Source organism: Anomalospiza imberbis, chromosome 1 (assembly GCF_031753505.1).
Source record: "Anomalospiza imberbis isolate Cuckoo-Finch-1a 21T00152 chromosome 1, ASM3175350v1, whole genome shotgun sequence".
Classification (NCBI taxonomy): Eukaryota; Metazoa; Chordata; class Aves; order Passeriformes; family Viduidae; genus Anomalospiza; species Anomalospiza imberbis.
In genome coordinates this window covers 31,437,047-31,509,135 of record NC_089681.1, presented here as the reverse complement: position 1 = coordinate 31,509,135, position 72,089 = coordinate 31,437,047, and the positions used below count along the sequence as shown (strand labels likewise).

The 72,089-nt window shown below is 37.7% G+C and overlaps 2 long non-coding RNA genes across 2 annotated transcripts; both read left to right on the top strand.

Moving 5' to 3' along the window:
• The first annotated feature begins 38,672 nt into the window (after positions 1-38,672).
• LOC137477262 (uncharacterized) lies at positions 38,673-52,412 on the top strand. The gene is made up of 3 exons (XR_011000917.1): positions 38,673-38,827; positions 47,221-47,424; positions 51,957-52,412. It is a non-coding gene; the product is annotated as an uncharacterized lncRNA (long non-coding RNA).
• Positions 52,413-54,703: 2,291 nt separating this feature from the next.
• LOC137477234 (uncharacterized) lies at positions 54,704-56,807 on the top strand. The gene is made up of 2 exons (XR_011000897.1): positions 54,704-55,394; positions 56,519-56,807. It is a non-coding gene; the product is annotated as an uncharacterized lncRNA (long non-coding RNA).
• The last annotated feature ends 15,282 nt before the right edge of the window (positions 56,808-72,089 follow it).

The following is a 72,089-nucleotide window of genomic DNA, read 5'->3' as shown; positions in this document are numbered from 1 at the left end:
CCTTGGCTGCACTCAAAATGAAAGAAAAAAACGGAAGCACATTGGTTTTTTGCTGTTAGAAGAACAAAGAACTTGTGAGAAAAATGTTTTGCACTTCAATTTTTCAAAAATGAAGTAGTAAAAATCTTTATTTCAATACAAATATGCCTATTTTCTGGGAGACAAGAATGGATAATTTTAATTTATCTTTTTCTCTATGTACAAATCCAGGTTAAGTGTCCTCCAGAAATAGAGTTCTGAACAGTGACTATGACATTTTTGTTGCACTTTAATACTTAACACAAGAGAATAGTAGTCAACAAAAATACAAATAAAAGAAAATTTGCTAATGAAAGGCTTAAAATGTAGGATTATCAGAATGTCTGCTCATAATTTGGAAGGTAAAATCAATGAGCAGGAGATTTCACAGGGAAGCAATCAGTGTTTTACAGGACAAAACAAAAGAAAGGTAAATATAAACTAATTTCCAGGAAGAACATTCTCAGATACATAGGTCTTTATTTGATATTAAATATCAAGTTCTGGTTTTGACCTCTAATCTAAATGCTTTTTTTTTAACCTCTGCAGTTTTATGGCATCCATCCACAATTTTTGAGAAATGTCTTTGAAATATGAATAATAAAGAATGCATTACTATGGATGTTCTCCTTATAAGGACTCTCCCTCAACCAGTTAATCTTTTTTTTCATATTTTTCATGCACATCTTCATCTTACCTCTGTTGAGCACAAAGATTTTTAGAGGGAACAGCAAAGACCATAAGCCCTGCTTGGGAGTGGATACACTTAAAATGCAACGATAAAGGATGCTTTCTCACATGGGATCTAAGCATAGAATTTAATTTTGTATTTTACAAGCTAAATCTACACCTGCTATGAATCAGAGGTACTGTTAGTCACTCATTGCTGGTTTTTTTTATTTCTACTAGCTGACAATTTGGTCCTTAAAGTGTTCGCATACAAGCAGGGCTGGTAAATCCATGTACTGTTTGGTTTCCTTGCTGGTTGCATTGCACAACGTTTTTTCAGTTGTTTACAGTTTTGCCAGACTTTAAATATTTGGTCTGGAATTGCTAATCATGATTCAGGGCTTTAACCTGTATAATTCTGGCAATGAGGGGAATGTTTAATCTGTTTGCCATTAGCTTGAAAATCTAGCTATATGGTGACATGTTATGAGCATTTGCAAAATTGCAGTCCATGCAGGCTCATTTTATAGTTCATTTAAGCAGCTCAAACTCTGCTAGATTCTGCTCACTAAGGAATAAACAAGGCTCTCCCTAAAATGGTAATTCTGCAAAGTTCTGCCAAGAGTGATTTTGGATAACTCTTCTGAGACTGTGGTTGTCACAAGGAGGAAGCAGACACTGCAGAATTCAAACCCCAAAAGCACAAGGGTGTACAACCATGATTGCACTGCGTCAACACAAGTGTGGAGAAGACCTCAAAAACTGAGACTTCAAGTTAGGGAAGAACACAGACAGATTAGATATTAAAACTGAGAACAGGAGACTGAGAAAAACTGAGAACAGGCAACAGGGAGTACCTGCCTGGGAAGTCTGTGTAGAGACCAGTGCAGCAGTGGTAAGAGATCTTGAAACAACTGCAGTATAGAGAAGAGCCAGACTCAATGGACAGAGATTTGTTTTACAGTCTAGAGAAGAAACTAAGTATTGGGACTCAGAGCTCCTGAGGGAAGAAAAGGGGGAATTATTGGTGTAACATGGAAGGAAAGAAAATAAAACAGGACTAAGACTCCTGGAAGAAAAACAAAGTAGACAGTAGAAATAGAATGGCTGGCTGGTCAAGGAGGCCGTATCTCGGACAGGAGAAAATTTTTGCTTACAATGTCATATCAGAATCATAGAATGGCTTGAGTTGGAAGGGGTATTAAAGATCAACTGGTTCCAACCCCAATTCCATGAGCAGGATCACTTTTCACTAGACCATACTAAAGAAATATTTATTTAAAAGCAGTACTGAAGTACAAAAGTACTAAAGAAATACTTTCAGAAAGGTATTGGTAGAAGTATTCTGTGGTGGAGTGATCTTGGCTGGCTTCCATATGCCCACACATCTACTCTCTCATCAGCAGCATTTGGGAAGAAAATAGGATGAAAAATCTTGTGGGTCAAGATAGTGGGCCAGGGAATGACTAACCAATGAATGTAATGGGCAAAACAGACTCAAACTGGGGAATAATAATTTAATTTATTGCAAATTAAAATAAGATTAGATAATCAGAAGAAAAGAAAAATTAAACAACACCATTCCCTCACCCTTTCTACCCAGGATTAACTTCACTGTTTCATTCATGTCTCTTCTACCTCCTTCCTGCCTCTCTCCACAGCAGTGTGTGTGAGAAATTGGGGGTAATGCTTTATCCATAACAGTCCCTTTTTGGCATAATTTCTCCTCATGTTCATCTCTTGCTCATGGGCCCCCTCCATAGGCTTTCTCCATGGGCTGCTGTCCTTCCAGATAAACCCACTCCATTGTGGGATTCTCCAGAGATTTCAGTATCTTCAAAGAACATTCACCTCCTTTACTGTTGGGTCCTCCACTGCCTGTAGTGTGGATATTTTCTCCAGTCTGATCCTCTTTAGAGGCTGGAGGGGCACCTCTGCTCTACCATAGTCTCTTCCTCAGGCTGTAGGGAAATACCAGTATTAAAGCCTGGAGCCCCTCCTCCCATCCTGCAATCTTGGTGTTGACAGGCTTGTTTCTTGCATGTTTTTCTCCTTGCTCTTCATATGGTTATGTGGTGGTTTTTTTTTTTCCTGTCTTAATTAAAATTTTTTCCCAAATATGCCACCAGCTTGACTGATGGGCTCAACTACATCCTGTAGTGGGTCTGCTGAAAACCCCTGTGTTCAGCAAAGAGCAGCCCCAGCCTGGTCTCACAGAGGCTTTCATTGCAGCCCCCTGCAGACAGCTCTTAGTCATGGACATCCAAACGGATATGCCTTGAGAAACACGCTTCAGACCCAGATAAAATCTAATATTCCTGGATCTCAATATCACCATGGATATTGTCCTAACAAGCTCACTGGTGCATCCAAGTTTACTTGATGAGGTAAAAGTCAGGGCATTCATTAGTCATAGTCCTAGTATCAGAGCAGCACAGCTTGGAGCAGGCTTAGAGTTTATTCAGTCTCACTTCCAGCACACTCACCTGGATGACCTTCTCTTGGAAACCAGAATGTGGAGAAGGAGGAAACAAGGGAAAGAAAGAGCTGCAGAAGCATATCTTTCAACCAGGTTTGAAGCAGTTAAGGGTGTGCAAAATGAAGATATGGGCTATATTTACTCCTCTTTTACTCACAGCTGTTGCAGCTCATTTCTTCGCAAAGTGGTTGCATGGCAAGTGGTAAATACAATCACCCGTTTAACTAAGTAGAATGTAAGTGTAAAATGTATTCATTTTAACCCTAAACATGCTTTAACTCTCCTTGCAACATATGCACTTAATATAACCACTTCCAGACTCATAACCTCCTCTGTATAACTTTAATAGGAGTTTAAGCTAGATTTGATCACCCTTTTACCTTCCTCTGGATACTTATAATCAGATCATGAAAGTGATTGCTGGAAAATACATTCACTGATGAAGAAAGTTATTTTTCCCAGAACTAACATGAAATCACAATGTTACACAAACCAAATTGCTGGCATAGTCTTTGTATTCCAGAGAATAATTTTGAAATCCATTTTTGCAACAGTAAATCTGCTCGTCAGTCTAGCTTAAAACAATAGGCCCACACATTCTGGTAAAAAAGTTGTCACTGTCTTTTTGCATAGGGCTTTTTACAAAAAAAAGGCTATTTCCACTTAATTTTTCCATGCTGCTAAGATAAAAAATAATTCTGTTCCAAAAAATCAATTCTCAGACATCTGATTTCCAATGCTAACAGAATTATCAGTATGGTTAGTCATCACTGGATTATATCAATCCTTATGTGGATTAGATTAAAATCTAATAAACTGCCTTAGTTCTGCATAGACAATAGTTTAATTTTCCTGAATTCACTGTATTATTTTCTTCAAAACCCTTTCATCCAAACATACTCTCACCATTTACACTGATTGTATTTTGCTGTGATGCAAACAACCATGGGCAGGATATGCTGGGAGCTGTTCAGCTAGAAAGCAGCTCTGAAAAAGGGAGCCTGAGGGTCCTGGTGGACCACACTGAACACAAGTGGTGTCCTGGGCTGCATCAGGAGGAGTGTTACCAGCAGGTCGGGGGGGGTGATTCTCACCCTTACTCAGCCCTAATGAGGACACACCTGGAATGCTGGGTCTGGGACTCTCTTCCCCAGTACCAGAGAGATGTAGACATACTAGAGAGAATTCTGTGAAGGGGTCCTGATATCATTAAGGGACAAAAGCATCTCTCCTATGAAGAAAGGCTGAGAGAGCTGAGACTGTTAAGCCTGAAGAAGAGAAGGTTTTCAAACCTGGTAAACAGACAAAGGAGGCAATTATGAGAACAAAACTGGTCAGTCAAACTTAATTGATGGGTGTTGAAATGTGGGAATGTTTATTTCATTAAGGTTATATGATCAAGAACCTTATCAAACAGAGGGTAAGGACCTTATTAAATGGTATGATAAGGAAAAGCAGGAAGCCATAGAGAGAACAGATACAAACTTGAAAAACATAAGGGAGACAAAGTCAAGAAATAAACCTTGTCAGTCACTAATTGATGGACTACCAAGAACTGTAGGCAAACCTGGATTTTGCTGCTGATAAGGATGTAAGCCTAAGCATCCAGGACGTTGGAGCAGGGTTGAGAAATATGGGAACTGATGAGGAAATGTGCAGGGCAAAGGGATAAAGAGAGAAGATGGAGAAGAGACAGAAAGGGTTATAAAAGGGGCTGGTTGTATGTAAAAGGGGGGGGGGGTCTTTGTCTGATGGCCACAGTTTATCCTATCTTTTTATTAAGTTCTTTCCTAACTACCTCTCTGCATAGTGTTACTTTCTCTCCTGTAGGTATATGTTCTGTGAAACTGTGAGATCTATATGTGTGTGTGAGTGCCAGCTGGAGTCACACTGGTGCGTAGGTACCCCTGCTCTGTGGTGTCAGCTACTGGAATTGAGAATGCGGGAGTTTCAGTACCAGTGACTGAAATCAGTGGGGTCTTAAAACTACCCATCGGGGAGGGAATGGTATGTGTTCCAAAAACCAGCCACTGGCAGGGATCAGAATGAGTGAAGTGAGTGAGGGGCTTGGCACTGGTGGCGACAGCTGGACCATAAACACAGTCTGTGTACCTGGTGCCACCTCTGAAGGGGCAGAGAGGGAGCTGAGGATCTGTGTCTTCCCCAGATCAGGGGGGTGTGTGTGGGTGTGTGTGTGTTATCCACTAGGAAATCTCAGGCTTGATCAGCCAGATCCCAGGCAGCCCTGGGTCCAAGCTGGGGTATCAGGTGGCTGGAGGTCCATGCAGGTATTTAGGGGGACCTGTAAGACAAGTGTGCAAGCACTGTGTGTTTGCTTGTGGGCATCGAGCTGGAGTGGCAAGAGGGTCTGGGGACACATGGAGCAGGTCAGGGGACTTGATATCCAGGTGGGGGCACCAGGAAGACAGAGGGTGTCTGTCAGAACTCAGAACAGTTACAAATATGTGTGTGTTGTGAACTTAGAGAGTGTTGTGTGTGTGCCTGCCTTAGTGAATACTTGTCTCCCCATCTGAAAGAAACCATGGGACTTGACTGCTTGCATTAGTATTTTTTGTGGGTTCTGTATGTGTTTGCTGCTGGAAGCAGAATCATAAACAGTAATTTAGGATGCATATTTAACCTTAGCTAGATTTTAAAATTTTAGAGAATAACCCTTTTGGACTTCCAGAAAAAATATTATGTATCAAAGCAGAGGTTCATTTAAAAGGATATGTTCTATCCACACAAAGCCATAAGCACCAAGCTGATTGCCCTGTTCCTTCAGCTGTGTTGCCTTTGTGTTTTTGGGATCACAGGATTATTTTCTTACTGAAGGATCCTTCTTACTGAAGTTCAGCAGAAAGTGTTGGTTCTTGCCTCTTAAATTTCTTGAATATTGGTAAACATTGCTCTCTATTTGTTCATCCTCTGTGCTACTTTTGTTAAACTATGATTGTAGCTCCATTCAACAACAAAACAATTAAAGTTAAGCAGCATAAAAGAGAATATACGTATTCTATTCCTGATTTTAGGTACATACAGAAAAAGAAAATCACTCTCCTTTTAATATGGATGTAATTTTTTGATGGGCATTAATGTCAGAAAGGGCAAGGTTTGCTTGTGTGCAAGTGACTGCCTTTTAAAACAAAGGAGCGAATTTTCTTAGTGGATATAGAAGGAAACAAAACTCAACAATTTGGGATTGCAGAACAATGGAGAAAAAGCAGTGGACACATCTGACTTCTGCAATTAGGGGTGATTTTTCTGGAGTTCTGTCAAGGGAACTATATCTGTGAATTATGACCTTTTTATAAATCCAGAATAAATTCCACTTGTTAAAATCAAGTGAGCATTACAGAGAGTTAAGCAATATTAAATAGGTGACCTATTGACAAAAATGAATTAGGCTCAGAAAAAAACATTTGTTAAATAGAAATTAGGGGCTCTCTGAAACAACTTCCATAAAATATAGGAAAGTATGCCTCGACAAGCATAATAGAAATAAAGGATATACATCATATGTGGCAAAATAATTATGAAATGCAACTTTATCACATGTGGCCAATGTTTCCAATTATTTCTGTAAAATAAAGTCATTTTTTTCCATTAATGATCTTGCAGATAACTCACTCAGAGGATCATTACTGGTAGTAGAACTCTCCATCTCTTTAATGAGGAGCTCACAGGCCTTGAAATGATACTGAAGTAATTATAAGATTGACTCAAAAGTGGGAGTGAAAACTTCCATGGAGACATACACCAAACTAAGATGGAATTGAAGAGTTCCCCAGAGAGTGAACAAATGTAGGATGGCCTTAATGTGTTTTCAATTCCTGCTGAATATTTAATTGTAAGTATATGTTGATAAACTGTTGCCAGTTTTTTAATTGGAAAACACATTCTTTTGTCACACATGAAAAAAAATTATGAACCAGTACAAATACATGTGTAGAAGTGAAAAGGCTTGCATTTGACAGCAAGATAATAAAAATAAAGCATTTCATTTGTTTACTGCAATTTAAGAATCTGAGTGAAGACACACATAGCATACCTTCTGTAATTTAGAATGCTTTTAGATCAGTAGAATAATTCACAGTAACAACTATTGTTTTAGTTAGTTTACTCTCTCTGTGTCTACATATAATCCTGGAGTAAAATTCGTAAGTCTAATGCATAGAGCAAGAGATGATGCTATGTCAAAGATTTCACATGAAATTGTTTTCATTTCTGATACTGATATTTAAAAAAAGTAAGAAACATGAAGGGAAATTATAGCCATGAAAAAGGATAGTAAATGAAATTTTTGAATAAAATTGTACTTAATTTATTCAGGAATTACATAGGAGAACAGAAAATTTGACACTGATACACCATCAAGTCAGGCACAGCAGTAAAAAATGTGAATAAAAGCGTGTTTGAAAAACAGACTGCAACTTCATTTCTAACCAACATTTCTTCATTTCTAATGTGTATAAACATGCAACAGACATAACACAATTTCCCCAAAACATTTTCTGACCACTTCTTATCGATATTTCTCAACCCTATTAAAGACCCTGTTGTAAACATAAGAACATACCTAGTCTTTGCTAGTGTAAGAATCTCCACCTTTTTTGCCACCACACACAGCACCAGCCTTGTACCTTTTTGGTTTAGGAAATGGAATTATCACACGAAGAATGTAAGCTTAGAGACTTTATTTGCATAAAGCAATTAAAATCTAAGTGACAAAAAAATTTACATTGGACTACCTTCACAGTCTATATAATAAAGAGGACCAGACCCTGCCTATGTACTGATGTGAAATTTTAACAATAACAGAGCTTCCAAGATGGCCCAAGCTCCATTCAAATGAACTGTCCACATAGTGCAAAGCTCTCATAGCATTACTCTGAATCAGAGCTATAATATTGCACTGTGGGAATTAAATGAAGTGCATATCCATTCATTTTTATGAGAATACTGCAGGTGTTAGGTTTGGAAGGTTAAGTTTGAAATAGTATGCTGGTAAATGATACTGCAATGACTAGACTTTCTGGTCAGCTAAGCAGGACAGCAATAGGAGGGGAGATTTTCCTCTTCAATCAAGAATTTGCAAGCCCAGCAATGCATGCAGGAGCAAAGACAAGTATACAGCCTCATTGTATGTGACCTCTTGGTAGCCTTAAGATGCAGTGCTGAACACTGCACAGCTTGGGCCTAATTTACTGGGAATATTACTACAAGTTAAAATAGTGTCATGGGAAAGCTGAGGTGTCTGGTCCTTTACAATAAAGACTGCTCTTATAAATCAGTGATAGTATCAGACATCTTATATTGTCATGGATTTTAAAAAATGCAATAAAAAGTATGCTTGAAAGAGTTAATGAGGGAATTCAAGAGCAATAAAAGATCACAAGACTAGCCCTTTAGTCCAGCCAAAGAAAATGGTGCTAAATTGTAACCAGGTGTTTTTATTTCCTGATTTATGAAGTATTGCAAACTCAGCACTCTGTGCTAGAAAGGGCAAGATGCAGGCTCACATACACAGAACATTCATTGGATTTACCTAACCCTTATGAAACTTTAGACTTCCCGAATCAATTCCATAAATTCTAATTGATCTATGTCCCAAAACATACTGAGGGAGCTGGCAGAAGGGCTTATCAAGTCTCCATCATTTATCACCAGTCCTGATTAACCTTGGAGATCACCGATGGCTGGAGGTTGGCCAATGTGTCACCCAGGGTCAAAAGGATGATCCAGGGAATTGCAGACCTCTCAGCCTGATCTTAATACTGGGAAGGTTATGTAACAGATTATCTTGAATGCAATCACACATTGTGATCAGTAAAACCATGGAATCAGGCCTGGTCAGGGTGAGTTTAGAAAAGGCAGGTCCTGTCTGACCAATCTGATCTTTTTTTATGACCAGGAGACCTACCTAGCGGATGAGGGAAAGGCTGTGTGTGCTGTCTACGTTCAGTAAAGCCTTTGATACTCTCTCCCATAGCATTCTTCAAAACTGGCAGCCTGGACAAGTGCCCTCTTCACTGGGTCCAGGACTGGCTAGATGGCTGGGTCCAGGGGGTGGTGGTTAGTTATTAAGCCAGTCCTGCTTAGTATCTTTTGCAATGATCTGCACCACAGGATCGAGAGCACCCTTAGCAAGCTTTCCAGATGACTCTAAGTTGGAGAGGAGTATTGATCTAATGGAGGGTAGGAAGGCTCTTCAAAGGGATCTGGACAGGCTTGATTGATAGGTTAAGTCCAAAGGTAAGAGGTTCAATAATGCAATTAATTAAATTATTTTTTTTTTAAATATTTAATTTGAGGTCTTTTCCAACATTAATGGTTCAATGATTTTAGGACTCTTCAAAGTGAAGAATAATAATCAAAACCTGTGATGACACAGGTGATCAGATATTTATGTAATAATTATAATTATTAATAATTATTGTAATAATATAATATCAGATAAATATTGCATAACTTATTTCTTCATTAGTGCTATGTAGTTTTGCATATGCAACTGTTTTGTCACACAGATAACTAAATTATACTTCAGCCACTGAATGAGAATATCTTTGCACAGTGTGACTCTCGAGCATCAGACAGGGTAATGTCTAATGCAGCATCCATTTTCAAAATCCACTGAACTATTTTCAAATGGCTTCTGGTATAAGAACAGAAGTACAGAAGTATTCCAGAATACAGTTAATAAGAATTTCTTCTATAGAAGCTGCAAGAAATTCTAAAAAAATTGAGCATTAAAATTCTCCCTAGAGAAGACTTTTCCTTATTTGAAATTGCACTGAAGATTCTTTATTATCCTTTATGACATAGTGGGTATTTTCTTTCCATTTAAGTTAAAAACCATTCACATGTAAAGAAATTTTTACTCCCATCTTGACAACCCCACCTTGTTGCCTGCTGGCAACCTGGAGAGACTTAGGTCTCCTATATATCCTGAGCCATATCTGAAAGGCCTGTGCTTATGACCTAGCAAATGTATGGCATATCTGCAAACCTCAGACTCCCATGTTATGAACTGTGGTTTGTACCAAAGTCAGGTAGACATCTGAATATAATGGAAGGTTGGGCACCTACAGTGTGATTCAGTCAGGTCCTTACAGCCCGTGTAGACATAGAGATAAAGAACTGTGAGTGTGTTAAGGGTGGACTGACTTCCCAGGGCACGACACAATCATCAGCACAATAGATGCCTTCTTATTCGTCAGAAGCTCCAGGTTTTCCAAGATAACTTGATAAGTCTGCCAGATATGGTACAGCATTTGCAGGGTATCTATACTATTCTGAAGCACTAACTAGAAGCCATGGCATCCTGCAACATCTCACATGGCATTAGAAAGACATGTAAGAAAATTAATCAAGCCTTTAATTACCATATCTCAGTGGAATATTTAATGTTGCTACTCAGCTCTGTCAAGGCATAAAATTGTTTAGGCCATGTTCAGAAGCACATCTATAAATAGAAACTTTCAAGAAAAAAAAACAAACAATCCCTTAACAGACATTAGATATCAGCTGGAAAGCAGTTCAAGTGAAGTAATATTTTATTAATCTCTCATTTTCTTCTCAAATTTTTATGAGATTAGATTCTTAAGACCAAAACATGTGCATTGGCTACACAGAAAGACATAGGCAGTTTTGCACTGTTAGAAATTTGGCTTCCATTTGGTTTCCTTCTGACAAAGGAATATGGTTCTGTGCATATGAAGGAAAAGATCAAGTAAGAAGAAGATATTTATTGGGATATGAAGGAGCTGATTCAATCCAAACACCTTTTTGAACTGAATCCCGAAACTTCAAATTTTTGCCATCTTCATGCTATGAATACAATACTAGTATGAAACAAGCTTAATAATTTCATTGTTTTAACACCTGTCAAATTGTAACAACTCTTTTCACTAATCCAGAATAAAAATGTTTGACACACTAGCTAAATAAAGTCCATTCAAAAACCTATGAGTTTTCCAGTTCTTGGAAAAAAATGAGTTATTTTTGTACAAGAAAAAAAAAAAGATATTTGGGCAAATTGAAGTCCAGCATCTTATCTTTTTAAATTTCTTTTCATTACTTAACCTTCAGCATGTGGAAAAAAATTAATGTCATTTTCTTATCAAATATAAGCAAAAAAAAATCACAGACATAAGGATTGTTTAGATCCTTACAAAAACATAATGAAAACAAAGAACTCCACAGTCTTGAGTAAAGTCTGCCAAATGTTCCTTCACACAGCATCTGTCTTCTCAAATTAAAGGCACTTTAGTTAGGAATCCTGAATGCTTCAAAATAAGCATTTTATAATTTAAGAATACTGTTAATCTTCTTTGCTTTGTTATCCTTGCATTGTTCACCTGAGAGCTATAAATTACAGAAGAACCACTTCTATAATTTTTTAAGATAGATGACTTTACTCAGCAAATTATCTTGAAATAAACTCTCTTTAATCAGTTAAACTAACTGGGTTTTTTTTTTTGTTTGGTTTTTTTTTTAATTTGGCTGAATTTTTCAGGCAGCTTGAGCAGCATTTACATGTTATGAAAGCATATTTATCAATAATATCTGCAGAAGTGCCACTGCAAGTTCTTTTAGAAGATCACATTCTTTGCAATGTTGATTTCTACAGTGAAGGGTCTTCCTTTTAGAGAAATTTAGGTTTCTGTTGGATGTCCTTAAAATAAGGACTATAAGAAAGGGACAAAATACCATTCTGAAAAAACTATTTTGGAACATCAATGGGCTGGTTACATATTTCTTGTTTTCAGTTCCATATAGTATTTAATGAAGGCACATATCTGTGTTATGATACTACATGCCATGTAGGTATAATTTATTGCAGTAGGAAATTCTTCAAATAAAATTATGACTGTGAAGCGCCACAATTTTTACAGTAAACTTTTAAATTGCAGAACCAACTTATTCCTTCTTTTTGCTGAAGCATGTCATCTCTCATGTCCTTTTGCATCTATATGAATACAAAGTCTGTGCTTTGCAGTGTTAGCCAGGAGCAGAAGGAGGTCACAACCTCTCTCTCTCTTTCTCAGTCCTTCCAGATAATCCCTGTCTGATCAAATAAAATATAAATCTCTATGGTAAAGTACATAAGACAAGACCTAATGGGGCATAATAAACATTCCTCCTATAAGCATATCATTCTATAATTTTGCACTGAAGGTTTTCTTTGTGTCCTCTTGATCATCTGTTTCAAGCTGTTGTCAGAGACAAACTACAGGATTAGGCATTTCTTAAATTGCTGTGCACCATGCATTGAAAAAGGAAGTTATCCACATGACAACTCCTGCAGTTTTGAATAAATAATTTTTTTGTCCATTTGAATAAATATCACCATTGTTTGACAATGCATATTGTGACTACTTGTTTACTGATGAGAAAACTCAAATATCTGTTGACATTCAGAGAACTAGCATCAGCTTCAGACAGTACTCCTGACATCAAAATTTTAAGAAAACATTTAGACTGTATTAAAAGCAAATTTAATGCAGTTTTTTTCTACTACAAGTATTCAGATTATAATAACTGCCTCAAATTTCTGGGTATATATCACTTCATCACTTTAAAATAAATGTAAAGAAATCCTTGTTTGTTATATATTTTGCTATCTTTGATCCTAATGAGACTTTAAAATAGTCAGATAGGCATAGATCAAACATGTTTCTGAAAATCAATGCTAATTGGTTAATTTTTTCTCTAATGGTTAAAATAATAATGATCTGCATTTTAATATTTTTTAATTCCCACTGAAAGATTTATAGTAGGATGCATATATCAAGATGTGAATAGGCTTTCATGCATCAAAAGTACTCAAAACAAGACCTGAAAGTAGAAGTTTACAATATAGCAAGTCTAGACATTAAAGGCTACAACCAAGAATTAAATAGAGGGATGATAAAGTCTGCAAGACACTGAACAGGATAGACTACCCTGATTAAGACAGAGCACATAATTAATCTTTATGGTAGTCTGGAATTCTTTAAGTAAGATTCAATTAAAAATAATCTCTACGTATTTACATACCTTCAAAAATCAGTCTGCAAAAATCCAGACCTGCTTAGGCAGACTCTTTGTCCATATATTATAACTGCTGACTGGACTGACTTCCTTGGGACTACAGGACTGTTGCACATTCCCAGGAGTGCAGCACTTAACTACATTTTGGGGTTTGGCTCCAGAAATCAATTGTTACAAAGTGATAGCCTTCATTTATTGACAAACTTCATATTACACAACACATGCTTCTTCAGTTCCATGCCTTTACACTTCCTGTTCCTAGGAACTGACTCCTAACCTTAGCATCTGGTTGTTTTGGGGTATTTTTTTCTTTTTTTTTTTTCCTTTTCCTAAGCAATGTAGTATTTAATAATCCTCAAATTTGAGTTATGTGATAAAAATTCATCTGTACACTCACAAAGGAGCACAGATGCACAGTAATAGCTGCGAGCTCAATCTCCTGCCCTGGATGGCGCAGTCACATAGCCAACATTTCATCACAGGCCCATCTCCACAAACTCAAATGAGAACAGGGACATTATTGTAGCAGGCAGGGAACCCAAATTAAGACCTCAGAGGATGTAACATCCTATCTGATATCTTCCCAGATATGTCCTGGAAGAGGCTCAGCCCCAGTGTACAGGTGTGAAACCCATCAAGATGAGTCAGGGAGAGAAGAGTAGTGGGAGTGACTGAGTAGGTTGATTCTAAACCCAGCTGATGGAGGGATTTATGTACAAACACATAGACAAATTAGTAGACCTCAATCCCACTGAGGCAGAGAGGGGAGGAGAATAAGGCCATAAAAGCTTTTTTTTTTTCTATATATGAGCTCAGTTTCTGTCTCTGTGTACCTTGCTATGTAAATGCATATACGTGCGCTGTCTTTGTGTGGCCTCATTGCTTGTTGGAACTGAGACCATGGAACTGCAGCAGACTTTACTCTACTGGCTGCTAGATTCTACCCTATTCACTAACACTGGCTTTTGGAATTGCCCTATTACCTATATTTTTATAATAACCTATCACTAACCCTTTGAGAGACTTGTACTGTTACTTGGGTTTGATTGTCACTGTTGAAATCTCACCACTACTTTCACAAGCTCTGTTTTCTTCCCCAGTCTGCTCTCCTAGAGTTAAGTTCCTTGACTTCCTCTGCTATTTAAATGGGCTTCTCTCACACAAAATAGAAACCTCCAGGCTTCTTGTACCCTTCTTTTCTGGAAGCTGAAGCAGATGTTTGATGCTCTGATACACCATTTTGGTTGTTAACCAGCTGACATGAAAATATAAAATTATATCAAAGTGACAGAGTACTGTGGAAGAGGAAGTATAACTAGTGCAGTGGTTTATTCTTTTTATTGCTGAACTAAAAGGCCTGAGCAAAGCTGCTTTCCAAGACTACAGAAAAATTAACTCCTGTGTGGAAAATAACCCCAAAAATACTGCATTTAATTAGTATGTGGGAAGTCTTTATGGCAAATATGTTTGAGAAGGAATGAAAATTCTTCTCACCAGGTTGCAAGCAGCTCTTCTGTTTCAACTTTTATAATTAATTGTGACTGAAATAATGTGTTTTATAAGCCCCAGCTCTATTTTATTGGTTGTTACTACTACCGTCTGTGGGTGGATACCTTTTGTGGTAAAGGATATGCTTTCTGCTTACCTAGAGTTCTGTTTCAGCTTTCAGGTGTCCCTGCCATATTGCATTATTTATTCAAGAGAAAAAGATTAAAATTTTCCCTTGAAGAGTTTTAAATAACTTGTTAAAAACTGAGTTTTTTTCTTTCTTCCTTTCCCTTTATGTTTTTGGCTTCATATTGCTCTTTGTAAGTACTTTGCTCCATAGAGGTTTCTCTATTATAAATTGAAATTTAATTTTGGTATACACTCTTCCATTCAACCATCACTTTAGGAATTCACATTTATATAATTTATATTGTTATATATTCAATTCTAGGCTTTCTTCTTTCTCTTGAGTCCAATTACCGCCGAAAGAAAATATATCTGTTAGGAAGTGGGACTTTTTGAAAGTGTCCTGTCAGCTATATGGAGAAGGGCCAATCCACTGCAGGTTTTATATATGTTCAAATAAATTCATGTGTGTGTGTGTGTATATATATATATGCATATATTTGTGTATATAAAAGGAATGTAGGAGTGTGTAGAAGAGTGAAAACAGGAGTCAGTAAAGATAAATGACAGGAAATAATATGTATGTTTCTGTGGGAAGAGGAGAATGAGTTAGAAGTGGGGGGGAGGAAGAGGCTAATATTTCAGCCTTTGGTACTGAAAGTTTCTCCTGAGCAAGCAGATGCTCTTTCTCTTGCTATCAGCAGGGATCTGAGTACATACAATGTGCAGACCTGATCTGGCAGATTGAGAAAGAAGTTGAACACTTGAATTAAGTGATGTTAATGGAGGGGAAAAAGGTCCTTTTATCTTGACTCATAAATCTAGTTCCTTCCTCATCTGTGCAAAGCAGCCAGTTTCAGGAGTCCCTTCAGCTGCTCTTGCTGCTTGCAGCTTATGTTACTGTTTCCTCATTAATGCTGGAGTGAGAAACATGAAGGTTCCCAGTGTAAAGCACACTTTCCTAATGTATGGTGCCTATGCTAGAAATAAATGTTTGTTTACATGACAGCATGGGAATTTTAATATATACCACAAGCATTCTACAAAATACTTGCATTTAGCAGAATACCCTACATTATACCTCAGCAAAATTAATCAAGGACTACTGCTATTCATGCCAGAATGAGCATTTTGTCTTAAAATCCTAATAACTTAACAACTTCTGTTCTCTAGGCAGAAGTTTGCACACTTATCAAATATTTTTCCTTTGCCTTATTGCTAAGAAAATGAAATTTGGAACACACTGAAGGAAAATAAAGTCTCAGGGTTTTAAGATGAGAAAAAAGACCGAAAGCTTAATACTATTCATTTTCATGCAGTTTTAGCATTACGTGTGCATCTGAAACTGAGGGATAGAAGTTGACACTGTATGGGGATAGACATAAAAACCAGAATTTAAGCTGCTATGAGAATCATAAGTAAATTCTCCAAAGCTAATGCAAAGCAGCATACACAATTGTAGCAGTTTTACCGCGTGAACATAGAAATAATTGTTTTGGTTTTTTTTTAATAGACTCTAATCAAATAATACACCAAACTCAAGATTTGAGAGCGAGCTGTTCAAAGTGCAAGTGTTGCTATGTGGTGAATTGTCAAAACCTAAAACATATAACTGAATCCTCAGTAAGGATAAAAAATAGTTCCCAAGTTAGGCTGAAATCATGGAGGAGCCAATAAGCTTGTAATTATAACACCAACAAGAACAGTGTCAATTATAACACTTGCTTTAGCAGTGTTCTCTCCATCTGTACCTTTCTGTTCTTGGTATTTCACAATCATTCTTTTTGTTCTGCCAAGACCCCAGAGAGGTGAGAAAAAGCTATTTTACTCTCAGTAATGCAAACTGTCTAGCATTATGCAGAGTTCCTACAGTGAAGGCAGGAATTTTCTGCATTTCTGAATTCAGTCTTATGGCATAAACACTGAAAGGTTTTTTGCAACCATATGTAAGGCAGCATACAAGGCAAGACCATGATCTACTGAAAGACACTGTTGAGAGATCCATCGCCCATAGGTCATCACACCTGGCAGTTAGAAGTCAACTGCAAGTCCAGTTAACAACTTTTTCATGATAAGAGCTCCAACACTGGCTTTGGAATTGTGCAGATATACATCATGAAGATGTAGTAGCTTCTTATGAAAGCTCCTGTACCTTGAGGAAGCTTCTCTGTCTGAGCCATACTGTATTACAAAATCGCTAGGTTGGAAGTGATCTTCAAGATCATTGAGTCCAATCCAAATTTCCTCCATCCAGAGCTAGATAGGAACTCAGTTCCACAATATACCTCCAATACTTGCAGAATATTTTTTGTTCTCGCACACAAAATGAATTTTAACTGATTCAGATAATGAATCTATTTAATGGCTTTCAGAGCAGCATGGGTTGGAGAGATACTCAGATCTCAGTGAAACAGAGATGTATTTTGCCAATTTTTGAGACCACATAATGGTTTAAAAATGAAGACTTGTTTTTTGGCAGCAGGAAGTTTATATAAGACGTCATGAAAATGCATCACAGAATAATGTCTAAACTAATAAAAAAACTATTCATTGTATTTAAAAAAAAAGTAATTGAAAGAAAAATTGCAGTGTTCCAGGATTTAGTCCTGCAGCCAAAGAAGCCATCCCAAGCCGTCGCTCTTCTTTATATATTAAAAAACAGTGATATGTTGTGTATTGGTTTGGGGTTTAGGTTAGGGGTTCTGATCTGTTAGCTAGCTGTGTTCTGTGTACCCCCGTGTACCCTCGCGCACCCCCCGTGTTTCTTACCACCCCCCCCACCCCCCGTGGCTGTTCATTCCAGGTCCCTGACTATTGGAGCTTCCACTGTCACTCCTGTGACCACTCCCCATCCTGCCCAGAGGGTTTGGTGCCTGTCACCCCTGTCTTGCAATCCCCATTCGCCCCAGAGCCTGGGGTCCGCCCAGTCGTGTCCCCGTTGGGTGCCGTGGTCCACGTCATTGCTATGGTGCCTGCCCCCGTTGGGCGGGAGGGCCCCTGCTCTCCTCACCCTGTCCCCAATATAATCCCGCGCCTCGGAGTGCTCGTGGCTGTTTTCCTCACGCACCAGCTGGGAGCGGGTCACAGCGCCTCTGCACAGCCCCCTGCAACAATAAAGGACTTTCAGCCTTCCACACGTGGGGAATACAGACGTTCCTTCACTCTTTACTGGTGTCTCTCGCTCGCAGTGGCAAGAATCCATGGCCAACCGTGCCTGGACAGCGACACGGAGCCGAGTCTGGAAACACGCGGTGATCCCAGGTCCTGGAGAGAGGCAGTACCGCTCTAGGTGCTGGAGCTGCCCGGAGGCCAGGAAAACACCACAAGACGCCGCGATCCCTGAGTCACATCTTTGGGACAAAATATTCAGAATAAATTATGGATATAGTGGTTATGTAGCAATATATGTTTGGTAGAGAGAGGAAACAACATGTCCCTTGAAAGAATGCTTAGGTTTCAGAGAAGGAACAATTATTTCCTAGTGACACATCTGGAATATTTTGTCCAGTTCTGGGCTCCTCAACTCAGGAGAGACATTGAGCACATGGAGTGGGTCCAGTGGAGGGCAACAAATATATTAAGGGGCTGGAGCATCTCTCTGATGAGCAAAGGCTGTGAGAGCTGGGCCTGTTCAGCATCGAGAAGACATCACTGAGAAGTGATCTCATTAATGTCTGAGTATCTGAAGGGAGGGTGCCAAGAAGATGGATCCAGGGTCTTCTCAGTGGTGCTGAGCAATAGGAGAAGAGGCGATGGGCAGAAATTGTTGCACAGAGAATTCCACCTGAATGTGAGGAAGAACTTCTTTACTGTGCAGGTGACCAGGCACTGGAACAGGTTGCCCAGAGAAGTGGGAAAGTCTCCCTCACTGGACATATTCAAGAACCATCTTGACACAATCCTGTGCCATGTGCTCTGGGATGACCCTGCTTGAGGGGGGAGGTTGGACCAGATGTCCCACTGTGGTCCTTTCCAACCTGACCCATTCTGTGATTCTTTGTGGAGGTTCACCTGCAAGAAATTGAGACCTGCTTCTCAGCTCTTTTCTCTTTAGGTTTCTTAGATCCTCATTCAGGCAAAGTCATCTCATTCAGTGACTAAAATGATTGCTTTGTGAAAGGTTGTTTAGAGATACATGAGTTACTTTGGATGAGCCAATAATAGCCCTTAGTAACACTAACCTGCTGATATCACAAGCAAGAGCCTCAGCCAGACCCCTGTGACCATCTGAGAATGACCCCTCAATATGTCATTTCTTTGGCCCATTCAACTGTTAAAACTTGTTCTAAGATCCTGCAGGTACAAACCTGTTAGTTTAGAAAACACTGCAAATGTGATAAGGACCAACCTTTCTTCTATGAGAGAAGAACACTGCCACTAATACTGTATCACAACTGCATGTATACCCCACTGACTGCTGAAAATTTGCAAATCCACTTCAGTTTTATTATTCACAACACTTCAGTTTTTCAGTTTTTCACCGTGCCTACTGCTGCCTGCACTGGGAAGGGCTGTCACAATCTAACGGTGCGAAGAACCAAGTGATATTCCATATTTCCACTGACTAGTGGGATGTGCATTTCCCACTGATAGTCTGACATTTCCAGGTGCAGTTCTAAAAGACAACTTCTTTCAGACAGCAGAATTGTGACTTTCATTGATACACTGACTTTCATTGACACTTCTAAGTTTTAAGGTCATGGCAATCGAACCAGATAGTATCAAATACTTTTTTTCTGATCTGAGTTACAGTGTTAGAGGTAGAAGTGTGGGGGTCCCACCTGCTTTGATACCCTATATAAAGTCACACCATGTGTTCATTAGCCCTCATAGCCTTCCTCTAAACCATTAGTCTACAAGAAGAAACAGAATGGAGAAAAAACTTCATGCTGTTTTCTAACAGGTTTAAATTTAGTTTCAACATCTGCAGTTCTTTCAGAAATATCCTACATTAAAACTGTTATGCTTTAACTTAACTTGCAGGAAATGGCTCCTCAGAATGTTAAATGGCTCTACTCTGGACAGCCATCAACTTGCTTCACTTTGTGAGCACAACTCTCCACAGCTGTAGGTAGCTTGTATCCAATAATGTCCTTAAGCACAACAAACAGCCAAAATGAGTTATTTCCTAGGCAAATAAATGGTTTAACTATGTTTCCTTATTCTGACCTCATTTATGGCTATTTGTTGCATAATGAAATTTCCTATCAAAAATAGTTTTGTTTTCACACAATGAAAAATGGTAATATCATTCCTCCCAAGTGAGAGACTTCCAGTTTGATTTCAAAATCAACATAGAACTTGGAATACCCTAGGCAAAACAGCAACTGATCTTAATGATCAAGTTTTGTCTTACAGTCATAGCCACTGGCTCACCTCTCTCTCTTTTTGCTTCAAAGCTAAGCAAGAGACAGAAGCAATCTCTGGATTGAAGGAAGAGAAATTACAAAGAACCTACTGAAAAGTGTAACAATCCAAAAGCTATGATTTAGGAAATTTCCAGAAACCATAAGTGTTAGAAGGAAGTTTGTGATGATAAAGGAGGCAATGGAAGGGTGAAGATGTCAGATAGCAACTCCAGTTTTTCCCCAATAGCAGGAGGATGAAAGCTGCTGTGGATCTGTGTCGATGTGGGAATGATACCAGCTCCCTTCTGTCTGCAAAAGCAAGTCATATATGAGCATAGTGGAAACAGTGTGTTTATTTCTCTGTTCCAAAATGGAGGGCAAACAGAGACCCCCAGATAGCCCTATGATTTGATTTGTGACCCCTTGTATTCTCTTATTATCCTCCCCCACTACCCCCCAGAGTTTTTCTTTTTGACACACTCATTCTTTCCTAAAGAAGCATCCACCCCAATTGATTTTTCCTCCATTGGTTCATGTTTTGCGACAGCTATTTGGCATTTCTGGTATTTCCCCCATATCTCCTCCCTGAAAAGTCCCTGATATTCCCCTTCAAATCTCTATAAAGTTTGTCTGTACCTCACATAACTCCCCTTAACAACCTGCACAATCTATCTATGCTCTATGATAGGTAACTTTTTTATTGCCTCACACTGTTGATTTTTACACACAGCAGTTTTCTCATGTCATGCCCAGTAGTTTCTCACATCCTGCTCTGCTGGTTTAGCTTTAGGCCAGGGTCTGGTCAGTGACCTATTCATCTGTCCCCAGCCTTAACACTGGGGTTCAAAAATATTTTATAAATCCATTTTCCACAGAAAAACTTGAAAGAAAGTAGATTTTTCTTTCTGAATTGTGGACTTAGTATGCTTTATATTGCCTTGGCTGAGCTGTCAGGCACACACTGTGTTGCTTTAAATGCATGCAGCTCTGGTAGAAGTTGTGGGCAAGGATAATTTTTCTCTACTGCATATATTTGTTTCATTAACTTAATAAACACATTTTTTTTACCAATTGTTTTACCAATTGAAGCACTTTTTTTCGTAACACGGTACCAAGGGGTCAGAAGTGAAAAAATGGAAGTTTAGATTGAGGATCAGCTCAACTTGAAAGACATCATGAACAGCAAATTTTGAAGGATGAACCTATGAATACGAGAAAAACTTTTCTGTCCCTTCCCTTCCCTTCCCTTCCCTTCCCTTCCCTTCCCTTCCCTTCCCTTCCCTTCCCTTCCCTTCCCTTCCCTTCCCTTCCCTTCCCTTCCCTTCCCTTCCCTTCCCTTCCCTTCCCTTCCCTTCCCTTCCCTTCCCTTCCCTTCCCTTCCCTTCCCTTCCCTTCCCTTCCCTTCCCTTCCCTTCCCTTCCCTTCCCTTCCCTTCCCTTCCCTTCCCTTCCCTTCCCTTCCCTTCCCTTCCCTTCCCTTCCCTTCCCTTCCCTTCCCTTCCCTTCCCTTCCCTTCCCTTCCCTTCTGTAAAAAAGAAGAGAGATAAAACAGGGTAAAATCAGCCTTACCTTTGAGTAAAAAACAACTGCTAATAAGATTTAATGAACAAACAGTACACACACATAAAAAGAATCTCGTTTGCATTGCCTACAGTTCCTCAGTGAGGAAATTACAAACTCAGGAACATAGATGGGGAAATAGTTAGATTCATACATTTTTTGGCTGTTATCTGAACTTGAAACTTCAAAAAAAAAAAAAAAAAAAAAAAAAGCTTCTTCTCAGTAACGCTGTGTGGGTAAGGATTAAATTACACATTTGATTCACTGCCCAATAAAATTCCTGGCAGAGATGGAGAACTTGAAAATCCCTTTTTGCTCTGAATAACAACTTTTCTTAATAATAATGAACCATTTATCTTCAAGTAATTGAAACAGGAAGCTGGTGAAACAGTGTCCCGTTGTTTTGCTAGATTATCTCAACTAGCACTTAAATGTGATTTTTGCTCCCTTGGATCACAATATCAATCTTCAAATATTGTAACATGTTTCCCCAGTTACCCTTTGGCTACTCAGTACACTTTGAGAGCCAAAACTTAACCTGGATAGAGGTTTGGAATTATGGCAAGAAATGGAAATGGATTTTACAAGTCTTAATTTTTTTAGAAAATGCACTACCTGAGTGCATGTTAAAATCATTCAGACTGTCTTGAAAGACTAAAGCAAATAACACATGCAGAACTGTCATGATACATATTGTTAGTGTTCCCTATTTTTAAGTCACAACAAGTGAAATAATTTCATACAGACAAATGTATTCATAGGCAAGATGCATATTTTTGAAATTGTGACATAAAATGAAGGTAAGGCATCTTTGTGAAAGGAGGCTGGATGGTAATCTGTAATTACTGCAGTAATCTGAAAACAATTCTGAAGAGGGAAAAGGGAGGAAATAAGGACAAGACAGCAAAACAAAACACCCTTAGAATATCTTCTTGGAATATGCTCAGCTGAATAAAATGTTGAGAATAAACGAGTTGAATAAAATGGGGTCCTTTGATGATCATAACAGCCAAAGTGAAGAACTACAGACATCTAACCTGCAAAAGACTTTTTGAGGTTGCTAATTCCATATTCCCTTCAAGCACTTAAGCCTAGAAATTAAGAAAATACTTGGACGTAAATAACAAGCTGGGTTCTGAATTGACATAAATATATTTGTGAATGCATTTTGGACTTTCTCATTTGGGATCAATGAGTTGCTGCTAGTGGTATGAAAAACAGGCTAAGGAGGACACGGCCTTAGAGAAGTTATGATTAATTGAAAAATAAATGCATAGCTGATGAGAGAAAGAGGTTCTTGAAATTGTAAAACAATTCATCAAGAATAAGGTTGTTAATAGTCTTTTCAGCTCATGTGTGTCTGCTGCACAATAACTTAAGAACAGATCCTTTCAAAGTAATTTCCAGCAAAACACACCAGACCACCCATGTAATCTGATGACAGTAAGTGGAAAGAGCACGGGGGAAAATGCAAAAATTCAAAAATTCAAAATTTTGAATGCAAAAGTCAATAGTAATATCTGTTTATTAGTTTTTGGTTGTTTTGCAGAGTGTACAGGAGAAGTGTACTAATATATTTATGTATTTATGAACACTGTCATGGCATGCTACCTGAAAACCCTGCACTGGTGCAGAGCTGTTCTAGAAAGAGCTGGTAGGATCTGTGGCAAAGTGCAGGAACCGTGTTCAAAAAGAGATAATGGATATGCCCTAATATGTGAATATATTTCTGAAAAACATGAGACTTTCATATAGCATATTACTGACTTGGAAGGAGAAAAAAAGCTTTTTTTAGGAGGTATGTGGCTTCCCTCTAATTCAAAAAGTCAGAGACGCAGTTTTCAAAGATACAATCTCCTATTATGAAGTTCTGCATGCTGAAATCGGAGTAATCACTGTTCCAAACAGCTTACAGACTAACCATGGTACTAAGTATTGTCTGACAGCTTAATGTAAACAACTTTGAATCAGGATATGTTTTCACTAGCAACTATGTCAAGCTCAAGACCTAACTATTTTGCAATGAAAAGATGTGAAACCAGATCAGAAGCTAAGGAGGTATGAAGGCTGAGTTGAAATGAATGTGCAGAGCCCAAGGTCCTTCTCATGAAGGCAAGAGCAGCCGTAGGCATTGCTGATGTAATTCATTTTGCTCTACAGAATAAGATTGTTTGCGTCAATCTCTTCATCAGTGAAGGCACTTACTTTATCACAAATTAAACACTATGGTTTTAGCTTTCTCTTCTAAGTGTGGTCTAGTGGGTGAGACACTGAACTGGTATTGTAGTAACTTATTTTCTAGTACAATGCATAGAGCAAATCCTGTTTCCACTTCATGTTTCATCTTGCTGATTTCAAAGCACTTTGAGACAAATGAAAAGAAGCAAAACATTAGAGAATACAATTTTTATTTCCACTAACTCTTAGCTGTCCTCTTTCTATGTAAAATCAGAGTCTGTAGCTGAAATTATGGTTCTCCACAGCATCTACAGATGACATTACCGTCCTTCCCAGCTCAGTTGTCCAGAACATGGTGCTGATAACACCAAGGTCATGGGTTCAATCCCTGTATGGGCCATTCATTTAGGACCCTTCTGGGTCCCTTCTGACTCAGACTATTCTGTGATTCTGTAATTTGTGTGTATGTCAAACACTGCACAGGAGAAAACTTTTATTACTTTGTGCTGCTTTGGTAAGAGTCAAGCCTTATTTAATTTTTCCATTTTTCTTCTCTATGCCAGTGTCAGCAGGAACACTGAAACCTTCCTGGCTGATGAATGTGTTTATTTAACTTGTTTCCAAATTTTATTTTTTTAATAGAAAATTAACACAAAGTAAAGAAAAACAGAATACAAGTTACTGCGTTTACCCTAAGTTATTACTGGAAAAAAAGTTACTGCAGCATAAATTACTATTTTTTCTTCTCTACAAAGAGCTTTACTTTGTCTCCATATGCTTTTGAGCTCCATCAAGTAACTAAAATCTTTTGCTTTATAGTTTGATACAAAAAGTAGCACAGTACTATGAGAAACTGACCTCTGTGCTGATGATGAATGCACAAACACATAAAATTATGAAAACATTCATTTTCTCCTTATTTTCTGGAAAATGTTGAATGAAGAAAAACTTGATCCTTGGGATCCCAGAATGGCTGGAACTGGGCAAAAAGGGCACAAAGAGTCCACAGTGCTGGTTTTCTCTAAACCACCCTTCTCAACTGCCATAAGTAATAGAACTTGAAACCAGTGACTTTACTCATATGCTCAAAATTAAGGGAATATATGTAATTTGGAACAATGGTGTATTTGGGAGAAATTCTGGGAGTGAGAGGAAATCTATAAGCTAAGAGGATGGATGTTGCAACTGAATATTAAGAAATTCTTGGCTGTAGTTCTTGACAATAGCCTAGCCATGAGGCACAGAGGAAGAAACAGCAAGAAGTCAGTATGAGGTCATGGAGGTGTAATGGCATTTTTATATCGAGCACCAGGACCAGCACCAGCTGCCTGTTCTGGGAGGAGAACAGGAGACTGTAAAACTACTCACACAAAAGTTTTCACATTTCTAAAAGAAAATGCAAGACTAGAACTGTAAACCTGCAGGTTAAGATAGAGGCTATAGTTAAAAGCAAGCATTTTTTCATTTTAGATTTTTTTCTGTTGTTAATGGAAATTTTGTTAGAAACAGTCAATTCTATATCCTAAGTTTAAACTAATAAAATTTAAGGAGATGCCACTTCCTAAAACAGTGTTATACCTATGAAAACAATTTGAAAGAGGAGTTTAGGTCCTCTCCCAGAACCTAGGAAAATATTAAATATGTTTGTAACGAAAGTAGCTCTTCACTGTCAAGAGGTGTGCAATACTTATAGCTAGCAACAGACTGAAGGATACAGGCATTTAAGAAAGGAATACTACAGCACTGAGTACCTAGTCACAAGTCAAATTAATGAAATACCTTATCTTTCAGAAGTTTCACTGATTTTCATGTGTGAGAAAGCAGTTTGTCTTTAAATTAATTTTTATGTTGTTATTGGCTGGTTAGGCCTGTCCTGTTTTTCAATCTGCACTGGGAATTTACACTGAAAGAATTAGAAGGGAATCTAGGAACTGCAATTCCTGGCCAAACCCTCACTGTATCTCAATAACACACAACGTTAATCTGGCCGCTAGAATATTTGGCCTTTCTACCCAAGACTGCAACATGATGTCAAAAAATCGTAACACTGAGAGGGAAAAACACTAGCCAATACAAACATTAGTTATGAAAAAAGGTAAGATTATGTAGTACATTGTGTCAACCTGATATGTAGAACCACAGAATATCCTGAACTGAAAGGGACCCACAAGGATCATCAAGTCCAACTCCTGGCTCTGTACAGGACCATTCCCAAGAGTCACACCATGTGCCCGAGAGCACTGTCCAAACACTTCTTGACCTCTGCCTGGCTGGTGCTGTGATCACTTCCCTGGGGAGCCTGTTCCAGTGTCCAAACACCCTCTGGGTGAAGAACTTTTATCTAATATCCAACCTAAACCCCTCCTGACAGAGCCTCAGGCCCTTCCCTCCGATCCTGTCACTGGGCACCAGGGAGGACATTGGGGCCTGCCCCTCCAATTCTCCTCATGAGGAAGTATCCAAATATGGAAGTATCCAAATAGAGATGTATCCAAAGTGTTGTTTCATTCCCATGGAAAAAAACCAAACCAAACCAAACCAAACCAAACCAAACCAAACCAAACCCCCCAAAAAAAACAAGCTGTGATATAAAATGTACCCAATCTTCCATAAGCCTTTGCAGATAGAATGGATAATTTTCTTCATTTTCATGTGAGAAGCTGACAAGGCTGCTGCTGCTCTCCTGTTGATGCTGGTAGCTCTGGCAGCTATTAACAGAAAGACCGATCTTTGATCCTAGGAAACTCTGGAGATTGCTTCATATGAGCCACAAGGATTAATGCAATATAAAGAATGGACTCACAATATTTTTAAAGCCTTCTTTCTTTTCAGCAATTAGTAAAGAACATCTGAAATTGAAAGAATCAGTGCATGCTTCCTGTCTGCCTATACATGTGTCATCCCACTGCCTACTTCCAATGTCAGTGAAAAAAATATTTACAGAATCTTTAAAACCAGCACACATTCTAGAAAATGTTAATTTTTACTTAATTTGGCATGAACAGACTAAATACTTAGAATATTTATTGACATATTTTTATCTGTTTAGTTTCTATAGAAGTCTCTTAAAAGTCAGAAAAATGAGCAAGAGCAGAATTGAATTCTGTGTTAATCCATCAGTAGTCCAGTCACTAATGGGATTCCAGTATGCAGTTAAGATCCCTTCACCAGAATAAAATTTTTTTGGCTTCTGCAAACTACGCCCATGAGTCAGTGTAGGATTTTTTTCTTTACTATAGTTGATTTTTCTCTGTGTCCTTTTCACAGACTGATGATTTTTTCCTGCAACCAAATGAGTGCCTTGGCTGCAATATGTTCAATGAACAAAAAGAGAACATCTGTACTAAGCCTCCAGGCACTGAAATATTTGGGTGGAGATAAGTCAGTTGTACATCTGAGCAAGTAATTTCTGCCCTGGCATAGGATTTACCTTCCTTTGAACACTGAAAGGAGCTATATGACTTTTAACCTGGACTGACCTTTAAAGAGCTGCTGACGACTACTGGAAAACCTTACAAAAGCTTAGACAGAAACAATTCTCCTTGTGTGTCTTATTGTCCCTTAAAATGTATCATTAAACAGAACAGTTCCATCTAAAATATCTAACACTGTTTTCCAGTCAGAGAAGTAAAATATCAGGCACTTAAATGAGGCATATGTAAGCTCTAATAGGAATTGATCACTGTTTTCATTTTTGTATAAGGTTCCAAGAAGTCTTTCCTTGCTGATTAAGCCAACATTAAGTGAGATTTACAGTGTCAAAATATACCTTCATTGCCTCAAATCCCTCCTGTTTTATCTCAATACCTACAAAAGCTTGGCAGCTCAAGCACTGAGAGAATTGTCTACAAGGATGACTAATATCTATCCTTGTTTCATTGTTCATCTTCTTTGTTCTTAATAGTTTACTTTTTTCATATTTAGATCATAAAAACCTTGGGCCAGAGGTCATATTTTCATTCTGTGTTTATCTTGATCTAGGCATCTGAACCTCTATTGAAACAACAAAAAACCCTACAATTCAAGTAAGCAAAATCCAGAAGCAGAGTATCAAAATTTTCACTGAACAAAAGGTAGAATTAATTTTCTTCAAATATGCTGTGAATTTGCTGGATTTTGTCAGTGTCTAAGCTCTACACACAAAGTTTCCTTATTTTAACTCTTTTTCTAAACATTACAGCTGCCTTCAAATCCACGGGACTAGGAAAAAAACCTAATGAGCTGTGCTCTATATTTTTCTTCCTTATGGTGAGGTGCTGATTTAATCAGGTAAGAGGATGTTAAAAAAATGATACCATCAATGAGTGTGACATTTGTTCTTCAGTCATATTATCTGATTATGCTACTGCACAGATCCCTTTTTTATTTCCTTCCTAAATGTAGATGTGTATTGTTTAAGCTCTGGCCCTTTTCCCACTGTGATTTGGGAACCTACCATAAAGTAATGCCTGTGGGGTGCACATATATCCCTTAAAAGGTTGAAATAAAAATTCACTAAAGTAGTTGTACAAAATAGACCTCCACCCATGGGAATTAAATGGGGGATTGGCATAAAAGGTGGGGTTTAATATCATGCCTCAGCTTCTTCAAAAAGACTCCAAAGCTGTGTTTGCATTTGAATTTCTCCCCATGGGAAGGAACTACTTTAATTTCTTTAAAGGCAATCCTTAAATTTTCCAGCTTTGACATAAGATCTGCCGCAGAACTTCTTTCCCAAGGTAGAGTTATAGATAGAGTAACTCTAAAAACTTTTAGAAGAAAACTCCAGGTAACATACCCATGGATTTTAAATGTTGAAAAAAATTATGGACATTGGGTGCAATAGCATGTAGCATGAGGCCTCATATGGTGATTTATTGCAAGACTGATGTCTAACACATACTCTGAGGTTCATTGCCTATTACACTAAGATAAAAAAAAATTACTGATGTGGCAGCTGTAGAGAGCTTTAGAGCTTTGCAAATAAGGCACTGTCTACATAACAGGGTCATTTTAGCAATCCAATTTTGTAAATATTTGCTTTAACCAATATATAGGTTGTGGTAAGTGTATGAACTATTAAGTGCAATTTGGAAAGAAGGAAATAAATAAATTGTTTTAAGTAATATATTTTCATATAAAGATGTAGAACAATATATTGTAAAACACAATATAGTATTGTTTGAAGGACACTATGTGATGAGATAATTCAGGAGAAACGTTGCCTGGACATGCTGGATTATTCATAGGATCTAAACTCTGGCATATACATTAAAATTTAACGCTGTGAACTTGACATTCCTTCGTATGGAATACATACAAATACAGATGGCCTTAATACTGTAACATAGTACTGTATGTTAGAATGAGTGATTTAGTAAAGTTAGCAAACATATTCTTTCAATTATATGGAAATGCAAAAAAATAAAAAAAAATTTAAAACTTGCAAAGTATTTGACCTCTATTGAATTACATGATTGATACTCCTGCATAAATATATTTCAAACTTTGGGGCCCACTCCAGCAGAAAATGTCCATGGCCTTCCAGGTCATTCAAACCCTGTAGGCTGCAGAGGAAGCCAAGGGTGTGGGAGGAGAGAAAGGAAGAATGTTAATGGTTAGAGACTCTAAGGCTCTTCTTGAAGGGTACTCTGTTGAAATGGGGCCCTGATACAAAGGGAAATACAAAAGCCTTAGATCAGGCAAATTACTTTTCTTTTTCTTTCTGTGCCTCATCTGTCATAAGCAAGTATAGGCTTTAAACTGATTTTATCAGAGCTGCTCTGACCACCTTCCACTGGGCTGATTGCAGGAGCAAGGTTAAAGAGTGAAGAGAATTGCACAATCTTTTGCTGGTGATAGATCTACACTCTTTTCATTCTAAGGATATGTGGAGCTGTATTCTGGTTTCAGTCAGAAAAGACTGCTACATAAACTTAGTCTGCCTAATACAGGCCATGGAAATGCATCCCCATGACTCATCCACCAAGCCTATAATTTCTTTTTTGGTGTATTAGCTTGTTTGGCAACAGCATTGTTATATATTTGGTTCAAGAACACATGTCCTCGTCTTACAGTTAATTTAAATCACTGTCCTGAAAAAGTGACTGCCTAGCAGATGAGTTGGAGAACTGACATAAAAAATAAAGTAAGTGTTCATATTTATGAAAATGTGCAGCAAAGTTTACAGAAAAATAATTACTAATTTTACTGAATACTCTGCAACAAGGACAGAGGACAGGTGGCAGGTTATAATGTGTATGTTTTATAGTAACTAATTAAATTAGTCAAACTAGACTATTTAATGATCCAAGGCCTGGTTGAGTAAAGGAAGTATCTTTGTTTTCTGCATATACAGACTTGGAGAAGCAAATAATAGCTTTTCTATGTACCTTATGCAATGTAGAAGCTCAACACTTGAAAACACTGTATTACAGGTATAAGTCCTCTCTGATTTCATCTGAAGGAGTGTTTAAAAATAAAGCATATGTTAAATAACTACATTCTTATTAGCAATTTCTAGATATATTACGGAACAGATTTATTCAAAGACCATCCTATTGGTTATAAGTGCTATCATCATATGGCAGCAGCTACTGAAGAGTAAAGTTGTGTTGTTTAGACTCTGTTATTCTGTTAGTAGGTCTCAATCTCAGTAATTTTTTTTTCAGAGAGCAAGCTAAGAAAAATAGGTCAAGTGGAAACTGAAAACACTAGAAATCTCAGAACAAAGTCTGTTCTTATAAAAGCTTCATCCAAAACAAACTTTGGCATTTTTTAAATTCGCCCACTGATGGATATCTCACTATGATATGAATAATTCGTATGACTGATCTGGCTGCTATCACTGTTATTCAGTGCTACAGTTACAGAAGCCACAAGTAGTTTGTTTACTTTACAATACAACTAAAAGGACTGCAGGTTAAACTGGAGATGTACTGATGAGAGCCAAGTAAGTTCACTTACATAGCTCAGGGTTGCACAGAGCCACATGCAGAAGTTTTACAGGCCCTAGCCTTGCCAGCTGAAGACTTTAAGAGTTCTGGTTCCCCGTCACTCTCTACCACCTGAATGTTACTGCCCTCATTTCTCTGCCAGCAGGCAGGAACTTCTCTCCTTAACACACTTCTGGCAAAGTTGGCCAGGTGAACTTAAGTGACCTTTTGCAACTGGCTTTGCCAGAGGTGGATGAGTAACAAGTGTGATGCCATCTGCCTGTAGAGTTTCAGGGTCATTAACTTTCTGCAGAAGAGGAGCACTGTCTATGGCTATGACTCTTTGTGAAGCTGACTTCCATCCATGGACTGAGAAGACAGTCCAATAGACTTCATCAATAGACTTGATGAAATAGGAAACTAGCAATCAAATGAGGGAGTAAGAGCAGGTTATACTGAGAAAATTTCTTTGTGAGAGTAGGCAAAGTCTCTCATTCTATTTCTGAGCATTGTTCAGATAGCCTGCTTCTACCTAACAGAGAGGGACTGTTTATCATCAACAGAAAATCATCATCTAGATATAAGTAAACACATTTAATTTTTTTTTCCAACTCTTCCTTAAAATAAAACTTTTCACTGTATCCTACTGTATTTGCAACTTAATGCTAAACTGAAGAGGTACAGCCTGGAGTGGTCTTCCACTGACTAAGTGTCATCTGCAGTTATTCCACTCTAAAGTCCTCCTTTATTTCAACCTGGAATATTGGTTAAATTAAAATCTTATGTTGTGTCTATGGTCCTATAAGAAAATATGATGCAGAAATGGAAGACAATCAAGGTAGCATAGCACTTCCAATTTTTCAGCCAAATCAATGAACCTGTGGTTGGCACTCAAAAGGACTTCTGGTGTAAAATGAAGGAGAGTTGCCTCTTGAGGGAAGGGAAAGGAAATAGAAAAAAATTGTTTAAATAAGAATGGTATATTACTTTGGACTGGATTCAGCAGATGTGGGACTGACCTGTGGAAGTAGAAGTTAAGGAGAAGGAGAATTTAAAATGCAAGGAGAATTTAAAAGTATCTGTAAAGCTCTGTGAAATAACTCTAGTTCTTGTTATTCTTATTGTTAATTTGTATGCTCTTTGATAGTGACTGGCTTTATTAGAAGTGTAGGCACATGCTCTTCCTTACACAAGACAGGGCTCATAAGTAAAAATTATTGTTCATATAGTAACAACAGCACTGTTTTTTTCTGGCTGTTACGAGCAAGCTGACACCTGATCACATAATAGGAACATGGAAGATATCACTCAGTGGTCTCTGGAGCAGGAAGTAATCTGATGCCAGGGGCAGGTGTGAGATGAAAATGTGTTAGAGATATAAGCATGGAAAAAATGTCAGACCCAAAGCTCTAGAGAGACAAGCATTGCATTTTTCTGATCTAACATAACTTTCAACAAAAAGTCTTGCAGGGAAAAAAATAATTTTCCTGGAATGGCTTTGCTGCATTTATTTTTGTGCAAATTTGTTATCTCTTTCATTCTTTAAAATAAATATATATATAATGACAGAATAAAAAAAACAGGATCTGTACCTAGGTTTTAGAAAAAGCGTAGCACAGTAGTAAATCTCTGCTATCTAGCATTGTTCAAGTTGGGAGATAAGGAGAAACAAATCACTGATAAGAAAAGAATTTTAAGAAGGTTAAATATTTTAAAGGCTATAAAGTAGCAATTCAATAGTTTAAATATGAGAAATATTTTATTACTGATTAACTGAGAGCTGAAGATACCCTAACATATTTCTTGGCCTTTCCAAGGCTGGTTTGGATGGAGCTCTGAGCAACCTGGTCTAGTGAAATGTGTCTCTGCCTGTGGCAAGGGACTTGGAACTAGAGGATCTTTAAGGTCCCTGCCAACCCAAACCATTCCATGATTCCATGATATTCAGACCAGTCTTGAACTGATCTATCAATGTTGGGTGAAAGACAGTAACAGGAAAACTGACAACCAGCATTTTCATTGGCATACCATAGACTGAAAACAGGGATCTGTAGAGCTCTGTGCAAGCTGTTACACCTTGCTTTCAACAGATGGACTCTTAAAGCTTGGGTTGGGAACAGCTCACATTATCTCTGAACTGGCAGAGAAGGGACTCATCACTCTTTTTCACACCCAAGTGACATAGACTCAATGACTGTATGTGTAGAGATCATTTAAACTACTGAACTGTACTTTTCTATAGTAAATAGTCTAAAATAGAAGATGTGTTATGAGTAATACTCTTGAGTGCAGCCTTCCGGTACCATTAATCCTTATAACCACCACAGATTTATCAGTGCTTGACTATGAGACAGAATTGGTCACTCCAGCAGAAATCTGATACAACAGCATTTACTTGCCTTTCTGAAGAGTGACTGCTTAGTTTCTCTTAACATGAGTTTTGTACATGTAATGCATTTCTCTCTGCATTCCAAAACCCAGTCCTGTATTCGGTTTTCACAGAGCATGGTGGCTACAGGTATTTAATAGAAGGGCTGTTACGACAAGACCTGGGTGTTATAATGGCATAGATCTGAATTTTATTAAAACTATACGAAATATTTCAAGCCAAGTAGAATTTTTCTTGATCCTATTTTTAGTTTTGAGTTTATGTTATCATGCAGTTGCTGACCAAACTTTTCTAAACTATACTGGAAACATACAATTTTAAAAAACACACTGATAACTTTGCCTCATTAAACGACAAATGTATGTAAATTTTACATAACTGTAATACATTCTAATTGAAATTGGATATTACAATACTCCGATATATAACTCAATTCTTTACAAAGTTCCTGCAATGCAATTGCAATTTTTAAAGTGTATCTATTGAGATTGCATCAGTATATCTTAGTATATCAGACATAGCACACCTTGGGACAGAGCACTTGCTGTAGAATCTGTATCACATAAATCTTGTAGAAAGCAGCACAGGAAATTTTGCCTTCAACAACTTAAAAAACTAAAATCATCTGGGTTTTCATCACAGAAAAAAGATTCATGGCCACTAATTAAGGCTAATGAAGTTAATACATATTTACAGGCTTTGAGAGAGATTTTTCTCAGCCTTCATTAGCTGCAAGCAGTTAAATAAGAGAAAACCTTACATTTTCCTTCTGTATTTCTTCAATTTCACCTGAAAAAAAATTGCGTCTTGGATTAATAGTAGTATTTGGTCAAGTTTTGGGCAGTTTCCCTGACAACTTTATTGCTTGGTGAACACAAATTAGGTTCAGCATGGCTCTCTTGGATTTGATATGTTTTTTGATATGAGAATGTGTGCTAATCTGTCAAGTAAACATAGAGCTTTTGTTGGTTTGGCCAGAAAACAACATACCTAGGGCTTGATTAATGTGACATCACTGTTTCTATTTCTAAATGATTGCTGAGGACTCAGCAAACATGTTCCTATGCTATTTCAATCTAAAAATGGTGCAAAACCATTTTTCATCCTAACCTAATTAGCAGTAAGTGATTTTAACAATCTGAGATAGCTGTTCATGCTTCTAATGGGAAAAAATAATCCTTCTAATATGTTTTCTAGTCTCCTGAGTCCAGTGCAATGTGTTGCCTTCTACTATTCAATAAGGTAAAGTGGGATAATTTCCTCTTTCCATTTGCACTCTTGGGAAGCCTGTGGGTCATGACTATATTGTACATTTGGCCCAGACCCAAGTCCATGACCTTATCTTGAAAAATGTCTGATCCTTATGTTCCTTTGTCCAAACACTAGAGGCTTGCTACTTCCATGTTCACACAGTTTATGAAACAGCCCCAGGTTACTGAGTTCTTAGATTGCTACAAGTTTCATGCATTGGATCAGTCTGCCCAGGGAAGCAGGCGAGTCACCATTCCTGGACAGCAGATGTGGAACTTAGGGACATGGTTTAGTGGTGAATTTGCAGTACTAGGTAAATGGCTACATGTGATAATCTTGGAGGTCTTTTTCAACCTATGATATCCATGATCCTCTATCTTCCTCATCAGAAAAGGATGTCTTCATTGATTTGCAAGGCACATATTGGTTATTGCAGCCATAAAAGTACTGGCTGGCACTGGGCTGCTCCTCAGCATTTCAGCTAAAACTCAGCTGTCACTGAGGAGGTCTCAGGGCTGCTCCTGGCCCATTTCAGTGCAAGGACAACCTCATGCTGTTTGGCAAGAGTTAGCTGCAGTAAGCCAGTTCCACTGGAAACTGATCCAGGGCTGCTTTTCCACAGCTGTGACACCGGTTAAGGAGCTGTTATATTTCTGTGCCTCAGCCCTTAATTTCCTCATGTTTTCCACTTGTCAGCTCTTGCCCAGCCTACCTTTTAGAAGGTATTTTGACTTATCTGACAGAGCTGATTGTTCACTGATCAATTTGATACTGCTTCAAATTGTGATTGCAGAAAAGAGTACAATTTGCTCATGGGAGGTTGGAAGAGGTTCATGATTTGGTTAGGGCAAAAGTTTGTAGACTCAGGCCCACAGAAACAAAGAAATATAGTACACAAATAAAGAAATATTAGAACAAGCTTTGAAATTTGACCTTTGATATTGCATATCAAGATACTATGTCATGACTATCAATTTCTTGAATAAAGCATTGGAAAGTAATTGGAATTAGCTGGTTAAATTTTTACATTACTTTGTGTGAGTGACAAAGATTTTGCTTTCCAAGTCTGTGGAATTTCACCCCATCACCATTCACTTGATTGGAAATTGGGTGGTTTCATTTCATGATTTGGACAATGTAAAACCTGATTTCATTCTTTCTCAATTTACAGGTACACAGGACTTAAAAAATACTATGTGACCTAGAATAACACACCTGGATTAGACTGGACTCTCTGACAACTCAACAAGATTTACCATGGGGATCATAAGACAAGATGAATTCCTAGGTCAAGTGGAAGATTTAATCCAGAAAGTATCTTTACCTCATGAGAAGCCAATCTTTATATTGTCCCTCTTTGGCATGACATTTAGAGTGCCGTTTTCTTCTTTCTTGTAGGCATGATTGAAATAGAAAAAGAGTTTCCAGTGTTGACCTTGGATAACTCTGAATGCCAGTTCCTAGTTTTATGGCAAGGTCTACTGAAAGAAAAAAAATGAATCTTAAAGACCATTAAACTTCTCATTGCCCACTCTTAACCCCCACTATCTCTAGAACACTACTTAGTAAAAATCCAGATGGTGGCATCAATTATTCAATCTGTTGGTTGGTCATCCATATAACACTCAGACATATGAGGTATAAATAGAGAGTTGAGAAATTCAGACTGAATAGCAACATAAAGCTTTTACTTTTTCATATGTCAATGGAATACTTCAAAGTAATTTAAGGTTCACTTCAATCTTTTTGACAGGATTTATCATATTGTTTAACTCAATCATAGTAACAAAGCTACTGCTTAATCACCACACACAGAGCATGGCGGCAACTGCCTTGCATCTTGTTCCAGAACAAAGATTTATGGATACAAAATAGCATATTTCTAACTTTTAGACAAAAATCTGTTGTTTTTCAACACTATCCTAAAGTTTTACCCATCAAGGCCCCTTCAGTGGTGATCAGTATGTCTATATTTCTTAGACCTGGTTTGAAACTTATTCAGTGAAACTCTAATTTGCTGAAACATACTATTATGTCAAAGTTAGAAGCACTTCAGTAAAGTTCATGACTTTTGAAAGTAATTGTATTGTGAGGGCAAAAATGAAGTGATAAATTCTCCAGCATTGTAAGTGCTGGGAAACCAAGCATAAGGGGGATTTGAACTGGAATCTTTGGACAGTGTCCCAGCCATCACCTCCCATTGTAATAATGAAGTAGGAATTTATGTGTCAGTTTAAAAAGTGATAATTCAATACCATTCCAGCGATGGAAAATAAATTGGAAATCTTTTGTTTGCATGCCAATGTAGTACAAAATGCATTCAAGCTCCACAGAAGGTTTTCACAAAATGAAACCACCGTTCTTTGGTCAAGTCTGATATTTTAACACATTTGTTTTGCTCATGGGAAAACTGGCATAGTAATTTTAAAGGGTATTCAATATGTCAGTTGTTCAGAAAAAGCATGGGGATAAATCTACCTACAATGGTAATGAGACAGCTCAGGCGTGAATAAAATTTTTCATTTGCAAAATCTTGGGATGTAGGTTATTGTGCTCCATAGGTGCAGCTCCTTGAGTAAGCAACAAACCTACACTACGAGGGGTTTAGTCCATTTGCACAGAGACTGCTGGTAAACTCATAGCTTTCTGCTAAATTAGTTATTTGGAAACCACTTACTGCAGGGTCTGATCTTTGCTACTGCTGTTCAATCTCCCAGTAGACACAGTGTGATACTTTTATATGTAAGAGGCTCTTCTGGTCCTCTTATTTTGCTTTCTCCCACTTATAAAAGGTTTTGCTTTAGAAAACAGTATCTACTGGTTTCATCCCAGCACCACAGAACTGAGTTTTACTAGGTCAGTAGTTTTTCCTGCTGTGTAAAGCTATAGGGCCAACTCATAGAAAAAAAAAAAAAAACCAAACCAAACCAAACCAAACCAAACCAAACCACCACAACCACCACCACCAAAATCCCTAAAAAAACCCCAAACCACAAAACAAACAAACTGAAAAAAACCTCTCCACCCCCTGCCAAGAGACCTCAAAACATAACAAAACAAAATAACAACAACAACAAAAAACCCCAACAAAACAACAACAAAAAAACCTGGAGCTTAACACAGCAAAATAAACTATGCTATTTGATGTGTAGTAAATGGCATACATCTTCCTCAAAGAATTTCTAAGGCAACCTCAAACTTCTGTCTTTGCTCAAAATTCCAAAAACACAGGGGAAAGGTTTTCTGTGCTATTATTTTTATCTTCGGCTGCTTTTAGAATTCCACATATGTGTTTTTTCCCTTGAACAATGAATACTTTCTGTGGCTGCTCCTAAGGTGGCCTCTAGATGAACACACACTCCTGCATTGTCCTGTTCAGTAACAACTATGTTGTTCTTTCAAAACTTCTGTGGAGTCTAATGAGATTTAAATTTTAAAAATTTTGAAGAGTTTTGGAAATATTTACTTGACACTTAAGTGGCAAAACAAAGCAGAGCAGATGCAGTGTACTTCATGCAGGAGCTATGTGGTGAGAGGAAACTTATTTGCTGTGAACAACAATATTCTGCAAAGGAAAAAAAGGAAAAGAAAGAAAAAAAAAAGAAAAAAGGAAAAAGAAAAAAAAAGAAAAAAGAAATGAAATAGCACAAGAAATTGTAAAAGCTGTCTTTGTTTAGTTCAATTTTGTTTTCAAAGCAGCAAACACTTGCTTCTGTTCAGGATTTCATTCTTCTCCCTACATGGTTCACGTGGGTAGGAAAGTGACTGCTTTCAATAAATCTACTCCTAAATAAACATGCTTTGCACTTGAGCTGAGGAAAGGCTGAGACAAGTGGGTTTGCTCAGTTTGGAAAAGAGAAGGCTTTGAGGTGACCTAATTTCAGCTTTCCAGTACTTAAAGGGGACTTATAAAAAAGAGGAAGAGACTTTTTATAAGAGCATGTAGTGATATGACTGGGGGTAATGGCTTTAATCTGAAAGAAATTAGGTTTTGATCAGATATCAGGAAAAAATTCTATGAGGTAGTGAAGCACTGGAACAGGGTGCCCAGAGAATTTGTGGATGGCCCATCCCTGGAGGTGTTCAAGGCCAGGCTGGAGGGGGCTCTGAGCAACCTGCAACCAGTTCCAGGTGTCCCTGCCCATGGCAGGGAGGTTGGAACTAGATGACCTTCAAGATCCCCTTCCAACTCAAACCATTCTATGGTTCTGCCATTCTATGATAAGGGGAAAATGGTCTCTAAGGAAACCTGTGGAGTGCATATGCAGTACAAGTAAGGTGTAGAATTCTGTTCAGAGTTCACCTTCTCATAACTGTGGCCTGTCTGATGTTGACAGGAAAAATCCCTCGGAAGCAGCCACAAGAGGGAGCAGGTACAGTGCTATGAAAACACAGGCAGCAGCTCTGCAGAGAGTTCTCTTGAATTCCCTGTCAACGCAAAGTAGTTTCCCCAGTAAAACCTCATGACAAATGTCTGCTGTTACATCTTCCCCCCTTTTTCTTTCTATCATGGAATAGCTCTCTATTTGAGATACATTCACTATTTCCTATTTTTTTTCTAAAATTCTTCCTGGAATTAGAATTACTGTCTTTGAAATAGTTTCTGTGTACTGGTAAAAATAGATGGGGTTCTTCTGGATGAATAATATGTTTTCTATGGTGGTAAAGAAGGCAGTGAGCAATAATTTACTGGATAATTAAAAAAAATTGAGAGAAACAGAGAAATATTAATTTCCAGTGTTAGTTGAAATATATATTCAACATGGAAGAAAAAACCAATATTTAGAGCTATGATTTCACTAATGAACTTATTTATAGCAAATAAGCAGAAGCAATGATGAGAAGCTCATTATTTCCTTTTAATTTCAGGTTTGTCCTTCTAAGCATGAGTAATACAAGTGTTTTAGTGGTTTGTCTTCTATGCTTTCTCTGAGATTAGGGCATCATTCCACAGCAAAACTCAGAGTCGACCTCATGAAAAGTTACAAAGTAACAGAAGTAGGCTTGAGAGAAAACTACGTGAAAAAATTCAAAGGTATTATGAAGGAAATTCAAAAATAAACTGGTTTCCTCCATGTTCTCACTGTACTCTCACTGAAGTATTTATGTGTTTAATACTGAAGGGTTCAGTGGAGCCCTGAGAGAAGAACTGCTAAAGCAATCTCCTGCATATGCAGCATGGCTTGCTGCTCACAAGCATAGAAACCCTGCTCGGTGCTGCAGCATAGGAGGGGACACAAGGGCATATATGCATTGGTACAGCTCCCGGGGAAAGCTCATGTTATGATTTACTACAAAACCAAATCTTTACAAAGCTGTTAGTGTCATTTGTGTACACGTTATAGCACATCTATACTGTCCGTCATACCAATCCATTTCAAATACTTTACAGACGTCTGTGTGTAACTTTTATGAAGAATTATTCATAATACTTTTGTTGACATTACAATGTGTCACTGAATGACAAAATGTAGGATAGCCATGAGACTACAACCTCACTCCATGTCAAAGGTTTGATTTAGCAAAGAAGTTAGCGACATTTTCCAGGTACTTAAAATGTAGTTTTTTGTCTTTGGATAGATGAACTGGAAAACTGTTTGTTTAGTAGAAAAATACTGATGAAAATGAACAAACTTAGGTTTTGCTTTCATAACTTCTATGATTTATCAGTATAAGCATCTAAATTATTTAACAAGACTGTTGTAAAAAAAATATATTGGTTCTTGTAAAGTCTATCAATAAATTCAACTGATTCTGTTTCTTTCAGTAACTGCCATGAAGAGGAAGCTAAGGCTCCATAGTATGGAAATCCCAAAACCCAGACATGAATTTGCTAGACTTGCTAACAAGACTGTAGTCTCCCATATTACTGTTACCTATCTCAGTGCACTGCCATAAGCAGATCTACTTAACATCTAAACACCACCATTACAGAGGCTTTCAAACTTGAAGTACTTGTTTCTTTATATAATTTCTAGAAGTGACCAGGCTATTCTCAGCCACCCAGTTAACCTAATGTAAACTTACTGCACACTGTTTTCCTTTTACAGAAGCCATTTTTATGGCCTCTTGATGATCACTTTTTGATTTGGCCTTAAAACTGATCTTGCCATCCAGAAACCTTGTATTACCAAAAGAAAAACAAACAAACAAACAAAAAAAACCTAAAAATAATACCAAAGTATTATGTTCAATTTCCAGTTGTTAAAATTTTATCTCTTTACCCTAATGCATGACAAAACTTTCTAAGAGACATTGCTCTGCCTAGAGCTGCACTTAAGAGTATCATGTGCAAATCTGTAAGCAAAGTAAATTCATGAGTTGCTTCTTAAATGCCATCAATTTTGTGTATTCCTTTTCACATGTGAAAAATGGGTTACAAATTGTACGAGCCCAGACTGGGCAAACCTTTTCTATTCTGATTCATTTGCATTTTATGTTCCCTTTGGACAAGAACAAAAAAAGCACAGGAAAGGTGGCACTCTCTGCCCTGAGCCAATTTATTCTCATTATAGAAATCTTCCAAGAGAGGGAAATATTATGTGCCATGTCAGGGAATATGTAGAAAGAGAGCACCTTACATAAAGAAATGTGTATCAGAATCATCTCTAACTGTCCTCTGGATGACTATAGAAACAGCCCTGTTACCCTGCTGCTGCTATATAATTTTTATATATGTTATTGTCAGTCAGGAGAAAGATAATGCTGAGTACTCTGAGGTACTAGAATTACTTTCTGAGCATTTCACATAGATTTTGTTGCTATTTGTTTTTATTCTGAATTTCCTGTTCAATTTAGTGCTTTGGCATCTTAGTGCATCGAACCCTGGGGTGCCTCCAGGCTATATCCTTAGCCCATTCTGCACAAGAAATTAAATGAAATGAAGAAAATGATTGCTCTCAGCCAGCTTGTGCTATCTGGGAAATGGGATTTCCACTACCCCGCTGGTATGAAAGATGAAAACAAAAGGTTGACCAATATGAAAGCTAAAGCTTGAATATATTTTCAGCTCAACTCTTTTTGTGGAACAAAATGTTCTTTCAGAATTTCTTCTACATATTGACTTATCTGAGTAAACAGCCCTTAGTTAATAATGCAGAACACATGGTCCTGTTTTGATAAGCACATCCCCAGGGATTTATGCCATTCAGTTTGAACAGAGCTACTAGTCATATATTTTTGTACCAAAACCTGGGCAGCTCATGTTAATTTATGGTCAACAAAGACTTTTTGAGTCCTTTGCTAATCACTACTGAAATGAAATGTGAAGTATAGTGATTTTAAGGGCTCTATGAAGTCTACCCTATCAGATAATGTTTAAAACTGTCATTCAGGTTTGGGGATGGAAATAAGAAAGTCAGAACAATGCTCTGGATCTCATTTGGGTAAAAGGGCAGAGTGCACTGGGTCCATTTCAATTTCATGCTCCTTAGTACCAAGATGCTTATCAGAATGTCTTAGCCTGGAGATGGGAGTTGTATGTTCTTTGGAAGCAGAAAGAAATGTTAGTTGTACAACACTTCCTGGGCTAGCTAAAAAGTGGAGATAAAGGGTGTGGCTGCCATAAAATAGTCCAATTCTATTTAAAGTGAAGTTACATGCAGTAACTAGTAAAATGGGCTGTGGCTAATTCAGCGTATTCCAAGATTCTGCCTGAAATCATCCAAGATTTCACAGCTGATGGACAATGCACCTGATTCAATGCCACTGTGTCATTGCAAATCATTGCCTTAGAAATGTGATTAAAGGATGCCTATTTTTCACATGCACAGGAAAATTCTAGTAGAAGGTGCTAGAGGTGAAGCATTTAAAGTCAAAGAAATATTCACATTTCTGTTGCAACTGAAAACTCTTAAAGAAAACACATTTGCTATATCAAAAACAATCCACAAATTACTACATGTTCCAATACAAACTGTGTTCTATTGCTGTGAGCTTTTGTCTAAGTGACACTGAACAAAATAGAAATACAAATCCCTCTAGCTTAACTCCTGGTTATGAAAATAACTTTTCTTTTTCTCTGATAAATGGGAAGCAAAAAAACATGAGCAGGTGATGAAATGGAATGAATAGTAGAAGGAAAGGTGTCAATTTAAAAATAAAAATAAAAGTGGGACCATGTGGAGAGTGGCAACAGCAATAATTATTTGTATAACAGAGCTTATCTATCTTGCTGTGCAGGAATACAAGGTTTCAGAATCTTTCTGTTAGAAGAGAAATTCTCCCATAATTCTCACTTTAGTGGTCATCACTGTGGCACCCCTCCCCCAACCCCCCCCCCAAAAAAAAAACATTCTGATCCATATATTCCTATTTTTTCCCAAATATTAGGTATTACTTTTATTTATTTTCCCTTTCTCATAATGATTAATAATGTTCTTCAAAGAAAAGTTCCATGGAAATCAGTGGATGTAATTCTAATATACTTACTTGAGTTCATCTGGGAAAATAAATTGCAAATCAACATCAAGAAAAAATCAGAATACTATATAATCTTCAGGTTTTCATTCATTGCAAGCTCTAATTGCACAGTCTGTCTCTTTTTTCTCACAAAAAATTGAACTATTTTTCTTTTGCAGTTTGGGGGTATGATTAGTCCATCTAAGCTCTGATAACACAAATGCATTTTCAATCTGCAGATAATTTTCTAGGAGAAAAATTAGAACCTATTCTTAAGCTTCAGCTTTTCACAACTGAACTGATTTAGAATCATTTTGAGTGTAAAATACATCATATTACTTCTGTTGGGAAAATAAATGAATTCTTATTATTGTAACATTAACAGTAACCAAAAAGGTTCAAAATAATGTTAAGGACATTTCAGTTGAAGAATTCAAATTTTCACACTAACCCTGTAATTCCTGTTTCACAGCAGTTTTAATAAACAGTTTTCTTCCTTATACTGTGCTCTTCTGTACCTACTGTGAGAGACAATAGACATCTGGGACTGAAATGAACACTAAGCTGCGGGTCAGCTTGTATATGCTGATTCTCAGGATTATAACAAGAACTATTCCTGAATTTCAGATTGAAATACCCACTGAGATCTCATAAAGAACTATTTAAAGCCTCCACAATAACTTTGCAACAAAAAGGTCAAATAAGAATTGCAAGCAGAGAAGCTGCAGGAGATCAGCAATGAGATTGAAAGTAAGGAAACTGAAACAAGCCAAAGACAACAAGCGTGTTATCAGCCTCCCATCTACTCTGAGAGATTTGATAACAACTTTTAAGGTCCTCTGCCTGGCATGCAACTCCGCTCCTTGACATCTATAGGCTGTATATGTTTAGATGATTCAAGGTTAAAGCAAACATTCTGCCATGAAAATACATTTGCTGCTGGTTTTGGTTATCAAAATTATTATTAATTGATAGTGCTTAATAGACTCTGTTCACAGAAGCACTGCAAATCCAGATTTGACCAAACAGCCAAATCTTTTAGGAGGTGTGCAGCCTCCTTACTTCATTCACCTGCCTGCTGCTAAAGTGTGATGCACTGAGGCACTCACCCCTGCCTTGTCTTTGTGCGGGTGCTGCACTGTCCCTTTCTGCTGTTTTCATTCAGTGGCAGCTGACAGATGACACAGACAGATTCACACACATGCAAGGCCAAATAAAGACCAGATGGTCTTTACAAACTCCGTTTAAAGAGAAGCAAGAAGTTCCTGTGAGGTATTAGGGAGGTGTACAATGCCACAGTACCAAGATGAGACAGCCATTATGTTTAAGTGTGTGGTGCACTGCTGCACCCACAGAATCACAGAATCACAGGAGAATGAGGTTGGAAGAAACCTCTAAGATCATCAAGTCCAACCTATGCCCTAACATCTCAACTAGACTATAGCACCAAGTGCCATGTCCCGTCTTTTTTTAAACACATCCAGAGATGGTGATTCTACCACCTCCCTGGGAGGACAATTCCAGTACTTTATTATTCTTTTGGTGAAAATTTTTATCCTAATATCCAACCTGTACCTTCCCTGATGTAGCTTGAGACTGTGTCCTCTTGTTCAGTCAGTTGCTGCCCGGTGGAAGAGACCGACCCCCACCTGCCTACAACCTCCCTTCAGGAAGTTGTAGAGAGCAATAAGGTCACCTCTAAGCCTCCTCTTCTCCAGGCTAAACAACCCCAGTTCCTTCAAACATTGCTCATACGGCTTGTGTTCCAAGTCCTTCACCAGCCTCGTTGCCCTCCTCTGGACGCACTCAAGCATCCATGTCCTTCCTGAACTGAGGGCCCAGAACTGGACACAGCACTCAAGGTGTGGCCTCATCAGCGCCGAGTACAGGGGAAGAATGACCTCCCTGCCCCTGCTGGCCACACAACTCCTAATGCAGGCCAGGATGCCGCTGGCCTTCTTGGCCACCAAGGCACACTGCTGGCTCATATTCAACCAGCTATCAACCAGCACCCCCAGGTCCCTTTCTGCCTGGACACTGTCCAGCCACACCATCCCCAGCTTGTAACGTTGTAGGGGATTTTTGTGGCCAAAATGTAGAACTCGGCACTTAGACTTACTAAACTTCATGCTGTTGGACTCTGCCCATCCATCCAACTGATCTAAGTCTCTCTGCAGAGCCCTCCTTCCTTCCAATAGATCAACACAAGCTCCCAGCTTAGTTTTGTCTTCAAATTTACTAATGAAGGACTCAATGCCCTCATCCATGTCATCTATAAAAATATTAAATAGAACTGGTCCCAGTACAGACCCCTGAGGGACACCACTGGTGACTGGCCACCAGCTGGATGCAGCACCGTTCACCACCACTCTCTGGGCCCGGCCATCCAGCCAGCTCCTAATCCAGTGAAGAGTGCTGCTGTCCAAGCCGTGGGCTGCCAGCTTCTCCAGGAGTATGATGTGGGAAGATATGAGCTCTCCTAAGGAGAGCTAATTCTCCCTGTGAAGATACAAGCTCTCTTTAGGAGCAATGCAAGGTTTGTTCTAGAAAAGAATTAAGAGCTGCTAGAGTTGGAATGACTAGAATTCATACTTAATGAATAAAAGGGTGCCACAAAAGCAAAATATTAATCCTGACTTCTGAGCTAATATTGCTGTATTTCATACTTTGTGCTTACATGCAGACAGTGAATGCAGTTTCAGCTAAAGCCTTAGAGTAGAGGTAAATTTTCTTTTATCAGTTTTAATTCCCTTAATGAACTAATTTAATATGTATTTGTGCAGTTTCCTCTATCCTACCCAGAATATCTGTATGTGGAAGACCATATTGCTCTAACTTACTGAGATGCAAAACCAAGCAAGACTTTTAACTTTATGGGCCATAGGGAAAGACATAGGTCATGATACTTATTGAAATAAACAATAAAATTAGTAAATTAATTTTGATTTTATTCAGGATGTAGGTTGGAGTGTTAGCAGCAGCTTTAGTAACTCGCTATTTAGGGGATCAAATATTTTTTTTTGATTTTCCATTATTACAACATGCAAAAGTTTAAAAGAGGGAAATTTTTTTGCAGTTCATATAAAATCTTAAACAGCAAAGTCCCTTTCATAAGCAATTACTGCTAATGCAATTTTACCAGAAGCCAGTAGGCTATGCTCATGCTCTGATTTTCCAGCTGAGACACACCTGGTCATCATTCACTCTCCATGCAAACCGAGGGGCTGCTTTGTTTCAGTGATTCACACAGTTCTGTAGAGCTTATCTCCACAATATGAAATGTTTACTTGTTCCAGAGAACACATTTCATAACATTTATTTCTAACACAATTCCCATCATCTATTTTCATAGAGACAGTGACTGGAAAGTACCGTGTCCTGACTATTATAATAGACATAATTATTGCTGGGATACTAAAAGCAAGCTGGCTTCCTCACTTCCAATTGTCCAAGCAAGCAAATTCTCCTTGGCCAAGATAATTAAGTTGTCTGTCAGCTTTATCACCTCAGTGACAGGCTCTCCTCATTTTAGCTGGTGTTTTTTAGGCTAGGTAGGAATTTCAAAGAACAGAAACCTCGCAAGCCATTGTAGAACATAATTTATATCTGTGTCATTTTCTGAATAAGTCCTAATCAATTTTTAAGATCATCTGTGCATGGAATCTTTCAAGAAAATTAACATGATTCAGCTAAGGATTTTATTTTTATTTTATTTTCATGTGCATGTGCTTAAACAATTTAAATATCATGGGGATGAATTCAAGTGTGAAGTAGCTAGAAGCAGGAATGTTGAAGGACACTATCCCTGAGTGCATGCATCTGTATAGTTCTAATACCCTTTAATTGACTTCACAATGGCAAGCAATTGATTCTAATTTTCCTTACTGTTTCCTTGCTTTCTTTAATGGTAAGAAACTCAGACTCATACCTGTGAATGAGTCTGTCAAATTTCCTTTACAAATTTTTATTCTTTTGCAGTAAGCTTTCAGGTGTCCTGAAGGAGGAATCAATTCTTATATACTTTTCTGAAAGACCATTTGATTGGATTTCTCCCTGAATGTTTTACTCTTTTCTGGGATTCGTGGAAAAGAATTTTGGTACTTCATGCTAACAGAGTTTATGAGAAAACATAAGGAATAATACAAATATGGCTGGTTTTGTGATTGAACGGTGAGGTGAGGTGGACTTGTAGTCTTACTTTCAACACCGTTTATGGTCTTCTTCAAAAATGAAAGTAAATAGAGCATAAGCTGAAGTCTTCACTCCTTGCAGGACTTCTGCCTTGAAAGCACTGAAAAAACCCCACAAACAATTTTGTAGTGCTGTGATACAAAAGAAAAAAACAGTGTCTGCATTTGTATTGCAGGATTGGTAATGCCAGTGCTGATGGTTCCCCTTAAGCCCTGTGCACTAAGAGGTTTGGCTCTGCTTGCCACTGACCTGCACCTCTATATCCTGGTTCTGAGAGATGGCACAACATGCATGATATCAGAGAAGAAGGGATTGAAGATAAGCTCTATTTTCTCACCCTATTCCCTTTCTCCTCTCAGCTCTTCCCTCTACAAGAACTGTGAGTAGAGCTTTTGTTTGTGTGAGATCAGTGACTGAAGGGCAGGGGTGTTGCAGGGGATTTCTTATGCTAACAGATGTAGAAGAGAGACTCAGTGTCACCTGGTCTTTGACATTCCTCTCCCAGATAGCTCACAGACCCAATTAGATCATTTGCACAGTAGGGACAAAAAAGTTTAGTGATAGCAAATTTTGGTATGGGTATTATATAGGATAAGAATTACATTCCCTATCACTCACATCAAAGAAAGGAAATGGAGGGGGTACACAGTTCCTGACAGATGCAGGTTGAGGGGAATGGGCAGTAAAGGAGATGAAGTGAGACAAAGCTGAGTCAGCACCAGGGGCAAGACCCATCTGCCAGTGGTAAGGATTATGTTGCAATGAGTCTGTTTCCCGGACTCAAGGGAAGTGTCTGGCAAAAGAGGGCACACTTCACACACTGGTGTCCTGTTGGGGCAGAAAAGCTGAGGTCTGCAAAAGGGCAAACCAGCATTGTATCCTTTCTCACATCATGAAATAACCACATAGGTTGCCTTTGAGAATTTGGGGAATTATTTATTTATTACCCTTTGAAGGACAGAAAGGAGTTCTGCCAGCATGTGCAGCACTGCTTGCCACCAGATTTAGGCTAAGCTAACCTGTGTTTATATCTCACAGGGGGACAGGTCTTTGACATGGGGGGAATTCCAACCTGTCTTGCTCCAGGGAGCTGAGACAGTCCAAAAACATTACATCACCTCTCTGGGTTGCTGTCTGCTAGAAGTACAGCGTTGTCTTTGTGATGTATCAGGATGCAGATTTATATTTAATGCATAATTTAAGGGGAAGAACAAGGCTAAGCAAATAAAGAATGATCCATGAACTGAAACATTCACAGCTGAGTGAGGAGCTCCTTGAAAAGCCTTCAGTATAAACCAGCAACATGGCTCAATCAGTACCTTTCCAGGCAATACTATCTAACAACTGGGTAAAAGGTTTCAATAACTGAGCACTGGCAGAGTATATTGACTGTTTGTCATTGCAGCAAGATGACTTCAAAAAACCCCGTGCTCATATCAGAACAAGCCACAAAATGCCAAGGAAATCAATAGGTCACTTACACACTGTTAGAGCCAGCAGTATTATGAGAGTCACACTGAACTGATGGTTATTAACCCTGCAAAATTAAAAACTCACTTGAGTTCAGCACTTTTGGAGCACCAAGGGACATAAACAACCCAAAGAAATGTTTATAGCAATTTAAGGATTTATAGTTGCCCTCCTGCTTGTCTGAAAGGTAGAGAGAGGAAAAACATCCTCTTAAAGATTATTGTTAGGTTGTTTATCATGAAAGTTTTAAAAATTATTTACAATAACCTATCCTTTTTAATTATATTAGATTTCCTAGATTTTTAGGGATCACTAAAACCTAAAAGACTCACAGTTAAATGAGGCTACTCTATAGGACATGAAAAAGATGATGTTGAAGACAGCAATCTTAAAAATCTGAACCTCACTACTGTCTGTCAGTTTTACAGAGAGGAATGGTAGATATGAGTTCCAAAGTGTTGGACTGGAAATGCTATAAACTCTCTCTCCTCTCATTCCATTTAATGTACCTGTACAACTTCTCTGGGGAAACTGTCATGCTCAGTAGACACAAGTGCTAGAGATACATTGTGACATTCAGCTCTACATCACTTTCTCATTCAGTAAATTAACTTTCTACTCATTGCCAACCAATAAAACAAATTGCCATAAACTACCCCGCTCCAGCTGTCCCGGAACCTAAGAGGGGTTAGTGCTATGACTAGGAACAGCTGGCTGAACTAAACTTGGGCACAGTAAAAGCAATATTGATAGGCAGAGGAAAACATTTTGGACAAATAACCAACACAGTAATAAAATTTTTGCTTGAGGGACAGCTGCTCTCATTTCTTAAGGTGGCAGGCAGCCTCAGTGTGGTTCTGCATTTCTCATTACACCATATGACAAGAAACACCATAAAAGTCTTCTTTCATTTATGACCAGTGAGATTGGAACTTCTCCTGGCAGAATCTGACCTGGCCACAGTTATTAAAACTTCTGTGGCTTGATTTGCAATTAACTGAATTTGAATGCACTGCTCTGAAATGAATGTGATTGGCCTCAGACAATCAGATTTCCCACAAGCAAAACTCTGTATGAAATCACACAGATATCACAAGGATCCACAGATTTAAGACCACTCAGTGTTTGTTTTTTTTTTTAATAAAACTCTTCAAATGTTTTTTCAAACCATTACAACTTTTAACATCCATATAATATCTTATGGCGAGGAGTTCCACAGTTTAAAGAGTGTTATTTGAAGCAGTCTTACCCTTTTACTTATTTTGAGCTTCTCTTTTATTGTTTCTTTCAGTGTACCTAGGTTTTGTAATGTATAAGACAGTGTTTTGTTGCCCTCTATTCAACTTTTTAATGCTACTTATGATTTTGCATAATTTTATAAGTTCTCCCTCATATCTTTACAGGATGGAGAGATGCAGTATGTTTGTTGACCCTTTTTATGAAAAACTCACACCATAATTTTTTCCCCTATTTTCCCATGTCTGTTCCAGTTCTACTATATATTTTGTTTTGCAATGGGATGACTGGAATTATACCAGCTCTTCAAGATGTGAGCTCCCCATGGATTTGTAAAGTGTTTCAATAATGTTCTCTGCTTTATTCTCTATTTCTTCTCTAATAATTTTCAACACTCGATTTGCTTCTTCACAACCTCTGAGCACTGAACTGATGTTTTCCTAGAATATGTGTTATAATCACATGGTCTCTCCTAAATGGTAATGATCAGTGCAGAGCATATCAAAGAAAGTTTTTATTTCAGTGAACACAAGTTTTCCTTTCATGTCTTTACATGTTCAGTACAGCCAGACTTTTGATATTAATTTTTAAATTTAATTTTTAAAGTGAAAATGTCTAATGTTTTGATTTAGTGGAAATAATCACGATCTTCAGCCCCTTTAAGAAAAATCAACAATCTTTCATGGTGTAAAAGTAAACTAGTGAAAGTATGCCAGAGTAGAAAATGCAGTTTCTTCTCAGTGCAGTGACTATATTTCAGAAGAGTAGGCACTAGAACAAAAGGATTTCCAACCACCCACAGAAAAATCTAAGTCTGTGGTTTGGGTGGGTAATAAGAACTATCCAGCATTTCCATGTCAGCTTGCTGTTCATTGTGAAGCCTGAATTATTAAAAAAAAAAAAAAAAAAAAAACCCAAAACAAACCACAAAAAAACCTGCCAAAAAACAACAACAACAACAACAACAAAAAAAACCCCAAACAAACACCAAAAACCTTAGAAGAACAGAAGTTTGATAGATTGTCTTAACATCCACCACTGATCTGCTCTTTGGAAGTAAAACATCACCATGAGTTGAACAGTCTCTACACTAAACCTCTGACTCTTGCACCACAAGAATTTCTTGAGGGAAAAGAGACCATCTCATTAACTCACAGAGGTTTTGCTCTTACTTTCAGCACTCTATTCAGAGAAAATGTCATCAATCAGCTTTCTATTAATTTGGGTGGCTGTATCTTGGCAGCAACATTCAAATTACTCAGGGCTTACAATTTAGAAATATCCTCACCACTATATTGAATGGTGATTTATCATTACAGCAAGAAGATGTTAATTAGAGCAGAACTACAGGCTTCACAATTTAATCATATTTTAATGGGTTTTCAAGGCCTACTAAAAATATTTCCAAAAAATATTTGGTGACAGACTAATGTAATTAAACTGATGCCTCAGTTTTTCAAACTTTGAAGGGTCACCAGTTACAAGCAATGCTTCAAAATCAAATCTCATTTTATAACACTCTGTACCATAATTATGGATGAATAATGGAAATCGATACAAAGGCAGGAACAGAAGCTGTAGAAAATTATTCTGCTCAAATCATTCATTAGTGTAATCTTTTACGTAGAATGCAAAGATGAGCAACAGCTAAGATCTCTATTGCTTATATTTTTTTAAAGAAAACCTTTAATGAAGCTGCAACCAGAAATGTATTTTCATAACTGTGACCTGAGATATTGTATTTCTTTAAGTACATATCAAATTCAAACACAAGTCTTCTTGGCAGGATGAATAAGGCTCTCCTAATAAATCATCCATCCTTTCCACTCATGCATGAAATCAGTGTAACATGCATGAAAAAAGATAACAGATTATTATACTAAATCAAAAAGGAATAAGGTGTACTTATATTTTTAGGGAAATATGTTCATGTGGGATTGCTGTTTTATGGAATAAATTTCAGTCTGAGTGAAAGCAAAGAACAAGTTACGGTAACATGGCATTTGCTCTGACATCATAGCTAGCATACAAAAAGTGCCACGGGTGCCAGATCGTTGGACTACCAAATTTTGAAAATTTAAAAGGGGGGGGGGAGGGAAGGAAAGGAGTTGAAATACAAAAATGGTTTAAAAACAATAAGAAGTAAAGAGAAACACATTTTAAACTATTTTTGCTAATTACACGGTTGTCCCTGTCACTTAATAGGTTTGCGATCCACGGGGCTGCGCTGACACCTAGTGGTGCTGGCCTGGCTGCAGGAGGACCCTTGGGGGGATCGCCAGATGCTGGTTGTGCCCCCATCTTCATCTTCGAGAAATCCTCTCCAAAAGCTGCATGAAAAACTGTTGGAAAGGATGTGTTCACTACCATCGGCCACTCACTGGAGTGGCTTCATGTAGAACACGAGGATGTTTCCATATGGAAGAAAACAGAAGCTGGAAGAGATAATGGGAAAGCTCACCCGGAGAAGCGCAGTGATGCAGAAGGGACTACAAGCCAATAAGGAAGCCCATCAGTAGAACACAAAATGTTCTCTTTCAGATGGCCGCTTATTCATGCACACAGATCAAACAGCCTGAGCTCATCATCCTACAACAAAACCCAGCATTTCTCTGTAGTCACTATACCATAGTCCAATCTTATGTCTGAAGAAATTAAGAGAAAACTGTTGACCCAACCCAGGTATATCCTATTTAACTTGAAATGCCTCTCAGATACTTCACTGTGGCCAATGCAAATGAATAATGACTCTTCATTTTTACCAGGATGCAGTATATTTACACAGTGAGATGTATCTGCAGGTTTAAATCTGGAAGCTTTACTGAAATGTGCATTACATTCAGGATTTCACTATATTGAAAAGTTTAATGCTGCAAACCTTTAATAAGTTTCAAATATTTGAAAAAAAAAAAGCTTCAACTACTCTAACTTATCTTGTTTTCTTCTTTCCATTGAGTCTTGTCTAGAGGATCAATTACTTGGCATTTTCTGACATGATTTACCGGTTCAATAGCATTTGGTAAAATTACAAATGGATTATGGACAAAATCTAAGGACTCAGTAAATTTGAAGGTATCTTACCTATGAGTTATAGAGGGTCAAACCTGAGCATTTCATTTAGTAATTTAATGATGCTCTTTCAAATACTGATCCTTAAAAATACAGAGAGTCTGAATCTGTTCTCATTGATAATTACATATTCATCTAATCAGATGGAAGTACTGCATTGTACATGCTGGAATAGGTGAGACCAGAACTCTGCTTGATAAGAGCAACCAGAGGACAGATGACCTAATTAGAAAATTAGGTTTGGAGAAACTTGTCTACATACCATTGTTTGTAGATCTACATCTATATGCAAGGAACTCCACAATTACAGTAACATTTCCCTATATGTTATCAGAACACTACATAAGCTCACCATACAGCTTCTCTTCCGACAGGACATTATTGAGCAGACCTCCCTGGAGGCATACGTGTGGGTTATGAAGCCTGTGGTACGATTAGGCATGCTGAGGAAAAGAAAGGAATTTACAGGTGTATTGTACCCCTGAATCAAATCTGGGTGGATATATGTCATCCCTGTAAGGGCTTCTGAATACATCCAGTAATTTCAGCCAATTTTATAAATGAGTAAAATTGTCAACAACATTAATTTCATGCAAGTCTTCTGAAAATTAGAAGTTTTTAGGGCTTCCTCCCACCTCTCCCCAGTGGAGATACTGGCACATTTCTGCCCTGTTGATGCCTGTGTAAACTAAACAGGGCTGTCCAGCCCATGCAACCTGCCCAGCCAAATGTTGCCAGGAGGCAAGCAAGGATGTGAGGAGAGGGGGAGGCAGAGCAGAGAGTATGAAGAACCTTTGGGAGTAGGGGTAAAGAAGGTTGGAGTTGGCTGCTTGCAACTACAAGTTTTATAAAGCCTATTTGTTTCTGGAGAAACTCTTTTTGTTTTGTATGCAAGTGGTGGAATTGTCAGCGCCTACCACAGGCAATTTGTCATGGTTTAAAGCAGAAGAAATAACTACTGAGTAGAGCATAGGATAAGATGGGAAACTTGGGGCAGATACCTTGCTCTCACTCTAACTAGATAATATTTTAATGTCTTAGGAGCATGTCTTTCAGAGAAATCTTCAGATGTTGAAATATTTACTACCCTACATCAAGATCAGTTCTCAAATAGCTCATGTAAAATGATGGGTGGTTTATATTTATTCATTAAGGAATGGATCTCTGTAACAAGACAGTCTTTTAAGATTGATCAAATGTACTGCAGATTTGGTGGTTTAAGATGTTGAGAGTTCACTACTTCCAGACGTACTTTTAAGTTATGAAATTGCATATAAAATTTGGGGGTGGCTTGTTTTAGAACAAAAATATAAATTTGGGAGAAAAATTACCTCTATCAAGAAAAGTGATTAAAAATTATTTTTAACTATTGGAAGATTATAAAAGAAAAATCAGAGTGAATATATTTTTAAGCTAACAGGCCACATCTTGTAAGAAATAATGGGATATAAGGTGAAAGATTTTGATGTAAAGTAAGAATGCTTCCTAATCTTTCTTCTATTGTATGTTGTACTTGGGCAAAGTCATGAGAGCTGTGATGGGATAAAAAAGTGAAGAAAATATTTCTTTTGGTTTGTCAATGCTGAAAATATGTACACAATATTATAGCAGTTTCAACAATATTAATAACATCTGTGAATTAATTTCTAGATTTGTAGAATACATTCTTATACCTAAATGACCTGTTTGAATAACACACAATTTTACAAATTCTGCTCTCCTGTTCCTTTTTTTTTTCAATGTAAATTCAGCATTGTTAATGAAAATGTTACAGACATCACTTAAGCAGAGAAGGGACAATTAAAAGTAGCTATGTGTTTCATTTGATGATTTCTCTTTTGTTATTGTTGTCTTTAGGAGTGCATGGAGTGACTCTCCTTCTCCTGCCTTCTTTTGACTAACCTTTGCAGAATCTTCTGAAACACCAAAGAAGCAAATATATTGCTTTTTTCATGGACCATACCAACCTAATGTTCACTGAGATCACTTGAAAAACTCAGCATTGTAACTACTGAGGAAGAACAACTCAGATTTTTATGAGATGTGCAGAGGTGTACAGAAATGATACAAAGATGGACCAATGTCATGCCTGGAGTAATAACTTGGTCTTGAGCTATTTTACTACTGGAAGTACCTTTACATCACATGCAAAATACCAGTCCTGAAGACTGGTATAGTGCTCCAAACAACCCAATACTTTTTTTCCTAGCTAACATAAATTTGTAAATCTATTGTGGTCCTCTTCTAATAAATCCCCTTGTGCAGAGTGGAAATCCTGTTACACTTTTTTTGATCAGACCATCAGACAGAAGGGCGTATCTGGAAGCTGTTCTGCAGATAGGGTACATGTCTGTTCTGATTTCAACCAAATATGCTGTGAGTCAGCTACAGTTGTAAGGTTTTGGGTTTGGTGGGATGGGTTTTTGAAGGGGATGTCCACGGATTTTAGGCTTATCACCTTTCCCTTTTGTCCCTTCTTTACCATTGACTTGGAGCTCAGTCTGAAGGCATTGGATTGGAATACATAGTCTAGCAATGATACTCAGTGATCTGTTAAAATAAAGATTTCTGATGGTATGGAGATTCCTCGTTCTCTTTCCATTTTCTTTAAGCTACCTGATAAATTCTTTGAATATCTGTCTCAAGCTGCCAATAACCAGTACTCAGTTTGACTCCTGCTGTTTTCTGTGTATTTTTCTCACAGCAAAACACTCTGGCCATTGTGCAAGGGGCACTGCCATCCAAATAATGTCATATTTCTTCAGATAGTCCATGCCAAAATAATTTTAAGTTATACTTCAACTAAAGAATAAATAAACAGCCTGAAATTTCCTTCAGTAACTTGGTTCCTATAACTGCAAAAACACTTTCTGAAACAGCATTTGTAATTTTTTGTGACAACACGTTGTGGAAACTGTCCCTCATATGTTTCTAATAATATCTGAATTTTCAAGATATACTGGAATATGGTAATTTTCAAGATATTCTGCTTTGACTCCTTCACTAACTCATCTTACTGTTCTCACTCCTCAGCTGTACCCTAGCATGTGGTTTGCTGGTAGGAATGCTAACCAAAACAGATAGTCTGCAATACCCAGTCACAGGTACTGCTCACTCTGATATAGGAAGAGTATGCTAAAAAATCTGATTTTCAAAAGTAATTGGCTCACATGGTACAAATGAAATGTAGTGCTTTGCTTCCCCTGAGGTTCCTAAATGATCTCCAGAAATATTTAGTTCTTACTCCCAATATTAAGTACAGAGAACATTTGAAATCTTGATCACTTTTTCAAAATATGTTACAATGAATGTCATCCCTTTAAGACTAGGTCAGAATTCCTTAATAAAAACACCAAATTTCTTTAAATGTGACACCATGTAGCCTTTGTACTTAATCAGAATAAATCTGGAGAACAGTAAAGCACTATTCAGTAAGAGTAAAGACTGTTCATAATATTTTAGTGAATGTCCTAGGAGGGACTATAAAAAGTTTAAGAAGTCAAATAAAAAGTTTAGAATTCAAATAAAATTCTAGATAAAATTATTGAGGTTGTTCTATGAAAAAGCACATTATGATAATGCAGTTCTTAGACAATGATATAATGCTGATTTTTGGAATCAGGATTTTTATACTGATATTTATATTATATGGACACAAATACTTGTGGTTCTGTGGCTCTAGCAGCATTTTTCTCCAGTCTCTTCAGGTTCACTGTGTCTCAGACACGACTCATAACTTCTGGCATGTAGAAGTCCATCCAAGTGCCTTCAGGAGCTCCAGTCTTCTTCCATAGAGTAACTCCACAGGAATGGGTGTTCCTCTTTCCCATCCTTAACCACAGTTGAAGACATCTTTACATAACTTTATTCAAAACCTGAAAAGGAAACTCAGATTGTTCCTTGGCTTCCTGGAGGAGCAAGTTTGACATTTTCATGTCTATATTTAATTGAAATATTTACGCAGCAAAAATAAATCCTGAGTGTTTTCTGGAAATTTGCAATATTAGGGTTATACTGTTCTTGATTTTCCTTTATTTTTCTTATGACTCAAAGTAGCTAAGGTTATTCTATCTGGATATGCTGCTTGGTTGTATACAGCCCTTTGGCAGCCAATCGCTAGTGGTGTTTCTGAGGGCTCATTTCTGGGGCCAGTCCTGTTTAACATCTTTATCAATGATCTGGATGAGGGGATCAATGACACCCATATCCAGTTTGTAGATGACACCAGGCTGGTCTGATCTGCTGGAGAGCAGGAAGGCTCTGCAGAGGGATCTGAACAGGCTGAATCAATGGGCTCAGACCAGCTGTATGAGGTTCAACAAAACAAAGTGCTGGGTCCTGCCCTTGTGTCCCCACAACCGCAGGCAGCGCTACAGGCTGGGGGCAGAGTGGCTGCAAAGCTGCCCAGAGGAAAAGGACTTGGGGATGCTGCAACAGCAGCTGAACATGAGCCAGAAGTGCCCAGGTGGCCAAGAAGTCCAATGGCATCCTGGCCGGTATCAGTAATGGTGTGGCCAGCAGGACCAGGGCAGGGATTGTCCCCCTGTACTCAGCACGGGTGAGGCCACACCTCTGTGTTCAGTTCTGGGCCCCTCAGGACAAGAGAGACAGAGAAGGGCAATAGAACTGGTGAAGGGTCTGGAGCACAAGTCTTATGAAGAACAGCTGAGAGAGATAGGGTTGTTAAGTTTGGAGAAAAGAAGGCTCAGGGAAGACTATGGAAGGTTCGGATTTTACATCAGGAAAAATTTCTTCATGGAAAGAAGAAGCTTTTGCCAAGCTTTGGAACAGGCTACCCAGGGAAGTGGCGAAGTCACCATCCCTGGAGGTGTTTGAAAGGCATGTAGATGTGGCACTCAGGGACATGGTTTAGAGTACATTTATTAATGTTGGTTTAATGGTGGGACTTGATGGTCTTGGAGGTCTTTTCCAACCTAAAGGATTCTTATGATTGTAAATATATAAAATATTTTCAGAAAAAATGTGGAAACCTCTTGTTTTAACAAGATTCAGAACAAAAAAATTGTGGGTTTCTTTTTTAAATTTCCTAGAAATTAAACCAGTTTCAATTTTATGGAAAGGATTTCTTCAGTGTAGTTTTCAAATATATGTTAGAGAGAATGATTTCAACAAATTGCTCTCCTTTTTCATTTTATATCTGAATGCAACTTGAAAACTGGAAGTTTATGTAGAAAACTGAAAATACAGTTTTGACCTTACTCAGGAAGAGAAGAAGCACAAGAAGATTAATCACGTGGAGTTTATAATATATTTTATTTGAATTTTTTTATAATTATTATTTTCACTGATTAATGATCCAATATCAGTAAGTAAAACTTCTCAGTAAAACCAAAAATAATTTCTCTTATTTTCTGCATATGATGAGAGTACAAAAAAATGGGTACAGAATTTGCATAAAGAAGTTCACTAGTGCTGGATGCTTCATATTTGGGATGCTCTGTGTTCTTGTAAGATCTGTAGTTCTGAGGCCTTTTGAAAAGGCTGACCTGAATTACTAACTCCAACTTTAACAGCAAGGGAGAAATCGTGGGTCTTTTGAAGTTAATAGCCAGACTTTCAAGGTTTTCAAAGGAGCTGGTTTTTCATCACAGATCTATCTAATGTAATAAAATCTAGATCATCTAATCCCTAGTCCTGGAATTTAAGCACTGGACTTCCTTTTTACATTGATCACTGAATAGTTCAGAATTAAAAAGAGAATATTTTTCCCCTATTGATGTAACATCTCAGGGATTGGCAAATCTAGGTGGTCCTACCACCCCTAAGAGAACTGAAATTTTTTAATGGAAATTGGAGCATAGATGAATGAGCTAACAGCAGGGTTCAATTTTAATGACAGCAACAAGGAATTCTGTAATTAAGCACATTAAGGCAGAACAACCTCTTTGAATTTCAGAACATCTCTAGTTCATGCTTTAACATCTGTTTTTCTTACACTGCTTTAATCTGCATCCTCCCTTCAGGCATCTTACACTAAGGGCTTGACAGACTCCTAGCTGACAGTAGCTGGCATCATTTTAATTGACAAGGGAAACCACTGTTAAAAGAGATTGGGAAGAGCTTCCTCTCTTCCCTCAGGGTCTAAATGTTCTGCTTTTGCAGAACTCCTGCAGGACCTGCTAGCTACAAACCCAACCTGAAAACACAGATTTTGCAGAATCCAAGGAAAAGCTCACCTGAGCTTCTCATATGCTTTAGACCTGTTTACTTCAGATTTTTGCCCAGTGTCTCAAAAGGAAGGGGTTTGGTATTTTGTCACATGTCTGTTTTTTTACCAGAAAGTGAAATAATTTCTGTTTTCACAAAAAAGGAAGCATTTTTTATGTCCCCCTGGAAGCAGATACAAATGAGGGTTTATCTAAAACTTCTTGTGCATATAGTTTTGAGATGTAAGAACACATCCGTATTTTTTGCTGCACCAGGCCCATTGAACATACCTTGGAGAAAACATAAACATCATATAGAAAAGTGTTTGTATTGCTCATAAGCAATCCCAAGAAAATATTTTATGCCCCATTATACCAAATACATTAATAAATTTGTCATCCAGCTGTGCTGGCTTTCTTTGACTAACTCTCATCATATGCATAAAAACTCTGTTTAGGCTGTATGCTTCTGGTTTAGGTACCTCGCCTTCCTGGTAGTATTTAATGCATCTGGTGTCATGTAATTAAAAGCAGTGGTTTTTATAATCACTGGTTCTGCCATTTCTATGATCTCAGTTATTTCACTCAGCTTGCTGTCTATGATTTATCCCTCTGGACTGTATTCAGCTTGTTGAATAGCCATTACTTGGTGATCTGCTCACATTAATTGCACAGATGCTTTCCAAAGCAGTCTGTTTGATGTCTGTTGTCAATATGCTACATTTTCTGTGATCTGTTCTCATAACCAATATTCATGGCTAAGTGTTGCTGACTGAAACTTCAGTTATATTCAGGCATGGCTTTCAAATAAGACTGAACTCCAACTTGTCAGGACTATTGTAACAATGGTGGAATGATTATGATTAAAGCTAAACTGGTATTTCCACTTCTGCAGCCAGTGTTTCTGGTTTTATTATTTAAATCTTCCAAAGAATGAAAATGGATTACCCAGATCATTTTTTTCCTGATTTCCTTTTTTATTTTCTTTCCTAAAAAATCCCCTACAAAACAAATACTCTAGCTTCATTAATCTATCATTTCTTCACTTCTAAAACAAACCAGCTTCTGTGGATAAAATGCTTGACATAGTAACACAGTTAAAAAAGCAGACTGGTAAAGACATAATACATACCCTGAGTCTTTTTATTAACAGACTTTTTTAAATCAGAAGCCTTGCTGAGATCTCAGAAGCCGTTAATGGCACTAATATTTCTCATTATTGGCTCAACTCTGTATCCTGTTTGCTAGTCACTTTAAATCCAGTACCTTCCACAATCCAATGTGTGTATTGATCTCATTACAGATTAAAAATGTAAAACAGAGAAGCTTCTGAAACAACAGTAACTATCATGAATTGCCTTGCTTTTCTTCCCCACTGTACCTGTTGGGATTTTTTTCTGAAAATAAAACATCTTTTAAAAACCCTTACATTTTTCATCAGAAAGAAATGCTCTCGGGTACTATATTCCATTAGAAATTGGAAGCCTTAGGCTTAATAATTTGGAAAATTACACACAGTGTAGTGACAAAAACAAAATAAGTGTTACAAACCACTTTCAAAATGAAATACACCTACCCAGGAAGAACCTGCTGAAGGGGAAGTGGTTTCCTCTGGCAGCTTATTCCAGAACTCTTAAACCTGAGCCCCACAGTGTCCAGCAGTCCCCCAACACTCTGTCCCCAGCAGAGGACTCCCCAGAACCACAGATGCTTGGCACTGCATCTCCCACCCACCTGCCCCCAGGACAATATTTGTTTCATCAACCTGCAGGAAGCTGAATACATAGATAAACCACACTATTTTGCACACCTCTGTTTTGAAGAGCTGTCCAGGATAAGTAATGTTGGCCAGTGTTGTGACAGTCTCTAATTATTTTTTTTGCTCAGAAACCACATGCAAACTAGTTGGCCCTTGCTGTCTCTTGTCATCTGATGTTACAAAGCAATCTACACTGTCCGTGAGCTTCAGAACACATACTGACAAAAGAAGTAGTTACCCTGGTAACAAGGACCATATGAAAGCTCTCAGAACACATCCTCCCCAGGAGTTAATTTGTTTCAGATGGGAAAGGTGATTACTTATAAGAAATAAGAGAAAACAGCTGAGCTATTAAAGGATGAAATAGTAAAGAGTAAGCAGTGTTATTTGTTCCACTTCCACTGTTTTCATTTATATGCCTGATATATATATATTTATATAGAAATATATACATTTTTGTATGAACTATTGTTGCATAAGAGCTAATAAAACATGTACTGTATTTGGCAGTAAAGAACTTCACTGAGGTCTTCATTACAGCACCAAAAAATGAAAAAAATCATTTCTCAAATTTAAATTCAGATATTTCACAAAGATTTCAAGGATACAGAGAGATGAAAACACTGCAGGACACATGAACACAGATCTAACCAAAAGGTTAGGCTATGAGAGGATTGTGAAAATTAAATAAATAAAAACCAGAATAAATAGTGGCAAAAGTCACAATAACATTTAAAAACAAAGCTCTGTACGCAAGTATAATATTCTCATGCAGATAACTCTTAAGAAAAGTAGAACCCTTCTCTTCTAGAATAACTGAAAGGATTATTGATATCCACATCTTCCAGATGTGGAGTGTGGGTTGCTACTGATTTATTGCTCACTAGGCATTTCAAACAATTGCTCTATGACTGTGACTGAAAGGGAAAACTGCCTGAGCATGCATGAGCTGAAGAGTAACTGGTGTCCACACCTGGGCATGGCAGAGACAAAAAAATGTCACACAACTCATGGTGTGAAAGGTGATCAGGACAATAAACACTTCAGTCGATCACCGATTCGAGAGTGGGTATTTGCTCAACTGTTTAATCATCATATCCACAGAGATCCTTTGCCATAACATTTCAATGAAGAAGGATTCTGCTATGCTTTATAAACACCTAGCTCTTAAAAAAAATGCTTACTAGAAAAAGAAGCAGCAAATGAATCAAATATCTTTAAAATGAAAATTATTGCTACCTAAATGTGATTATTGAAACCAAGGGGTTTCTTTGTCAATTGATCACAGATTTTTATCAGCTTGCTTTTTAGACAGGGTTTGTTAATTTTGGCTTCGGTATGGTTTTTTTGTTTGGTTTGTTTCAGGTTTTTGTTTTGTGGGTTTTGTTTTTATCGTTTGTTTGGGCTTTGGGTGTTTTTGTTTGTTTTTATGTGTGTTTGTTTTTGTTTTGTTGTGGGTTTGTTTGTAGTTTTGTTTGTTTGTTTTGCTGTTGGTTGAATTTTTTGGTTGGGTTTTTACAGATGAGTGTGGAGAACTAGTCCAAAAACTACAGATGGGCCTTGGTCTTTACAGAACACTAAAACTGTTAGATTTGAGGTAGGGGAAATTAGAAATGTCTTGATCTCTATATTCTTGTCATGACTGTGATTATTTATCTGTCATTTTTCAAAGAGACTATAGCAGTAGAAATTCCTTCATAAAGTTAAATATTTTTCTTTTAAGTTCTCAACAGCATTAGTTCATTCCAGTTTTCATAGACAGTGTTGTTATTTTTTTCTTTTCAGCTAATGAAGGTATAAAAATTAATACCTGTTTGAGAAAGTTATGAATAAGCAGTTAATGGTAATGGATATCTTTCAAACCATTTGTTGAAAAAAAATATATATACATTACAATGTCTCTTTAATATCTCTGTTCCTGAAAAGGATGGCATGAGTTGACAGTTCATACAATTTTGCTATATATTTAAAACGTATGAAGAGAGTCCTATAAATTATACTTTCTGCAGTGTGCCACACCTCAAATTAGCTGGAAATCTGAATGGAGCTCTGGCAAGAGTCTGTGATTTTCTTGCAGAAGAGTTCTACTTTCAGGGAGTATGTGAGTATTCCAGAATTTCCTCTTGGTCTCAAAGTGTTTCTGGTTACAAATCAAGATATTCCTTTTGTTTTTAAAAGATGTGATTGACTTGGAGCAAAATTTTGAGGAATATCTGAGTGCCTTCTCTCAATTTTAGAAGTGATTTAGACACCCTACCTGGAGACAGCTAGGACTGAAAGATTTCTGAAGTGTCTGAGAAGCTAAATCCTTGTACTGCATGGACCCATACTTGAGATTCACAGATTATTCTGAGTTGGAAGGGATCCACGAGGATCATCAAGTCCAACTCTCAAGTGAATGGACCACACAGGGATTGAACCCACAGCCTTGGTGTTATTAGCCCCATGCTCTGGCCAGCTGAACTAAAGTGTTCTATGATCTAACTCTCCTAGATTCTAAAATAAATGATGAGATGTTATGGTACAGGAATGGTGTTCCACAGTTTAATGCTCCCATTGAAATACTCCAAACCATGCATCACTCGCTCACTTCCCCATTCCATCCCACTTCCCCCTCCTCCCTGCAGCGGGCTGGAGGGGAGAACTGGAGGCACAACAGGTAAAGATCACAGGTTAAGATAAGAAGAGTTTACTGGAAACAATGAAAAAAGAAACAAAAAGTAACAGTGACAATACTAATCACACATTGTACAAGAGAAGGGAACAGTTCACACAGGAGTGTTCACCATGCAGAGCCCAGCAACATCTGAGTACCCCCTCCACACTACCTGACCAGAGGGGCTCCTTCCCCTCCTGCCCCTTGCCCATACCCTGAGGTGGTATAAAACTAACTCCTTGTCCTAGCCATGCCCCTCCTGGCTACTGACAAAGTGAATCCTGTCCTGGCCAGAAGCAGGACACAAGATGTCTCAAACCTTCCCATCCACTTTTCCTCTTTTTACCTGTGCATACACCGTGATGTCTCAACGACCTGTGACTGGGTTTGCTTTTATATTAACCACTGGAGATAATTTGACAGATTTAAATATTTCTCTTTTTTTGTTTGTTTTGTCATTCTTCCTCCCCCTTTTATTTATAGTACAACCTCTCTAATACTAGACAGTACAAGTATTTAGAAAGTGTATTGACTAATGCACCCAAAACAAGAAATCTGATTTACATCTCCTTTTCAAAGTCTTCCTTATTACTAGAAGTCCTCAGATTCTTTGTTTTTTTTTTTTTTCCTAGGGAAGATAAAATCTCCCACATGTTTATCTTGCCACTTTAGAGTCTTTACCACTACAAAAGTCTGTGGGCTGGGGAGCCCAGTCTCCTTCAAGGAAGATAAAATCACTTACACTGAAATTTTTATAGCTGTGCTTTCTGTTTCTGAAGGGCTGCCCCCTTATACAGAAAGACCTCTCACTCCTAAAATAATTTGTGACACATTTTTCATTTCTGTTCTATGGCTGGTAATTTTTATTGCCTTCCCTCTCTCACCCATTACTTTTGGAAAATGAGTTGTTAAAAGTCAGTATCACAATTAGTAGCAATCTCATTGTCCTGCAACTTAATACTGATAAGCTTCTTCCTGTCTTTGGGATATTTTTGCTACAAAGTGGAGGATATAAAATATAGATGATGCCAGCATAAAGAAAGGTGGCAAATTTAAAAAATAAAAATTAAAATTAAGTGCTGACTCTCAATATTTGTACAGAAACATTTTTACTTTCATACTAAATATTAATTGTTAAGATTTGAGATTTATTGAAGATTTATTCTGTCCTAAGTAGGTATCTGGAGATTTTCATATAATCCAAAGGGAACCAAGACATACTTCTGAACTGAAAATTAATTCATACTCTGATATGAAGTTATGAAACCTCATAGTAAAGAAAATCCTCTACATTATTATCTAACCATAGCTTTTTTCCCTCCCCAAATTGATTCAAGATGCATTTTATCCCATTTTTCCAAGGGGCAGAGCAAGAATATATGCCATTAGAATAGCTGTTGATACCATAATTTCAAGCTAAACAGTGGAATCCTGTCACAAACTAAACACTCCATCTGGTGCCATTTATCTGAAATAACTTCTTCAAGGCACCACTCCCATGAAACATACAAACTTCAAACAACATTATTTTACTACAAATATGGGCTATAAAACTTGATAGAAAAAAAAGGAAGCCATAAAGCCCTCAAGTTCCCTCTGAGCCTGAGCTAGAATCCAGATCTTCCTGAATTAAGTCACTTTCAACATGTTGTAACAGATGACTGAAGGTCCCAGTAGATGTAAGTTTTGTTTTCATAATTCATTCTCAGCTTGGCTGAGAGCAAAGTAGCCACCTCCACATTTTTGGCAAGAAAACTTTCTTTACTGGAATAAAGTTCTGCCTCTTCAATGGGGTGTTTGGCGAGAGACCAGGAAAAAATAGTATCTGATTTCCCTCACACTTGACTTCCTCTTTGTTTTTTATTTCCAAGCTTTAGCAAGAACACTGTCTTCCTCCTTCAAATCCTCCAGTCCTGCTATAATTGCTCTGTTAGCTCCTTTTTGATCCACTCACATACCAAATATTTTATATCTGCTTTACAAATATTGTATTTTTAATGACACAGAAACCTGTGAGCATTGGAAATCTTTTTTTTTGCCTCAACTTTCCAGTTTACTAGCAACTGAAATTCTTTTACCCATGGGTAGATTATTATGCCAACATCATAAACCTGCATTTTATTTTCCAGCATAACAATGACTTTTCTTTTCTTTTACAAGATTTTAAACATTCATCAAAAGTCTCTGGTCAGTATATCACTCTTGTCCCTACAGTGTCTTTTCCTTGAGTATTTTTCTATTCTAATTATGAGCCAATTTATACTGTAGACCTTTTTTTCCCACTAACCAAATTTATCCTCACCACAGCCAGCATGATAGCCTTTCCTCAGTAGAATCCTTTGTATTTGTTAATATTATAAAGAAACATGAAGGAGTTGCTACAATAATTCAGCCTTCATAAACTAAACATGAGTGCTGTTCTTGTACTAACCTGAAACAAAGCACAAAATATTTTTCATAACTAAAAAAATTGTTCTGTGTAAATTGGTTTTTACACTAGTCTGAGCAAAAAAGAGAAATACTTAACTATTCAGATAGTAAACCTCTAAAATGAAGAACATGAGATCTCTGTAGACTTTTACAGAACATCCCAAACATACTGCTATCTACAACAAATTTCCCCTGACACAGATCATCTGCCTCATTTCCCTCTGAAATAAAAACTGAAAAAAACCCTAATGGAAATTCTCTGGTGTAGGAGACTAAACTAAGGAATTTATGGTCTGTTTGGAGCTTGAAAGAAGCCATGTTTTACCTGAAAGTCATGAAAGGGAGTGGACTTGGAGAGGAAGAATTTACGTACTGTGCTAAAACACTTTATGTTTTGAACCTGAATGAGAACTTCCCGAAAGCTGCAACTTTCACAAGGGTCTGTTATCCACAACATTACAGTGAAGATGGTTAACAAAAACTCATCTACAAAGTATGGTAATTGTGAAAATTTAAGCAAAACCAACAACAGCAACAAATAAAAAAACTTTTGAGAAAGTTGTAACAAACTGAACAGAGTTTTATATTACATTACCATTCTCAACTTTACCCCATACAATCTATAATAGAGAAGAGTAAATTTGTTATTAGGCAACTCCATGGTGCTACAGGGGAATTACATATAATAAAAAACTAATAGAAATTTTAATAGTGGTGACATACCAAAACCAATTTTAAAATGCTTATAACTGTATTTTAAATTCCATAGTACTTGCAGGGATATAGCTAAGTTTTTAACAGAATCAGATGCTGAGGGAAGCTCTCAAGGGTTCCTGGAAGCAACTTGTTAAAATTCTGTCCCCAAATTGAAGGGAAATTGAGATTAATTTTAAAGTCTCTAATGCAATTCATACTTTCTCTGAGTAGAAAAAAACACCCCCACTAGAAATGGTCCTGGTAGTCATGAAAACAACTAACAAAGAGTAATTTATTTTGCTTTTGGAATGCACAGCACTAGTCCCAGTTACATTATCAAAATGTCTTGGGGATGCTATAAGCCAGGCACCTACAAGGTCTTCATGTGCACCCCCATGCAATTACATGAACTGAAGCTTATGCCCTTCTGTCACTAGAATGAATATGTTTTTACTTTCTTGGTTGAAGGAAGGCTTGTGGGGTTTGTTTGTTTATTTTTCATGGGTAAACATATCAGTAGATTTTCTAGTCTAACTTCTTGAAGTATGAGGATAGTAGGTAGTTGTAGGAGAAAATGTAGATTGCTGCCTGATGGCCATAGAATGAGAAGATTCAATGTATTAGAACATTGTCTCCTCGATGCATCTGAATATGCTTCTTAAAGACTTTGTGATTGACTTTGAAACAACTTCATGCTTTCATTCAATTTTATTGTGTATTCTACTATGCCTTTTATCTATACAGAAGGAGGTCTTGTGTGAAAATTTAGGCTTCATCCCTGTAAACACACAGGCACTTAAACAAGTGAATAGTTCCATTACTTTCTGGGAGACCAGAAGAATGTATTTGAAGTTAAGCATTCACATCTACAGTTGCAAGAAAGCAGTGTAATGAAGGTATTATTGTCAAGAATTATAAATTGAATTCTGTTTCAGTAGAAAAGACTACATCCTGCCATAGCAGTGGTATGAAATTGGAACTTAAAATTTCCTAGCTTTTGACAGACTTCATACACCATTCTAAACCTTAGAGATTGCTTTGTTTTTTACAGGTTCTGTCAATATGAAAACACCAGTGGAGGAATCATATTTTCCAACTAACCCAATTTTTCTATATCTTTTTTTTTTTTTTTTTTTTTTTTTGAGCTAAGGGAAAGTGTGAGCAGTTTAAAAAAAGTTTAAAGCATAAGCAAGAAAGAATAGTTTAGAGGAAAACACTAATAAGTCAAGATCAATTAAATAACCTTAAGAGATGACATTCTTATAACAAAAACATAGATGTTAAATATTTACCCTTAGCATAAAACTCACAAAATTTACCCTGAAGTTACTCATCAGCCAATGTTTATATTTTTAAGTTGTTCTGCAATATTGTGAGAAATTTAAAAAGACAATATATCACAGGAAAAAAAATCACCTTGAAGCTGTAGAAATCTATGTGTCCTTGGCCACTGAAACTGTTCTGGTAAAATTAAGTAGCCAAAACTCAAAATATGTATTTAAATAATGTGTTTCTAAAATATTTCCTAATACAGTTCCTATTATGTTTTTTTAAGAGGCAGAAGGCATAATTTATTATTTATGACAGAGGCAAGACAATCCATTTGAGTAAATAACATAAAACTATGGTTATTTTCTCTGTAAGAAATACACAGGTATGTTTCACATAGGATTTTGGTAGTGGCTTATTCCAACATTTGCACATTGTGATGGAACTCTCTAATTTGATTTAGATAATTTTCACAAAAATGTAGCAAATGTTCGGATTTTTCAGCTGTACCCAACTTGAATTTTGATAACAATTTGGCTTTTGGTTTTAATGGCAGTGAATCAATGACATGTTAGAGCTTACACAAATTACCATAGATCAGCTGAGAAAGGAGGAGCTTAGTCTGCCAGTCTGAATGTGTCATGGTTTGACACTGGTGCGATGCCAGCGCCCCCATGAAAATATACTTTTTAAAATAATTGCTGTGAGATGTGATCAGGAACAGAGCAGAGCAGGCCCATCTTAGTAACAAAGAAAGAACTTTATTAAACTACTACTACTAGAAAAAACTACAAACACTAAATCCTGGATGAAGACTTTCTAAAACACCCCTCCTCCTCCCACCTAATTTCTAAACAAACTCAACAGTGAGACACCACCCAGGATCTTGATCAAGTTGCCACCCTTCAGATATTCGAATACTCAGTCTTTCAAGGGAGACAGGAGTCTCTCCTGTGCCACAGACCCCCCAGGAAACACAATTGCCACCCTTGTGTTTCCATGCCACACATGGCAACCACTCAGAGAAAATCTGCCATGGTGACACTCTCCTTTCCATGTCACAGTGCTCTCACCACCGTGCATGGACAGACTGCTCACAGGGCTCCTTTAAGGATGCTTTGCCATGGACCAAAAGAGACAACAGTTCAGTTTCTCATTTTGGGACTACAGTCCCCCCCATTTTCCCTTGGGGCTGAGGGTCCAAGAACAGAGGTCTTCTTTTCCTCTTCTTCTTCCTTGAAGATAGAGGGCTTCTCCACACCTTCTCTCTACTCCTCTGCTGGTAATCACTGAAACAGGTCTCCTGGCACACCAACGCACCACCCTAAGTGCAGCTTCTGTTAGGAGAATTTGGTTCAGTCTATGGCTAACAAGAGAAGTCCAGCCACAAGCCACTCCATCATCTCCTTCCGACTCGAGAATTTCTTCTTCTATCATCTCGGATCCCAGACTGTCTCTCTGCTACTTCAAATCAAGGAGGAGTAATATTTTACAAAGCCTTCATTTCTCAGGAAAGGGTTAAAAGCTCAGACTCCCTGGACGGCTGATATCTCTGCCCAGCAGCCGATTCCCAAGGCCAAGGCTGGGCGCCTTCCCCCCCCCTCCTTCTCCTCCGCGCCGGCAAAGTTACAGGTGCCGTCCGGACTCTCTGTCTCTTCCCTCTGGGGGGGGGAATGACAAAGACATCTCCGCTTCTTTCCACCCTTCCGTCCACAGGAGCTGGCTCGGTTCCAGTCCTTCTACCCCTCGGCTCACCGCGACCAGGCCTCATGGCTCCCCCTCCCCCACCCAGCCCCATGGCTGGGCAGGGGAGGTCTGTACAGCACCTTGACCGGAACCAAAGAGAGCGAGCTCTTGGGAGTTCTTGCTTTTAACCCCCTGTGTTCTCAGAGGCGTATCCCTATCTTCAGTGGTCACTTCAGGTGCCAATATCCAAACTTGACCACTGATTGGTTTGACCCAACTTCCTGAAAAAAAAAAATCACTTCCATGTCAAACCACGACAGAATGTTGTCTTGTTACCTTTCTGCATTAAATTATGTTTTAAGTACCTGACTACATAGCACTATTTTATTAGTTAACTAATAATATAACAATGTATTTTTTTAAGAAGTGTTACCTCTAGGTTGAGTAAAGCATGAACAATATTAGTTCAAAAGAGAAATGCATGAAAATAATAGAATACCTTTTTTCAGGGTTATTCCTTTGTCACACCACAATTAGAGATTAAGTATGTTTAACTGATCATATTTTGGTACTAGCATTGCCTTATACATCTGTAATATACTAGCAATATAAAATTTCTTCAATTTTTCAACTGAATTAAATTACAGGAACTTTGGTTCAATTACAGTTTCAGCTGATAACCCTGAGCCATGCATGACCACAATACATCTCTGTTTCTCCTGGTTTAAAGAAGGTTAAACCTTGTAAAGTCAGTCTTCAGATGTTCGCCATATGTAAAGAAACCTTCAAAGTAAATGATGTACAGCAATGGTCAGTCCTAAAGGAGAACAATATGCTAACACCACTTGGACAAACCAAGTTTTAATTTTACAGGTTCAAGTAGATGTGACAACAGAAACACAAGTCTGTTTCTCATGTCAGTTCTCCATAGGCTTCACAATCATCATAAAAAGCACGGTAGTTTGAAGCCAAATTCCTGACTTTCAGAGTAATCTTTAGATGTCAAAATACAAGTCACAAATACACTGATCCATGTGACCTTATTTTCCATAATTTGCAATTCTACCTTTCACCAACATCTTTTTCTATCTTCACATTTTCCTCCACAACAGGCAAAAACTTTAATTATTTTAGGAAAAAAATTGCACATGCGCAAACAGCCAAATATCAGACCTATGTAGATGATTTTAACAGCAGCCAGTAGATATTATTATATTAGTAGAAGCTGCAGCTAAGTGCAGCATTTTAACTAGCAGCTATGGTCCCACCAAGGAATGGTGATGATCTCATATGGAATGATCTCATATGGCATGAGATGTATGGCATAAACATCCTGTCTCCAGAAACAGGAGTAAACTATTGGTGAAATGGTGCCTCAGAGCTAACAAGAATTAGCTATCTCAAATCTTTACAACTATCAATCAGAAAAATGGAAATCAACAACCAAAGGCAGATTCTATAGCTATCTTAGCATCCTGTAATTTCAAACCCTTCCAAAGAGTATTGAAATTTTGAATACAGGAATTTATACATCTATGCAAAACTAGGCTATGATGCTCCTACAACAAATACAGCAAAGCTGTTACAACTTCCTTGATGTTGCTTAGCCCAGAAAACATGTTTGTTTCATCCTAATATAATTAAGATGATTTCACTAGTCTGAGAATTTGAGACTCTCCTGCAGTTGAAGTGGTCCAAGAACTAGAGAGTGGCCTGTAAAACTGGAGCTGCAAATCCTGTGTGTGGATGGAGAATTTTAGAATTTTTGTCACTCTCCGTTACATTTAAAATTTATGTTTCCATTCAGTAGAAATTTATTCTCATAATTAGTCTTTTGACAAATAACAGCCCTGAAAAAAGAATTGAGAGACCAAAACTGAGCTTCTTTGGGCTTGAAATTCTGCAAAATTCTTTTAAGATCACCCTTAGGAACACGTGTGGTAATGTTACTCCACACGGCCCCAAGCGACCACTGAGAGATTTGTTATTTCACTTTAGGCTATCCTCTTTTTTCTGGAGATTGAATTTTAAAGATGAAAACATTATAGTTTAAGGACAAAGGTTCAACCTGAACATCCAGTTTCCCTGTGGGTTTTATTGAAATTGTTTTTGTGATCTTGTGCCTAAAAATGAATTGAATGCAACACAGCAGGCACTGGGTAACACAATACTGACATTCAAAAACAATTAAAGTGGCCCCAGCTTTATTAATAACCAGGGAATATTGTGTTTTCTAAAACAGATGCTTTAGTTATACCACAAAAAATTTAATACAAAGCAGTTGTTATAGAATCAAGGCATATGGTTTATAATGGTGCAAATTATCCATCATTTTCTTAATTTAATTTGTTTTGTTTGACCATTCACTCATAGTCTTTCAGAAGCTATATTAATTATTTAAGCCTAAGATACCTGATAATAGCTAATTTCTCATTAATACAAGTCATAGAAATAGATGTTTTGATGGGTAGAGTAGATTTTATCCCATGTACCAAAGCGAGAAATTAATTTAAACTAGATAAGGACACAACTTTTCAAGGTATTTGGAGGCAGAAAATTCAAAGACCAGTGAAATTTTTTGTAATCAAAATCCACAAGAGAAAAAA